The 72,089-nt window shown below is 35.2% G+C and overlaps 2 protein-coding genes and 1 pseudogene across 6 annotated transcripts; 1 reads left to right on the top strand and 2 right to left on the bottom strand.

Moving 5' to 3' along the window:
- The first annotated feature begins 38,611 nt into the window (after positions 1 to 38,611).
- On the top strand, positions 38,612 to 46,842 carry LOC113322305 (cysteine--tRNA ligase, chloroplastic/mitochondrial-like). Of its 4 annotated transcripts, none has more exons than XM_026570370.1 (10): positions 38,612 to 38,709; positions 39,536 to 40,166; positions 40,529 to 40,592; positions 42,179 to 42,340; positions 42,906 to 43,076; positions 43,767 to 44,048; positions 44,184 to 44,309; positions 45,700 to 45,903; positions 45,991 to 46,092; positions 46,399 to 46,842. In XM_026570370.1, the coding sequence occupies exons 2-10, from the start codon at positions 39,760 to 39,762 to the stop codon at positions 46,615 to 46,617; spliced, it is 1,737 nt and encodes a 578-aa protein (XP_026426155.1). In that variant the 5' UTR covers positions 38,612 to 38,709; positions 39,536 to 39,759; the 3' UTR covers positions 46,618 to 46,842. The 4 variants fall into 4 exon arrangements, with proteins under 4 accessions (XP_026426155.1, XP_026426158.1, XP_026426157.1 ...); XM_026570372.1 differs by lacking the exon at positions 38,612 to 38,709 and adding an exon at positions 39,243 to 39,361; XM_026570373.1 differs by lacking the exon at positions 45,700 to 45,903 and having other exon boundaries at positions 45,982 to 46,092.
- Positions 46,843 to 47,301: 459 nt separating this feature from the next.
- Positions 47,302 to 49,530, bottom strand: LOC113320506 (probable adenylate kinase 1, chloroplastic). 2 transcript variants are annotated; one of them, XM_026568415.1, is made up of 4 exons: positions 49,151 to 49,530; positions 48,357 to 48,497; positions 47,919 to 48,264; positions 47,302 to 47,695 (listed from the first exon to the last, which is right to left on the bottom strand). In XM_026568415.1, the coding sequence occupies exons 1-3, from the start codon at positions 49,466 to 49,468 to the stop codon at positions 47,956 to 47,958; spliced, it is 768 nt and encodes a 255-aa protein (XP_026424200.1). In that variant the 5' UTR covers positions 49,469 to 49,530; the 3' UTR covers positions 47,302 to 47,695; positions 47,919 to 47,955. The 2 variants fall into 2 exon arrangements, with proteins under 2 accessions (XP_026424200.1, XP_026424199.1); XM_026568414.1 differs by having other exon boundaries at positions 47,992 to 48,264.
- An 11,776-nt stretch (positions 49,531 to 61,306) lies between these two features.
- Positions 61,307 to 65,027, bottom strand: LOC113320142 (annotated as a pseudogene).
- Positions 65,028 to 72,089: the final 7,062 nt, after the last annotated feature.

The following is a 72,089-nucleotide window of genomic DNA, read 5'->3' as shown; positions in this document are numbered from 1 at the left end:
AAGTGTAGTTGAGCTCAAGAACTCCATGGCGATCATCATACAAGACGAAGAACTATTCAAGGAACTGGTGGAACTTCATCGACTAAAAGGTATGTGGAGATTTGAACTTATCTATCACCCAAAAGTCTATCTACTCTATCTCCTATCTTGAGACAAACTTCGTTTTGCTATATAGACTTTGATTATACACATTTTCTATTTCGAGCCGATTTTATCTCGCCTATCTATTTCTCGAAATATGTGTTGGTAAGCTTTCGCTTTGGCCAAGTTCATCTTTACCTGGTGACAAAAGTCATGTTATGTTTCAACCACTTTGAAAATGGCTTTGACGAAAAATGGTTTGTGAGTAACAACTATATAACGTCCTCTAAGAATGTTTCAATGATTGAAATGAGAGTTTAGATTATATAACCATTGTTGGATATAAGCATTAAGTGGAAACACATATATGTATAAGTCCTTATTCCTTGAACCAAAGTATGCGTACTTTGTTGATCAGGATAACCGGAACAAGAGTTGTGAGCTCATTCCGCGAACCCAGTTCGCGAACTTGTGGAGGTTCTCATCCCGAGAATATCTGGTGGAGTTTATGAACTCCTTCCGGGAACTTAAGTCCGCGAACTTGAGTTGGTTATATCTAAAGACGATTATTTGTAAACATATTTTTATATTAACTAAGGAATGCAAATTGCAAACCGTGGCTATAAAGTTCATGAACCGATTCGAGTGAATCAAATCGTTTTTGCTTCGATTGTGTCTTGTATAGTTATATAAGATTTATACAATTGAAAAACTCTCTAACTAGTTCATTTGAGTCATTTGAACTAGTTATGGTGAAGAAGAATATGGTTGATATGAAAGTGCTCATATGGCTAACCATTTTGTTAACTACTGTTGAACCAACAAATATACATGTTTGGGTACGGTTACACAAACTTAAAATCGTGCATTTCATTTGTGTGTAACAAGCTAGGTTTTCGATCTAATGGTTGAAAGATATTAGCTTGAATCTAATAAGGTTTTCATCTAACGGTGAATATTGAATGCTTTGTTACTAAGCTAACATTGATTGCAAACCCTGATTTGGAAGACTATATAAGGGAGAACTCTAGCAACTGGGAAACCTAATCCCCACACCTCCTGCGTGATACTAGTTGTATTAGCTATATTTGATTCTCCTTTAACCTTAGGTTTCTTCTTGTAAACCAGGTTAACGACTTGAAGACTTCATTGGGATTGTGAAGCCAGACCGATATTACTTTCTTGTAGTTGTGTGATCTGATCCTGCTGATTCTATCGTGTTGAGTACAATCGTAACGATTGGCTTGAGATTAATATCTCCGATAGGCAAGATATAAAAGTAGTCACAAACATCTTCGTCTCATCGTTTGTGATTCCATAATATCTTCCTTCGTCGCGTCGATTAAGATTATTGTGAGGTGATTGATAATTTTAGGTTGTTCTCCGGGAATATAAGTCTGGGTTATCAATTGGTTCCTTTTCACCTTGATTTATCAAAATACGGAACAAAAACTTGTAGGTATTTTTGTGGGAGATAGATTTATCTATTATCGTAGACTTTTCTGTGTGATACATATTTGTTTATTAAAGTCTTCGACTTTGGGTCGTAGCAACTCTTAGTTGTGGGTGAGATCAGCTAAGGGAATCAAGTGTGTAGTATCCTACTGGGATCAGAGATGTAAGGAGCACAGTTGTACCTTGGATAGTGTGAGATTGATTGGGTTTCAACTACAGTCCAGACCGAAGTTAGCTTGTAGTATGCTCGTGTTTGTAGCGGCTTAATACAGTGTGTGTTCAATATGGACTAGGTCCCAGAGTTTTTCTGCATTTGCGGTTTCCTCGTTAACAAAATTCTGATGTATGTGTTATTTCTTTTCAGCATTATATTTTGTTATATAATTGAAATATCACAGGTTGTGCATTTAAATCAATCAATTGGAAATCCGACCTTTGGTCGTTGATTGAAATTGATTGATACTTGAACATTGGTCTTTGGTACCGTTCAGGTGATTTCTCTTGTATTCAATTAGACTCGCAGATTACTATTTGCTTGAGTAAGAATTAAATCGAGAAAGAGAGATATAACTCTTTGATATACTTTATTAAGGTTGAGTCTAGTTGATTCTCTTGAAAGTATATTGGAGTTAGTCCATACAGATTGCTAATCGAAATATTGGGTGTTGTTGTTGTACCTCCGCTTTTTCAGGCTTCAAACAAAAGAGATCTTTTGGGGTTTTCTGTGCTTGAAGGACTTGTATAAGGAGGAGGCCAATAAAGGAAAAGGTAAGGATACAAGAAAACGTAAATTAAATGAAATGGAAGAAGGCGGACCAAGTCGAGATAGTGATGTGAAGGTAAAAGGCCACAAGAACACGGTTGTTCCGTCCCAAGAAGGCTCAACAATAAAACATGGTAGTGGAGTCCAAATAAGACTCGGTAGTACAATTGGTATTAAGAAATTAGCAAGAAATTTAGGTAATGATGTTAAAGGAAAGGCACTTATGGTCGAGTCGTTACAAATCACCCCACAAAGAGTTGCTAGTGGTGAGAAAAGGACGGTTTATATGAAAGTAGGTCCACAGATATCACCCCCTATAGATGAGGAAGTTAATTAAATCCGACCTACGTACATAATATATAAAAATCACATGCACTTTTTACCACATTTTATTCATGAGTACGTTAAGTCCACTGAAGATGTTGAGAGCGACGAAAATTGTGGTTACGATGTGTTCTTAGATCAACTTGAACTTTTTGAGGATGCAAAATACTGGGGTGTAGACCAAATTACTTATATAAGGAAAAAGTGTTTGCTTTAACTACGTTGTTTCCCCGATTTCTATAAGGAAAATTGTGGTTACGATGTCATCATGGGGTTTGTGTTGATGTAAAATTTATTGGCATCCAATTGAAAGAATATTTCCCATTACCTCCATTAAGGATGGAGACAGTGGTAATGGCGAAATACCTAAGGGTTGGTGTAACCGGTTCGAGGAAATGTTTGAATTGTGGAGGGAATTACAATTGTCGAGGGATGCCCCGTGTGAACTAGTTAGGAGTGATGACGAGGATGAATAAATATGGTGAAAGGTGGTGAAAAAACTTTTGTATGCTTCATTGTGAATTAAATTCGTATTTTGAATGACTCGATTGTTTTTTTTTCATTCATTAAACAACATTACAACCATATTACATAAGTAAATCATTAGAACTATCTTCTACTCGTAGGACTATTCAAGAAGTCCTTAAGTATGGTGGAATGAGCTTCATAATTGAAATTTGAACCTTTATATTTTCTCCGCTCCTTTTTAGCTTGATCTACGACTTCAACATCCATTTCACCTCTAAGTCGAAGTTCATTACAAATACGAAGTAATTCCATATATTATTCAACTTGTTTGCGTATGAATCCAAATTGAGCATTCAAATCAACTCCATCACGGTTAATTACTATTACCGGTCTCGTTACAAAAGTTTTCGTAGATCTTTACCCAATAACTAACATTCACCAAACCACCTTGCCTTCGTTTCTCTCTTCTCTTCGGATAACATAATAGACAAGTCTTCATCCAAAGTGGAATTGTGTTTATCCAATTGTAAGCTTTTATGGGAAGAAAATAGATTTAGAAGGTGAGTTTTTTATTTGGGATGAGTGATATATACAGGTACACTCAAAAACAAGATGTATAACGGATATATTATTCAATAACAACCTAAATTAATCTTCTAACGGCTCTTTTTTCAAATAAAAAAACAACAACACATTTTTGGTAATAACCTACGGTTTGGAAAAGTACATCGACCAAACCATAACACAGTATACGGTGGAGAAATTAGATCGTATATAAACCTATGGTCTGGTAAACCGACGGTTTGGATTTCAAACCATAAAAGTACCAGAAACAGTCTCGGGTAAACCTACTTGCCTTCCAAAAAAAATCATATCTTTTGGTTTAGGTATACGGTTCGAAAAACAGACCGTAAGTTTCCCTGAGCTTATGTACGGTTAGTTTTCCCCATCGAAAAAATCTCAGGGAGACTTACGGTTTGTTTTTCATATGGTAGATGAACTTGCATCTCCAAAAAAAATTTAACTTTCAGTTTCCGTATACAGTCCGGAAACCAAACTGTAATCTCCCCCGAGTTTACGTACGGTATGGTTTCCCCATCGTAAGAAATCTCAGGGAAGCTTACAGTTTGGAACTTCAACCGTAGGTATACTAGGCCTGTCAAAAACATTATTTCCTTAGTTTCCATATGCGATTCGGAAATCAAATTGTAAGCTCCACTGGGTTTAGAAAGGTATGGCCCCATCGTAAGGAATCTCAGGGAGGCTTACGGTTTGGAATTTCAACCATAAATACACCATGCCTGTCAAAAAAAAACTTTCTTTGGTTTCAAAAAAATCCAAACCACTCGTTGGATATCATAATCCAACCTAAAACAAATAAGTTCATAATTCAACCTAAAAGAAGAAAAAAAGAAGTTCATAAATTATTCATAAGAATTTTACTGTCAATAACAAAATGATTCATAACCTAGCCACGACTTTTACCACCTCGGCCACCTCGACCACCGCGTCCAGCTTTTGGTTGAGCTTGAGTTTCAACATCCTCTTGAAATTCTTCGTGAGTAGAAGAATAATCACCTTGCAGGCTACCAGACCCAATGGAAGAAGCTTCGCTAGATGAAGACCTGGTCCTCTTTGTACTACTTGGTTCGGCATCGTCACTTGAAGCACTTGAATACTAAAAGAGGGTTGCTTTTTCAGGGTTGGGTATGTGTTTAACTTCTTTTTTTCCGATCAATTTTTTCAATTTTTTTGTTTTGATCAATGGTATGTGTTTAACTTGGATTCTCAGTTTCTCCAGTTATGGAACCATCAAATCTTGGTTAGCATTAATGCAATCGGTAATGTCCTTGACAACGACCTTACATCTAGAGGCCTATTTACATATCAAAAGAATATCACAAACTCGTATATAATTCAAAAACTTGCATTTAAATAAATTCTAAATTTAGTAGTGTAATAACATACCATCATCAAGGCTCGATTCTTCCAATGCTTCACCAACTTCAATAGCTCATTATGTGTTTTTGGACTAACCTCTTTATTTTGATATTGTGCCACTTCCAAATCCATATTAATCACATAAGGATGACCCCACTAAGAAACCAAGGCAAGTAATCGTCATCGGCTTCTCTAGTGATAACAATTGTATTAACTCATCCATTTTAAGTTGATAGTGGCATGGGTGTGGTTTTTCCAATTAACGATCGCTGGTGCTGGGGCGAAATTCAATTTCACTGGATTTGGTGAAGAATCTGAAATGGTGGAGTGTTTTTTGTCTACTTCAAAAGATTCTTCAGTAACTATCTTCTCGACGTAGAACTCTATGAGGATTGTACATCATGAACCTTGTCGAATGATATAATGGTCCATTGTAGTATGACACACTTGAAATGATGCGTTGGTCATCTCCATCATCATTGAGCTTTAGGTATGGGTCAAACACCACCTTGTATACTGTCATAGTGTCCAAATTGAACCTAATCTCAGCAATGAACGGCTCTTTATATTTTGTTGAACTCCAATGTACGGGTATCTCCTTCCAATATGTAAACCATTATGCCATTTTGGATCTTCGCTTGGCCTTAACGTAGGAAAATAGTCATAAACCCATGACTGTACAAAAAGAGAATGATACATACTTGGTTATGCTACAAATGAATATAAAATTATAAATGAAATTTGAAAATCACCAAAAATTACTTGTACAATCAAAACATTTCCTCCAACATGAACGCAATTCCATCTCAAAGTTTTACCAAGATTTTCAAGCAAATAAGAAAGGGTTGGTGGCCCATGAGTAATGCGGTACCTCATTCTTCTCCATATCAAGAGAAAGAGTCTTCAATTATTGGATATAAGAAGCTTTGAACCGGTTACCCGAAGATCGGGGAAATGATGGTTCCAAGCCACACAACAAATAAGCAATATTTGAATGCCTAACACTATCTTCGTCCATCAATCCATCTCGTTCCTTCTTTTTGGATCCTTCAAACATTTCCCTCAAATTCTTCAATTTAATCTTTCTTGCAATGTTGACTGCTACAACTGTTTCATCCCTCTTTCTTACCCTTTTGGATGTAGGTTTGGCTCCAGCGGCAAGTTTAAACTCTTCTTCCGCCATATCCTTTTCCCACCTAAGAAACACTTGAGCCAAGTCACGGATCTTTTCAAAAGGTATTGAGTCGTCAAAATCTTCAGAAACAACTTTACCTTCCACGAGGAGCCCAGTAATTTGATTAACATCGACCCGGGTGATGGTCAGCTCACCGAACGGGAGATGAAAGGTGGTGGTTTCGGCCCAAAACCTTTATCTGAATCCAGAAAAAAATTACAATATCAAAGTCCTTCTAAGCATACTAAATTGCAATCCATACACCCGTAGCTTCTACCAAGGGTTTAACCGCATCACATTCTTCATCCAATGGCCAATAAAGAGTTGTTTGACGCTTCAGTTTAGGAACCGCTTTTGTATGATCCTACACAAAACATAAATTATTAAAGAAAAATTAAATAATGGTAAAAAAGCTGATAAAGACAAATTTAGGGAAAGATGTTTACCTCTAATGCACAAAATCTTGCATCTCATGAAGTTTCATAACCAAATAAGACTTTGCCCCCATTTTTAGGCAAATCCCAAGCACTCTTATCCGCCTTGGGAAGCAATAACACCATAGAGTCTATCATGCTCTTTGCTGAAGCTGGATCTTTATAATTTTTCTTTCCTTTGCCTTTGTTATCATTTGTAGGTATAAGATCACCTTCTTCTTCGATTCCAGGATTGCTTTATTGAGCAATCATAAGTGCACGTTCGGTCACTTGTTATCTTGGTCCACCAATAACGATACCTTTGTTCCTTTGTTAAGCACCCAATGGAATCTTGTTACGAGGCGTTAGACTCCGCTCATAACTTAGTGTTACTGAAAAAGCGGGGGTACAACAACCACACCCAATATTTCGATTAGCAATCTGTATGGACTAACTCCAACATACTTTCAAGAGAATCAACTAGACTCAATCTTAATAAAGTATATCAAAGAGTTATATCTCTCTCTCTCTCGATTCAATTCTTACTCAAGCAAATAGAAACCTGCGAGTCTAATTGAATACAAGAGAAATCACTTGAATGGTACCAAAGACCAATGTTCAAGTATCAATCAATGTAAATCAACAACCAAAGGTCGGATATTCTGATTGATTGAACTAACGCACAACCTGTGATATTTCAATTATATAACAAAATATAATGCGGAAAAGAAATAACACATACATCATAATTTTGTTAACGAGGAAACCGCAAATGCAGAAAAACTCCGGCACCTAGTCCAGATTGAACACACACTGTATTAAGCCGCTACAGACACTAGCCTACTACAAACTAACTTCGGTCTGGACTGTAGTTGAACGCCAATCAATCTCACAATGATCCAAGGTATAGTTTCGCTCCTTACGTCTCTGATCCCAGCAGGATACTACGTACTTGATTCCCTTAGCTAATTTCACCTAAAACTAAGAGTTGCTACGACCCAAAGTCGAAGACATTAATAAACAAATTTGTATTACACAGAAAAGTCTACGATAATAGATAAATCTGTCTCCCACAGAAATACCTACAATTTTTGATCCGTCTTTTGATAAATCAAGGTGAACAGGAACCAATTGATAACTCAGAATTATATTCCCGAAGAACAACCTAGAATTATCAATCACCTCATAATAATCTTAATCGACGCGGCGAAAGAAGATATTGTGGAATAACTAATGATGAGACGAAGATGTTTGTGACTACTTTTATATCTTGCCTATCGGAGATATTAATCTCAAGCCAATCGTTATGATTGTACTCAACACGATAGAATTAGCAAGATCAGATCGCACAACTACAAGAAAGTAGTATCGGTCTGGCTTCACAATCCCAATGAAGTCTTCAAGTCGTTAACCTGGTTTACAAGAAGAAACCTAAGGTTAAAGGAGAATCTACTCTAGCTAATACAACTAGTATCACACATGAGGTGTGGGGATTAGGTTTCCCAGTTGCTAGAGTTCTCCCTTATATAGTCTTTCAAATCAGGCTTTGTAATCAATGTTAGCTTAGTAACGAAGCATTCAATATCCACCGTTAGATGAAAACCTGATTAGATTCAAGCTAATATCTTTCAACCGTTATATCGAAAACTTAGCTTGTTACACACGAATGAAATGCACGATTTTAGGTTTGTGTAGCCGTACCCAAACATGTACATTTGTTGGTTCAACAGTAGTTAACCAAATGGTTAGCCATATGAGCACTTTCATATCAACAATATTCTTCTTCACCATAACTAGTTCAAATGACTCAAATGAACTAGTTAGAGAGTTGTTCAATTGTATAAATCTTATATAACTATACACGACACAATCGAAGAAAAAACGATTTAATTCACTAGAATCGGTTCATGAACTTTATAGCCACGGTTTGCAATTTGCATTCCTTAGTTAATATAAATATAACTTCACAAATAATCGTCTTTAGATATAACCAACTCAAGTTCGCGGACTTAAGTTCCCGGAAGGAATTCACAAACTCCAGCAGATATTCTAAGGTAGAGAACGTCCGCCAGTTCGCAGACTGGGTTCGCTGACTGAGTTCACAGCTCTTGTTCCGGTTTTCCTGATCAACAAAGTATGCATACTTTGGTTCAAGGAATAAAGACTTATACATATATGTGTTTCCACACAATGCTTATATCCAACAATGGTTATATAATCTAAACTCTCATTTCAATCATTGAAACATTCTTATAGAACGTTATATAGTTGTTATTCACAAACCATTTTTCGTCAAAGCCATTTTCAAAGTGATTGAAATATAACATGACTTTCGTCACTAGGTAAAGATGAACTTGGCCAAAGCGAAAGCTTACCAACACATATTTTGAGATAGATAAGCGAGATAAACTCGGCTCAAAATAGCAAATGTGTATAATCAAAGTCTATATAGCAAAACGACTTTTGTCTCAAGATAGGAGATAGACTAGATAGACTTTTGAGTGATAGATAAGTTCAAGTCTCCACATACATTTTAGTCGATGAAGTTCCACCAGTTCCTTGAGTAGTTCTTCGTCTTGTATGATGATCACCATGGAGTTCTTGAGCTCAACTACACTTTCTATCCTAGTCCGTGACTTAGCTATAGTAGACTAGAAATGAAGACTTATAGTTTTGATCGCTAACATTTACAAACATGCTTGAGATAGCAACGCATGCGAGTTCGACCGTGCAATGCTCTAACAATCTCCCCCTTTGTCAATTTTAGTGACAAAACTATCAATACATATGGAATACAAAAATAAATAAATAAATTTTTGTATCTCCTATTCCACATGCCTAATCTTCAACATTATTCGAAATCTTCGTCACTTCCAAGTACTCCAATGATCCCAAAGGTTGTAAGTTCAGCATCATCGTTGTTGAAAATCCGTAGCTATAAAAATGAGAAAACAAGTATTCTCAATCATTGTTATACAGTGTCATAGTATCATTATACAACGTCAAAGTTCAATTGTATTACAACTTCAACAACAATACTATGGTGATATGTATCACCCCCCCTAGTCAATACACCATCTCACATGGAAACCACTCCCCCTTACATAATGATCCTAAAACCATATGTATTTGTAGTGTGAACTACATATTAATTCTCCCCCTTTTTGTCAATAAAATTGGCAAAGGTACGAAAACGGGATCCTAATGAAATGTCCAAAAGAGACATTTCATGAACAAAAGAAAGCACATATCAACTTGTTTAGATGCAATTATAAAGCCGAAGCTAAATGCTTTCATCAAGGAGTTTATAAAGATACAAGATAACTCCTATAATACTCCACAGCCGCACTCCCCACAAAGATTTGGAAATTAAGCACAAGTTCAATTAAGAACTCCCCTCCATAATATGTCATTCCCTAAAGAACAACAAGAGCGACCTTAATTTCAAAAGAAAAGAAGGATTTCTTTGGACATAACAAATCACATACGAATATGAATTTGAATCCAAAAGTACTCAATTAGATTAATCATAAGAGAACTCATAATTAATCTAATCGGAAATATGCAACCAACTTAACCACAAAAAGTGATGAATTTAATTGATCATGCTCAACATAAGAGAACTTACGGAGCCTCACAGTATATACATAAAATTATGGATCAGGGAAGATCAATACTGCGGAATATACAAGGATTCATTCTATTTTCCATCACTATTCGCACAATGACACACAATAGACATAATCCTTGTCAACAAAAGATTTTAACATATCTTCCATCAATAAATGACATAATAGGCTTAACTTTTGTATTTGTCAAAAGTTCACCCATTCTTTTATCAATACATGCATATCGACATATGAAAGACTTAACTTTTGACAAGGTATGGGACAATCATAGTTCACGGACGCAAACACACATATCCCATAATAAATTGCAATATATAAAACCATAAAGATTAATACTGCAAAAATTATCTTCCAAACAATTTTAGAATTTAAACAAATAAACCTAAAATCATGAAGATGAAAACGTTGGACATAGCTATGTGTAATCACAATAATGGCTATTCCAAACTCTAGTTATTCTTCTAAACAAAACAAGAAAATGGAATATTTACTAGGCAATAAGACCTTTGAAGAATTCTTTATCTTCCCCGAACTCCTTGTCGTCAACAGACATTGGTACATAAGGTTCATTAAGATAGGAGTTGATATCAATAAACCTTCTTGACTGATGTCGAACCAGGGCTTTCTTAATCTCATGAGTCTTATACACAAAAGCCTTTATTTGTTGAATCTCCTTTTGCATCTCCTTCGACACTTCAAGAACATCAGAAAATTTCTGAGAATTTGAAGGAACAGCTCTAGGATTCCTCACATTCCTTCTTTTTCTTTTCAATGTCAGAGCTAATGGAGATTTCTCTTTTTCCTTCATGATTGATGGCTTGACAATCAAATTAACATCTTTTCCATCAGAAGGTATGATGCTTGGAGTATCCATAAACGTATGGGTTTGTGAGAGGAAATCACAATTTAAACTCAACAAGTAGTCTTGAGATAAAAAGAGGTTCCAGGGAAGTAAAAAAAGAATGTGGGGTTACGCAACCTTTTAACAGGTTCGTGCACGCACAACTCTGAACCTTAGAGAGAGTAAAATTGTCCAGAATAACCCTCCTTTATTAATAGATAAAAAACTAAGAAAAGAAGAAAAACAAACTTTTCTTAAAGCCTGAGAGGTACACAATCTTGTCTCTTTTGATCAGGCACATGATACAAGATTCACCAATCAACATAATCAAGTTGTGTTGCGGTGAACAACAATTTGTCCACCATTTTCCTCTTTAGAAGAACCAATATACCTCTGTCTATCAAAACGATTTGACCATACTTTCTTCTCTAATGGTCTTGTTTTATCCTTGGAAACTAACTTCTTAGATGAAGATGAAATCCTACATACCTCAGCGGTTTTCTGAGCAAGTTTAAGCTTATTTTCTAATTGATTTGCTCTTCGTTGAAGTTTGTTGACATGCCTCAATTGGTGTTTGTACTTGTAACACTTTGATAGTTCATGACCCTTTAGATAACAGTACGAGCACGTCAATCTTGGATGTAAATCAGGCGTCTGAGATGTGCAAGCTGCTAGACACACAATGGAACCTGAAACATCACACACAGAGTTTCCAAGAAAGGGTCAATTTTTTCTTCCAGATTGGTTGAGTTTTCTTATGAAAGAATATCAAGATTGATGTATGTATTTCTACAATTATCAAAATCAATATTTTCACCAAGAAGTGCAACGCTTGATTTCTCGTCTTCATTAGAATCATAGCTGTCAGACATTTCATCAAGAGTTGCAGCAAGACCTTTGTTCCCAGTGTATTTCTTTCGATTTGGAAACTCGTTTGCAAAATGACCAAAACCTTTACACTTAAAGCATTGAGGCATATCCTCGTCATCAGTTTCATCTGTGTCCCTGTTTTTAGGAGGAATACGATTATGAGGTTTAACTGATGACTTAGGTTTGTCTCTTGAAAACCGTTTACTTCTCTTCAATAGAAGATCTCTAAACTGTCTTGTGATCATAGAGACTGATTTTTCAAGATCTTCATCTGATGAATCAGTCTCAGAAAGATTATCCTCAGAGACATAAACACTTTTACTTTTGTCAAGTAATTTAGTGTTCTTTTGTGCTTTGAAAGCAACATCCTTTCCGACTTTGGATGTGTGCTCATGATCAAAGATCTTTAGCTTTACAACCAACGTGTTTCTGGAAAGATCATCAAGGTTATTACCTTGAATGATGGCATGCTTCTTAGAATCGTATCTAGATGGCAGCGATCTGAGAATTTTCATTACAATGTCCTTTTCAGGAATAGTCTTACCCAATGCAAAAGATGCATTAAAAATTTCAGACACTTTGTGATTAAACTCATCAAATGAATTTTCATCTGCCATATGAAGGCCATCCCAATCGGAATTAAGGTTTTGAATCCTGGCTTCATTTTCACTGGTATTACCTTCGAATACGGTGTCTAAGATATCCCAACCATCTTTAGACCTAGTGCACGTAGTCACATGGTGCTGAAGATCTAGGGTAATGGCATCTATGATGGCATTCAAACCGTCAGAGTTTTGCTTTGCATCAAGTATCTCGGCAGGACCGTATTCACCAATGTCCTTAGGAACGTTTACATTTCCTACCGGCACAACGGGAGCATCATATCTATTAACTACGTATACCCATGATTGAAAATCACGTGCTTGAAGAAAAGCTCGCATAACAATTTTCCACCGTAAGTAATTAGAGCCATCGAAGACTGGTGGTACGTTAATAGAGATAACATCTCTGTCCATAAAGTCAGATCGCTACAAACACAGACTTGTAAGGTCTTTAACGTATTTTCCTGCTCTGATACCAATTGAAAAGTCGCGGGGTATAACAACCACACCCAATATTTCGATTAGCAATCTGTATGGACTAACTCCAATATACTTTCAAGAGAATCAACTAGACTCAATCTTAATAAAGTATATCAAAGAGTTATATCTCTCTTTATCGATTCAATTCTTACTCAAGCAAATAGAAATCTGCGAGTCTAATTGAATACAAGAGAAATCACTTGAATGGTACCAAAGACCAATGTTCAAGTATCAATCAATGTAAATCAACAACCAAAGGTCGGATATTATAATTGATTGAACTAACGCACAACCTGTGATATTTTAATTATATAACAAAATATAATGCGGAAAAGAAATAACACAGACACCAAAATTTTGTTAACGAGTAAACCGCAAATGCAGAAAAACTCCGGCACTTAGTCCAGATTGAACACACACTGTATTAAGCCGCTACAGACACTAGCCTACTACAAACTAACTTCGGTCTGAACTGTAGTTGAACCCAAATCAATCTCGCACAGATCCAAGGCACAGTTGCGCTCCTTACGTCTCTGATCCCAGAAGGATACTACGTACTTGATTCCCTTAGCTGATCTCACCCACAACTAAGAGTTGCTACAACCCAAAGTCGAAGACTTTAATAAACAAATTTTTATCACATAGAAAAGTCTATGTTAATAAATCTGTCTCCCACAGAAATACCTACAAGTTTTGTTCCGTCTTTTGATAAATCAAGGTGAACATGAACCAATTGATAACCCAGACTTATATTCCCGAAAAACAACCTAGAATTATCAATCACCTCACAATAATCTTAATCGACGCAGCGAAAGAAGATATTGTGGAATTGTACCCAACATGATAGAATCAGCAAGATCAGATCACACAACTACAAGAAAGTAGTATCGGTCTGGATTCACAATCCTAATGAAGTCTTCAAGTCGTTAACCTGGTTTACAAGAAGAAAATTAAGGTTAAAGGAGAATCGACTCTAGCTAATACAACTAGTATCACGCAGGAGGTGTGGGGATTAGGTTTCCCAGTTGCTAGAGTTATCCCTTATATAATCTTTCAAATCAGGGTTTGCAATCAACGTTAGCTTAGTATCAAAGGATTCAATATTCACCATTAGATGAAAACATGATTAGATTCAAGCTAATATTTTTCAATCTTTAGATCGAAAACCTAGCTTGTTACACATAAATGAAATGCACGATTTTAGGTTTGTGTAACCGTACCCAAACATGTACATTTCTTGGTTCAACAATAGTTAACCAAATGGTTAGCCATATGAGCACTTTCATATCAACCATATTCTTCTTCACCATAACTAGTTCAAATGACTCAAATGAACTAGTTAGAGAGTTTTTAAATTGTACAAATCTTATATAACTATACAAGACACAATCGAAGCAAAAACGATTTGATTCACTCGAATCGATTCATGAACTTTATAGCCACGGTTTGCAATTTGCATTCCTTAGTTAATATAAATATAACTTCACAAATAATCGTCTTTAGATATAACCAACTCAAGTTCGCGGACTTAAGTTCCCGAAAGGAATTCACAAACTCCAGCAGATATTGTCGGGATGAGAACGTCCGCCAGTTCGCGGACTGAGTTCACAGCTCTTGTTCCGGTTTTCCTGATCAACAAAGTATGCATACTTTGGTTCAAGGAATAAGGACTTATATATGTGTTGCCACACAATGCTTATATCCAACAATGGTTATATAATCTAAACTCTCATTTCAATCATTGAAACATTCTTAGAGGACGTTATATTGTTGTTATTCAAAAACCATTTTTCGTCAAAGCCATTTTCAAAGTGATTGAAACATAACATGACTTTCGTCACTAGGTAAAGATATACTTGGCCAAAGCGAAAGCTTACCAACGCATATTTCGAGAAATAGATAAGCGAGATAAACTTGACTCGAAATAGCAAATGTGTATAATTAAAGTCTATATAGCAAAACGACTTTTGTCTCAAGATAGGAGATAGAGTAGATAGACTTTTGAGTGATAGATAAGTTCAAGTCTCCACATACCTTTTAGTCGATGAAGTTCCACCATTTCCTTGAGTAGTTCTTTGTCTTATATGATGATCGCCATGGAGTTCTTGAGCTCAACTACACTTTCTATCCTAGTACGAGAATTAGTTATAGTAGACGAGAAATCAAGACTTATAGTTTTGATCACTAACATTGTCAAACATGCTTGAGATAGCAACCATGCAAGTTCGACCGAGCAATGCTCTAACAGTTACTTCTTGCATACTATTCTTTTTTTCCTTATCCTTATCCTTTGCTTGTCGATTCCTAAAAATGTCAACAACTGTATTTATTATATACAATGAAGTAAACAAATATGAAAAAATCCTACATACGGTTTGGAAACCCAACAGTAATAAAAAAACCCAGATAAACATACAGTTTGAAAATAAAGCATACAGTTGGGAATTGGTAACAAACTACGGTTTGAAAACCAAATCGTAAGAAATCTCAGTTCAACTTACAGTTTGGAAATATCATTCTAAGGTAGGGGAAAAAACATAAAATTAAATTAAGGATTCACATGCGGTTTGAAAACTAAACCGTATAAAAATTCAGTTCAACTTACGGTTTAGAGTAGAACTCTACGGTTGGGAATCTAGGTTTTAAATTTTTTGCTTAAGGATAAACCTACGGTTTGAAAACCAAACTGTATGCAGAAGCAGTTAACTCTACGGTTTGCAAGTATGCATTTTTCAAACGGTATATAGTGTCTACAGTTTGGAAATTAAGAACTCCAAACAGTAGACAGTTCTGAAACTATTTTTTCAAAAACCTAAATCGATCAAATCTACTTATTCATGTAACAAAAACCAATGAAAGAAGATGGGTTTTTTTATTCTTACCATATTGAAGTCATTGTGGGTGGATTAAGTGGTGTTTGAACTCTTTGATTGTTCAATTATTCATCTTCATCTGATTTCTCATTTGGTGTTGCATGTAATTGATTAACTAGTTTTGGCTTCTTGTTCTCTTAGGATCGTTTGTCCTTCACATAATTTATAGAGGTTTTAATTGACGATGATTAATTTTGAGAATCGGCGATTAATCGAAGAAAATATCGAAAAAAGGCGATGGGGAGGAGAGGAAGGAAAAAGAAGAACAAATTTTCTTCTCTAATGAATTAGGTTTAGGTAATATTTAATGGGGTAAGGGTATTTTGGTATTTCTCTTATGGAATTAGGCCCCTCCTTATCTTCATTTAGGATATTTGAATCCATGGGAGCCTTCAAAACTATTTCCTTGGAGCCCCTATAATAGATTTCTTTCTTTTTTTATGTTTGTCGGAGAATAATATCACACACCCACATTTGCTAATGCATGCATCGTCTGCAATGTCTTTGGGTGCTTATCAGATAAACTTTTGGGAGACCTAGCATAATGAACCGACCGATACTAACTGATTAATGAACCATCTGAAGCTGACTGATATGTTGGTTGTAAGGGGGGTAAAAAGATTGGCAATGTAATGAGCTTCATTGTATAGTACAGCGGTAATACCTACACCTTTTGCATGTTTATTTATCCAACTTTCATTTTCAAAAATGGGATTTTAAACATGTAAATCAATGAATAAATGTTAATAATAGAACAAGTTGATGGAGATTTACCTTTTTTTGGTTGGGTTGGAGATCGTTGGAGAAGAAGATCAAAAAAAAAATTGCTCAGGTTTTTATGTTTTTGCTTTTTTGCTGAAAATAGTAATTGATTAGTATTTATGTGTGTTAATAGAAGGATTATTTTTAGGGCTAGATTGGTCTTTTTATCAGATTTGACATTTGATAGTCATTTGTAAAAGTTGGGAGAGGAATTTGATAGGCCCCAAATAAATGCCCTAGGCCCCAAACTAGGAAGGTTAATAAGGTCTGAGAAAAAAACTCTCTGTAGTTTAAATAAAGTGAATCTTATTCCTCAATCAACTATGATGATCAAGATAAGATTTAAAACTAAAATCCTATCAACCCTTAACCCTATAGGCACCCCCCCCCCCCCCCCAAACTCATCTCCTTCAAAAAAACAAAAAAAGAACAGAAACCTCTCTCTCTCAACTCTCCCTTCCTACTCCTAACGAATACAATTGAAGAAAAAAATATCTTCACCAATTCATCGTTGTAATCGTCGATTCGAAAACTTCAATCGACGATTAACTTATGGAAAAATTAAAAAAATTGTCATTCAACCTTGATTTCCTCATTTGTTTATCAAGTTTAGTTTCCAAAACTATAAGTCTTGATTTCTAGTCTACTTATAGCTAAGTCTCGGATTAGGATAGAAACTGTAGTTGAGAATTACACTTCACGTCGTTCATCGATTGAAGACGAAAAACTACTAAGGGGAGCTTGTGGAACTTCATAAACAAAAGGTATGTGGAGACTTGAACTCATTTATCACTCAAAATTCTATCTACTCTATCTCCTATTTGATACAAAAGTTGTATATCTATATAGACTTCAATTATGCACATTTGATATTTTGAGCTGAGTTTAACTCGCTTACATATTTCTCGAAATATAGGTTAGTAAGCTTTCGCTTTAACCAAGTTCATCTTATGTGCTTGACGAAAGTCAAAAGATGATCATGTGAAATTTTCCTTGTAACATCTTACATGATTTGTGTGAGAGAGTCATTTGATGTAGACTCGGAATGTTTCGTATTGATCATTCGATCACTTGAAAATTGCTTTGAAGCTAATAGTTTGTGTGAGACAGCTATTGTCACCTTCCAAGAATATTTCAATGGTTGAAATGAGAGTTTAGAACAATTGGATATAATCATAGTATGCGTACTTGTATATATGTAATCCAAGTCCGGGAACCATGGTATGCATACCCGTATCCATACTGGTTGGTTTAGTGAAAATCCGGGAACCTTGTACACATACCGGTACGCGTACTGGAATGAGGTTCAGGTCCGGGAATTTTTGCTGAGTTTGGTGGTATGCGTACTCGTTCGCTTACTAGAGAACCCAAACTTAGTCTGGCCACTAAGATATGCGTACCCGTTTGCATACCTGAGTGGATAATGTTCTAAAATCGATTTGTTCATGAACTAATACATTTATATAATAAGGAATGCAATCTTTTGCAAACCGTGGCTATAATGTTCATGACTTGATTCGAGTGAATCAAAATCGATTTTGCTTCAATTGTGTCTTGTATACTTCTATGAGAATATAAACAATTGAACAACTCTAGAACTAGTTTCGTTTGAGTCATTTGAACTAGTTATGGTTAAGATGAATAAGGTTGATATGAAAGTGTTCATGTGGCTAACTTCTGTTAACTATTGTTGAGCCAACAAAGGTGTACACGTTTAGGTAAGGTTACCCATATCTAAATGAAGTCACTTTTCATTTTTGTGTAACAAGCTAAATTCGATCTAACGGTTGAAAGATATTATCTTGAGTCTAATCAGGTTTTCATTTAACGATGAATATTGAATGCTTGGTTACCAAGGTAACATTGATTGCAAATCCTGATTTGAAGACTATATAAAGAAGAACTCTAGCAACTGGGAAACCTAATCCCCACACCTCCTGTGTGATACTAGTTGTGACTAGAGTCGATTCTCCTTCAACCTTAGGTTTTCCCAAAACCCTGTAGGTTAACGACTTGAAGACTTCATTAGGATTGTAAAGCCAGACCCAACTATTTTCTTTGTAGTTGCGTGTTCTGATCTTGCTGTTTTCTATCATTATTGAGTACTATCTTCTCTAAGATTTGCTCGAGATTCAATCTCCAATAGGTAAGATAAAAAGTAGTCACAAACATCTTCGTCTCATCGTTTGTGATTCCACAATATCTTGTTTCGCTACCATACGGTTAAGATTATTGTGAGGTGATTGATATTTCTATGTTGTTCTTCGGGAATATAATTCCGGTATATCAATTGGTTCCTTTTCACCTTGATTTATCAAAAGAAGGAAGAAAACTCGTAGGTTTATCTGTGGGAGACAGATTTATCTATTCAAAAGACTTTTCCGCGTGGACATACTCATGACGTGATGGGTCTCTTGTGCAGTTCTTGTCCTAATTCACTGTTTCTCTCAATGAAATTTTATTTATTGGTCTACCTCGTTATCTTTGTTTGATTGACTCTTCTTCTACCCCCAATCCCTTACGGGTCACCGGCAACAAGTTAGAAACCAATATTATCTTACTGCACAATTCATTTTTTTGTATTTTTCACTGATGTGCTTGGAAATCTTCAAGTATCCAAATTGTTCCTCAAACGCTCATGTGGGATTTGGGATGAATGAAAGTTACTTCCAGAATGGATCGATATCTTCAAGAGGAATGACCTTTTTGTACCCACTAAACTTATGTTTACACGATAGGCCGATCCACGTCTCGTTGTAAAATTACATTTCATAACTTTTCCCTCGGACGCTTTGGCTCTAAATTTTTTAAGTTCAACCATCATATAGTTTATTTCCCACCATGATACTTGGTGTATTATCACCCGTAGTAGATCTTTGTCTTCTACATATGTCATCCGGTCTTTACTTTTCTCCATCTGAGGCACTATATTGGTTAAATCATTCTCGGCGTGCTCATCGATAGCTTCCTATTCTGTAACTACCCCACCCTTATTCTCTTCCAGGATAGCTTTCAACCGTCCGTGAGACTGCTCTGCAATGCTTGTAGGCTCATTTTTGAAGTGCTTGTATCTATTGTTCCATGCATAGACAAACTTATCCATATAAGGATTCAACCATGAATTTTGGAAATAGTCGACCACCTTCTTATGACCCGTGCTCCAATCATCAATAAACTTCTGCAAGTTAGCATAGTACTTTACCTCGATATTAAAATGAATCAAATGGTCCCATTCTTTGAAAAACTCCTTCAATGGACCCCATCCTTATTGTATATATATCATTTGCTTTCCTTTTCTCTTCTGCTCGTTCTTCTTTGGAAAGTTTACTTAAACGCTCGTCTTCCTCCTTCGAACGTTGATTACCCTTTTTAGGCTTGATATTTTGGATTTGATTCTTGCAATTTGGAAAAAGATTGGTTTGGATGTGCCACGTACGAAAAAAATGTTGAGCAAGTGGAAAAACATGACCAACAACACTCATCAATGAAAAATCCCTATCGGTAATTATAACCTGTGGTGTTTCTTCACCACGGTAAATCAACCTCACTTGTTCCAACGCCCAAACACAGTCTTTTATTTCCTTTTTTATCCATAAAGCACCATGCCACGGTGAATGATTGTTTATCCGAAGTATGACTAACTACGTTCAATATCGGCATGTTATACTTGTTGGTCTTATAAGTGCAATATATGTACAAAACATGGTAAAAACACTGAGCCAAATCCGCCATCCTAGGATGTGCAGGAAAAATATGAATCACTTTCTCGCCGGACCCACCCTTGTTTGCATCGCGTAGTTCTGTTTTTCTGCTAACCATTCCGATTATTGCGTAATTAACCTACCATCCCATTTGTCTCTCTTGATCGTTGCTTTGGCAGCGTAGATTGTGAAAATAATAGACAAGTTATTCTTATCTTTCGCATTATTGCACTTAGGATCTTAAGGGGCTTACATCCCTTCATCTTCCATATCGTATTAGTTTGATGTGGTTTCAACTAGGCATAGGTAAGGTGTCCAAGAACATTTAGGGGTGGAGGATGGTTGTGACGACCATCCAGAATACTATCCAATCTCTATAAATCAGTTTCATTATTCCTTTTGAAAACCATCCTGAACGGGAAATCACATTTCTTCGATGCGGTTTTGTAGACCCTCGTCATCTTCTTCTCATACTTGTAATTATTTCCTTTGTGACTTTCACCCTTGCTCCGCCCTCTTTCGCATATCAGATCAAACATCTTAGAATTGACATGGGGGTTTTGAACCACCACACACATCTTCTCTTTTTCCTTGGAGATAGTCCATTCCTTGACCTCATCCTTACTTTTCCATGTCTACATTGAGCAAATTACACTTTCATGAGAACACTAATCAACATTTTGAAAAACATATATACCACCACCTACAAAAAAATAAAAATAATCGAATGTTTGATTACATGGACACACATTTCTAACAGTGTCGGTCATTTTATAATACGTCCAAATGAGGACCCTATTGGAGGTTCAAATTTGGACTTCTCGGGTTTAGTTATAGTTATCACTGTAGGTTTGAGAATATTGACGACTCTAATAACATGAAAAGTTAACTTGTTTTTTTTTTCAATTTCAAGAGTCGTCATTAGTCATTTTAGCAGAACGACGACCCTTTTTATCCAAGTGACGACCCTCTCTATACACACAAACGACTCTAGAAGTTTTTATTGGAAATTTTAAAATTCACCAGTATGTTTGACTGACCCAACAGTTTTTTTCTTAAAAAAAACTAGTTGTTGGGTCTTTTTAACCTATAAAAGGAGACATCCCTTTCTAACTCATTCACCCATCACTTTCAATCTTCCTAACTCATTTACCCATCACTTTCAAACACCAAAAATGGCTACTCCTCCATTCAATAACTAAGAAGATGTTGCCATTTTGAGAGCATGGATTAGGGTCATGAAGCACGACTATGAAAGAGAGCACTATGTCACTATTAACCCCGACCAAACCGGAGATCCGCACCTTAACATGGATCAAACATCCAATGATTGGTAAAACCGCGTATTTACGATTTTTAAAGCATTAAACGGAAATCGTTATAAAAGGATGCTCCGAGACATTAGAGAAAGATACAATTATTTATTCAAAGAATGCAAAGCGTAGAAAGACGAATTGAAAGCTCCGTACAACGTTCTTCCAAACGAAGGTCAAATGGATAAAGTAAGTTTGTCAATCAGTAGGTCGTTCATCAAAGATTGTTTTTATGGTTATTGTTATTAAACAATGTTAACTTATAAATAATTTGCTTTTCCATTAAGCTTTGGGTCTCCACCAATACGAATTTAAGTATGGCGAAACATTTTGGCACGAGGACTGCTGTCGTCTCTTGGAAGAAAGTACCTGGCCATTCAACGCATATGCTAAGGTGTTAAAGCAAGATGTAGTGAACTATGTCATTTATTTTTCTTCTATTTTATTTCATAGTAGATGTATGTTTTTTTTTTCGATTCAATAAAATGAGTTCGCAAATTCATATCGCAAACATTCCTAATAAAGGTCGTCAGGGTTAATAGATATATGATATGACGACTCTCATGTTTATTTGCAATGACCGGTGTGAGTCGTCACTTTTTAAGAATAACAACTTACCGACTCCAACTGTTACTTCACACAGAGCCTTTTTTGTTACCAGAGTCGTCATCGTATAAATATGTAAAGATGACGACTTCTTATCAACAAAAGGATCGACATTGTAATAGTATGGACGTTAGAGACTCTTTAAGTATTTATTGCAAAATTTGAATTCAACCAATGTGGTTGAGTTGACCAACAAAAAAAATTCAAAAACATAGTCGTTGGGTCATTAATCTCTATAAATAAAGACCCTTATCTTATCTATTCTACACCCAAATCATAACTTTCATATTCATTCTCAGATAATTGCGCCATTATGAGAGCTTGGGTAACAGTTAGACAACACTTAGAAGATCTAGGCAAACACATCGATCAAACATTCGATGCTTGGTGGAACCTTGTATTCATAGTTTTTGTGGCGTTAGAAGACAATTGTAACTCAAGGACTTTGAAAATTGTCAAGAAAAAGTTCGAGGAGATATTTGAAGAATGCGATTTTTTCAAATGTGAAATGAAAGCCCGTAAGGAAGCCAATCCCAATGCTATGGGTCCTATAAGAGTAAGTTTTTAAACAAATAGACATTCGTAATGCAAAAATTTGAATAATATTAACTAACTTGTTAAATAATTATTGTTGTCAGTGGCGATGTCTCATTCGACATGCGAGATCAAGCGCCGAAAAAGGTTTGAACATGACGATTGCTATCATATCTTGGAAGATAGTAAAACCTATGATTACAACATAAGATTAAGTGTTTAAGTGCAATGTTATTATCTATTGTATATCGTTTCTTTCAATGTAACCCTATGCAAGATGTGCGCCTTTGAAAATTCAATGAAATGAGTTCACAAATTAAGATTCAACGAAATAAGTTAACAAATCCAAGAGCAAACATTTTCAACAAAAGTCGCTATGGTAGAAAGATATCGGCCATAACGACTCTCATGTATATTTGTAATGGTCGGTTTGGGTCGTCATTGTTTGGGAATAAGCTATTAACGACTCCAACTGTTATTTTCCGACATAGTCTTTGCTACTAGAGTCGTTTTGGTATAAACATATAAAGATGACAAATTTCCATCTAGAAAAGGGTCGTCATTGTTGTAGTATATACTCTAAAGACCCCATAAGTATTTATTCCAAAATTTGAATCCTTCCAATGTGGTTGAGTCTATTAATGTCAATTTTTTTAAAAACCCACATGTTTGGTCTTTAAAATCTATAAATACATGCCCTTCTCTCATATCTTCCTCACCAAACCATAATTATCAATTATATCATTCATTCTCGTCAATTTCTAATCCAAAAAAGGAAGAGAAAACACCATGGATACTCCCTACACTTACGAAGAAAATTGCATCATTGTGACAGCTTGGGTAATAGTTAGACAACACTTCGAAGATCTAGGCAAACACATCGGATTCATCAAATGCTTGGTGGAACCGTGTATTCGTATTTTTTGTGGCGTTAGACGGAAATTGTAACTCAAGGACTTTGAAACTCCTTAAGGAACGGAATATTCGAAGAATGCGAAGCTTTCAAAAAAGAATTGAAATCTGTGGAGGAAGCCGAACCCAATATGTTGGTTGCTATAAGATTAAGTATTTAAACACATACACATTCGTAATCCCAAGTTTTGAATGATCCAAACTGACTAACTTATATTTATTTTGTGTTTCCAGTGGGATGGCTTATGCCAGATAAGAGACTATCCATGGGAAACAATTTTGAGCTCGGGAATTGTTACCGTATCTTAGAAAACACTACATATGATTACAACCTTTATGGTTAAGTGTTTAAATGCACCGTTATTATCTATTGTGTTTCATTTCCTTCAATGTAACGCTATGAAAGATGTATGCCTTTTACGATTCAATAAAATGAGTTTATGAAATCAAAAATTGTTATCCAAAGAAAAAGTTGTTAGGTATATAAATATGGATGATGACGACTTTATAAAAAAAATTCAATTGTAGGTTAAAGTCGTCATTGTATATGAATTCCCTCATGACAACTTTGAGAGTTATATTTACAGAGAGTTTCTGGTTTCAGAGTCTTCTAGGTATGAACAAACAATGCTAACGCCTCTTTATGACCCAAACTTGTTAGAGTCGTCATTGTGCACCATATTACCAAGACGATTTTTCATAACCTGGATAAATTGCAGGTTTAAGTCGTTATTTTTGGTGTCAATACAATGACGACTTTGCAAAGTCGTTGGGGTGTACGCCCCTCGACATTGACGACTCTTTCTCTGAGTTGTGACATATTGTCTATGGTTCGACCACGTAGAGCACCATCTAGAAAATTTGAAGAGTATAAGAAGTTTACTTGATTGTTTTGAGCTTCATGTTCTTCATTTTGAGGATTCGTTTCTTCATTTTGAGCAATTGGATCTTCATCAGCATCCTCATTTTGAGCTTCCTATATTAACATCTCTTCATCATATATCTAATCCATAAGAGAATTTAAAATAATCTTACCATCAACACAATCATCTTTGTTGTTTGAACATTCACCAATATCATTTCCTCACTAGAATCACTCATTTCTACAAAACCCTAGGTTTTCCTCTAAAGCCTCCTTTTCTTCTTCTAAACTCAAAAAAAAACACATTTTTTTTTCTTTCTGAATTTTAATCTAACACAATCTAGTCACACTAATTAACTTAACTTAATTATTATTAACACTAATCACACAGGGGCGGTTTAGCCACTACATAAAATATCTGGATAAGGGGTTCTTGAAATTAGGTTTGGACGACCCTTTTTGCCCTGTAACTAAGGGGCCCATTGGTTTTTTTTGCCTTAAATGAGGTTAGTTTAGGGGGGTCAATTGGGCCAGGCCGGGAAGCTTGGCCCGTTTCCCAATCCAGGCCAGACATGCCTCGTATTTTACCATCCAGAATGCCCGCCAGGCCAGGCAGGCCAGGTAAAAATTCTTTTTTTGAGGCCCAAAGCTTGCCCAAAGTCCATTTTATAATTGTTCCAAGCTGAGCAGGGCAAACAGGCTATGGGTTTTTTGTACTTTTAAAGTTCTGGAATAAAAATTTAGTTCATATTTAGAATTTGGAGGTTGAATGGACTAACCTTTGAGACAATCTTATGTAACTATTCTTCTAAATGTAGAACACAAATGAAAATAAGAATTTTAATCCAAAATATAACATGAACACATAACACATAACAATTTACATTAACGTAAAACCAAAACTCTTACAAAAAAATCAGCGAGTATCGGGTCGGGTTGTTCGGGCAGGTACCAGTCCAGGCTATTAAATTTTGGGTAAACTCCGAGCCCGCCCATTTAAGTTAATCAGGCTAGGTCGGGCGGCCCATGACGGGCTGTAATAGGCTTTGAGCTCCTACGGGTACCGGCCGTCTAGGACGGGTACATGCTGAGTATTTTCGGGTATTATTTACAGCTCTAGGTTAGAGCTTCTCCAATGGGTTGTGTGTGAAGTAAAAAGTATTTATCTACGTAGGATACACTACCATTTTCCCAAAAAAGAATCTCCAACACTAAACTCTTTGAATAACTTCTAGATGATATGGCATACTTTTAGGTAGACATCCTCTTTGTCAACCTCTTATTTCAGAGGTTCACCAAGAGAATTTGTTTCCATCCTAGTCAGCTATTTAGAATTAAAAATTAATTTAATATATTACAGTTGATTTTTAATTAAAAATAAAAAGTAGAATAATAATTTTTTCCTTTCTCCCTCATTTTGAAGACAGAAGGAAATTTTCTTCCCTTCATTTTTTAATCCATGGTCATCATCTACATACCGGTGGAGATCATTCGTACTACTAGTAAAAACAGTCTTAGAATCGATTAGCAAGGTACATATCAACGACAAAACACACCCTTTTACTGTTATGACTTCGGTGCTAGTCTATCACCATCTATAATCTAGAATTATATCAGATTCATTCAATGTACCCCATCAATAGTCCATGATCAATGACTATCAGATAAACCATTTTTCTTAATGAATCCCATGTTTTTGTAAACAAAATGATTTGTAAATCAGATTGAATAATGAATCTGGTGTAGATTCTAGTGTTCCAACATTGGACAATTGTGTACCCTAAAAACGCATTCGGTATTGTGCAGACTGTTTTCTTCTCTTCCAATGATGTTAAAAGAAAGTGTTACCATTAGAGCATCTCCAACGGAAGGTGCAAAAAATCCTACGTGGATTTATTATTTAGTCCATTTATTTATGGGGTTTATCCAGAGAGTAAATTTAGGACCTTACTCCTAAGAAACTATCTCCAACAGTTAGAAATTTTTATTCCTTAGAATTAATTATTAAAAGAGAAAACATAACGTGGAGGTGCATCCGAAGGTGTAGTTAACACTTTCTTTAAGACCTTTTTATTTAGTATGGCACCCCTCCTGATTTATAGGACCTACTGTTGGTGACGGTTTTAGTTAAAATGGGGGTCTAAAATCCTACATGTCATATAAAAATAAAATTATAACCCTCTACTGGATATGCTCTTACTGTTGGCGGTAGAGAAGAATTATCTGAGATATCAATTCAGTTCCTTGTATATCAAATAAAATTTTCTGTTAAATTAGAAAATAAGCGACAACTAGGCAACAATATATATAAAAGAAGATGTTTTAGTATAAAAGATAGAGAAAAATAAAGAGGTGGAGAAGGATAAGGATTATCTATTGATCAGTATTTTCTTGGTTACATGGACATAATACATATGTATACATAGAAAGGGGAAAACCAAAAGACACCAAATCTGGACCGCACACCCATGGGCATGGGCTCTTTAACACTCCCCCTTGTGCGGTTCAATAACAAAAATTAATTCAGAGTGCTTCACATATAGTCCTTCAAATGTTGTTCTCGTTGATGACTTGTGCTGAAGTCCATTGCCTCATTAAAACTTTGACAAGGAAAAAACCCAGTGGTATAAAACCTTGGTAAAACTATTCACATGCAGTACTTCACATGTTGTCTCGTACTTTACATGTAGTTCATCACATGAAATACAATCTTCAAAGATCGGCAATTCTAAGTTAATAGACTCGTTAAAACTTCGTCAGGAAAACCCAGAGGGACAAAAACATGAACTAAATAAAAGAGTACAATATGAAACAAACTTAGAACATATTTGGACTCAGATATGTTGCCTCATTAAAACCTTGACATGGAAAACCCAGTGGGAAAAGACCTTGACGAGGGAAAAGAGTACAACGTGATAGATACAAGTAAAGGTGATCTGTTGCAGTTGATCACTTTGCTTCGTTGAAGTTGATTAGCTGCTTCACAACTCCTAAGGAAGAAAATCCTTGTAGGAAAGACAATAGTCTTAGCTGGGAAATTACATTCCCGGTGTTTGTTGTTGTTTCATTAAAAACCTTGACGAGTAACAAAATCCTGTGGGATAAAAGTAACCTCGGTGAAGGAAAATAGGTCAACACACCATTAAATGCTCCCCCTGATGTCAGACATTTTTCATTAGTCTAATGCATTCAAAAGGAGTTTATCACACTGTACCTTGGTCACTTGAAAGCTTATAAGACCATGTTGTTGATTCTGGAAGTTACGTTGCTTAACATACTATCGCGTTTCATTTCTTTGATTTGGATATTTTCAGTAATATCAACGCGATCTTTATGCCTTCAACTTTCAACATACTTGATGTGTTAGTGTTGTCTCGCTAAAAACCTTGACGAGTAACAAAACCCTTTGGGAAAAACTATTCTCGATCGAAGGGAAAAAGAGTACAACACATCTTCAATTTCGAAGTAAAATATGCGACATCATATCCTTGGATCCTCCCCCCTGATGTCGGCGTCTCCCCCTGATTACTTTCAAATTTGTTCCAGACAGTTCCTTTAGTCATGTATTTTTCGAAACTGAATATTTGTAATGACTTAGAAAATAATCTACCATATCTCCCTCTGATTACTTTAGTCGGAGAAGAGATTATTGTTCCTTCATAATCAACAACTTTTGGATTGCACTTTTATTAGCATTCCTTTTAATGTCTTTGTAGGGATAAAACAAACTCATGTCAATGGTTACTTTTAAGTATATGATTACTTGCATTATACCACTCCAATGACGTTGCGTTGGCGCTGAGCTATATTTAGATAACAAGTTCTCTGAGGATGTAAAATTTAATCGAGTACATTATTATACTAAGTACAACAATGCGTCTATTGTACTTAGATATGATAATTTCATCTCCCAACACATCTTCGTCATATCCTTTTGGATGAAATGGTTACTTACTTACATTTGAACCTCGATTAATCATGGGAGTGCTATCAGGATGCATGTCTTTGTTAAATTGCCTGACAACTTTAGACACACGCAAAGTGGTGGAATAATATACCACAAGCTCAGTATTCGATCGATATTTCCCTAGATTTTTCATCTCAAATTCGGATTTTAAATAGATTTTAAGGTCTCTTATTACATCAAGAGTACACATCATGTCTGTACCATCAACATAAATAGATACAATTCCAAATCAGGAACTTTCTTATGAATACGTAAGGAAAAACAACTTACTTGTTTATCCTCTCCAAATCAAATAGCCACTTAGACGGGTATACCACATCCGCCTGATTGTTTGAATCTATAGGTGAGCGTTCTATCTAACTGTAAACGCACTCTATAGTTTAGAGTCATTTGATTTGGGAAACAAAAGTCTATCAAGTACTTTTGTAAATATCTTTTATCTCTTGATTATTTTAGAGATACGTAACAACCACATACATATGCTGCATTTCAAGTCCTTTTGAAATTACCAAGCTAACTAAGTAGCGGAACTCTATAAAGTTCATTACAAGAGAACAATTCCAGGGCTTTGTGAGAAACCTCGCGCCACAAGGCGAGTCTTTGTACTTCAAGACTACTTTCTTCCCATTATTCTTTACGAAAAATTAATTATGTATGTCCAATAGGCTTTACACTTGGTTGGTTAGCACTACCACACCAAATACCTGTATATTTGCCAAAGAACTAAGTTTTACCTGGATTGTGTAGGCCAAATATGCTATTTATTTGAAATTAATCAAAATAAAGAATGGTTCGATCTCATTATGCTCTAATTCTGGAGCAACTATTTATGGATTATATCATCAATGTGCACGCATGATCCTTCCATTGACTCATGTGCATTCTCATAATCTGTCAGGATTTCATTGTTCTCTAGAATCATTTAAAACTTCGGAGTGTCCTCCATTATTGATTCATGGACATAGTCAGAGACAATCAAATGAGATGATTTCATCAATGATACAAATTAGGTTGTGCCTTACTCATCTACTTCCTTTCTAGGTGAGTATTGATCGAACCTGGTGGTCTCTCCATCTTCCTTTATGGAGCCACGACCTGAACTACACTTCCACCAAGTGTAGTTGCAACACCTTAGTCTATGGTGTACCCCATACTAAGGATTTTTAACCTTGCCAGAATATTTGCATCTGGTATGTGTGATCTTGTCACTTTAGCGACATCAGTGTACATTCTCAAAATTGGTTATTCTTTGTCACTTCACATTTACATTTGTGGAGTACAATAATCAATACGAGACACAGTGGTAACACACCACGACAATTCATGTCGTTCCCTTAGAAAATACCTTTTATTATCTACCCATAACGACGGGAAGACTGTCTCATTAAAGTGATAACCTGCAAATCTAGCAGTAAGAGACCTCCTGCCAAAGGTTTTAAAATGCGAATAATTGTTGAGAATAAATATCCAACACAATTACTTAATCATTTTTGAATATCCATCATAGTACGATGTGGAGTCGTAATGGCACATATATCGTGCAACCAAAAATGCGTAAGAACACAAATGTCAGGCTTAAATTCAGTTACCAACTGGTACGCAAAAAAGATTGATTAATATTGGGTTCTAAAAACGAATTAAGTAAGATGCGTGTAATATTGCATATCCCAAAAAGTAATAAAAGATAGGTTGGTACGCATAACCTATTCCACTTAGACACCGTCTGTAACTTTTGATGGTAGCCTCTGCGAGACCATTAGGTATAAGATGTTCTATATTGATCTTATTAAATATGCAATATTCATCAAGTCCTTTTGATGTAAATTCTCTAGCAGTAACAAGGGTGGTGAGCCTTTGCACTTTTCTTTGTGTAATATGTTCTAGGAATTCTACAAAAATTAAACGCATCGTTTGTTATAAACAATAACTGATTCAATGCCTCGAATCATCCACTAGACCCATAAATCACTTGAATGGTCCGCATTCTGCATGGATATATGTTCACTAACAACACTTTATTTCTTTGGAGAATGAGTTATTTAGCATTTGCATCTAAGTAAAACAGGATGGTCTCAATCATGTTTCACTAAAGAGAGACTTTGTAAGATGAGTGACGTGCTTTCTTACACTAAAGCATAATGGGGAGAGGCAGTGAAAATCTAGTAACTTTAGAAATCACTGATTACGATAGATGTCGTAACTTCGAATTCTATTAGTTCATTTTCTTATACACTCAAATGAAGTGATGCTCGTGTTAGTACTTTCAAAACGGAACATCGTGTCACAGCCAATATGCCTTATGGTTATGTCAAAGTCTTTATGAATCAATCCCAATCATTTCATTGTTGGAGTTAATAAGGATTCAGTAATCAAGTTCTAGCGATCTATACAATTCACTAGATTGACACATTATTTTTCTAAGAATATGCTTCCTTCCACATTCATTAGAAATAATTTATAGATGCAATCAAATCCATTCTCACTGTAAGGGAAGACATATGATCTAGTTCAATTAAATAGTCAATTGGCCAGACAAAGTTCTTGTTCCTATTAAAGTTGATGTGAAAATTGGTTCCTACTATGATACACACATTACATTGTATATCAACACCTATGACCAGGTGCATTTCCAACTCTTTCATTAATGATGGGAGATAGAATTACATCTTAGCTTCATCCCATATTCAGCTGATACCGATACTTTGGTGTCATTACTACCGGGAAAAAAATACATTTCCGTCTCATGATATATATGTCCCTTTTCACATGCTTTATACGAGTCATTACGTCTAACCCTTATTACTTCGGGGTTCTTTCCATTTTCAATTTTGCTACATTTAGCTTAATTTAAGAAATTTCTTTATCTCAATAGGCCAAGAGAATCTCACTACACATGTCAACTACTTACTTTAGGTTGAATATATTATTAAAAATAATTAATTCTCTTGTTGTCATACTTCAACATATACCGGTTCGCTAGTATTATGGATGAAGTAGAGAAATGAAAATTTTCTGACTCATATCATCTTTTGTGAGTTCTTCCACAAAAATTGGAATACATGTGATCTTATTTGAACGTATGTTTTGAAACAACTGACATATTAATAGTCGAGCAAGTGGATACATTTCAAGGAACATTCAAATTTTGGGAGAAAAATATCAAGTACACAATAATGGTGTTTAAGTCCTTTTAAACCCCAAATGAATACATTGAAATAGAGTTGGTACAACCAATTGAGCAAAAGACATCATTTAATTATAGCCAATATCATATTCTAGAAAACAAAATAACAATAAAACCAAATTCCTAATGGTCTAGATCAGTAGTCATAATTTAAATTGACCGTCCATGGACTTATCTTAAGAAAGGAAAAAAAAACAGAACCAGACATGTTCTAAAAGATAAATAAATAAGCCCAGCAGGTATTCAATATAAAAATCCACATTACATTAGTGACATACCTCGTATATTGGTTGGTTCCCGGTGTACGGCCTTGGTCGCGCACATCCCAAATAAATGGAAACAGAATAGAACATGTTCGAGTTTGACAGAACCGGTTCGGGTTGAACTGGACCGGATCGGTAGGTCGAATTGGACGGACCAAGTCAGTTGTACATGACCGACTTTGGTTGGACCGGACCGGGTTGGCTGGACCGGAATGTGATAGGACAGGAGCCGGATCGGAACGGGATACAAGTTTGAACAAGGTGGGAACAGTTCAAAATCGGACATCTGGGTCGGAAAAGTTCAAAATCAGACAGATAATTCGGAACTGTTCAAATTCGGATAGATGCTTCGGGACTGTTCAAATTCGGATAGATGCTTCAGAACTGTTCAAATTCGGACAGATGCTTCAGAACTGCTCAAATTCGAACATATGTTTCAGAACTGTTCAAAAACGGATAGCTGAGATCTGAACGGGATTTCTTTTTGCCGTTCCATCTTTCACCATTAACGCGTCCAGAGATTTCCTATCACCAATCGGTAAAGAAAAAAAAATCAGCGGATTTCCTTTACAAACCAAATCCTCCATTAAACTTGAGAAAAAAAAAATCAATATCAGTCAACCTAGTACAAATCCTCTCCTCCATTAATATGAATATCAATCAAATCAGATTTCTCCTCCATTACATTAAATTAAATCAGATTTCTCCTCCACTAAATTAAATTAAATCAAATCAAATTCAAAACTGCCGAAATCAAAAGAAAAGGAACAGAAATACTTAGCTTAAAGATTGATTCCACAATTTCCTCGATTTAAATCCAAACCCAACTTTTGATTCAAACAACTTGTGTTTATCATCCATTTAGAAAAAAAAAATTAAAAAAAAAAACAATCGCTCTGCGGTATAGCATCGGGCATGATAACGTGTTTTAGTATAAAAGATAGAGAAAAAGAAAGAGGTGGAGAAGGAGAAGGATTCTCTATTGATCAGTATCCTCTTGGTTACATGGACATAATACATCTATATTATAAGGTACAATGGTGTTTTCTCCAATGGACGGTCATCTACAGTTTGGACATATAAAGGACGGACCAGATTGAGGCACATATTTAAGTTATTCAATTACATTTCTGACATATAAAGAACGGTCCAGATTGAGCTACATATTTAATATTTTTAATCAACATTTTAGGCATATTTAATGTGCATTTATTTCGGAGTTATTCCTCCCATTTAATGTCAAACGCTACTTTTATTAAAAATTAAATGCTCATAAACTTAATCCCTTTTATAATCAAATTCCTTCCCCAGGGTTCATCATTTGCACAACTCTATTTTCAAGGAATGATTCACTTTTGTTTTGGTTGATTGAGATAATTGTTGTTAGTTTTTCTCTTTAATTTTTTGTTTAACATCCATGGATTTATGGTGCCTCATGCCTAATTTTTGTCTCATTTATGCAGTTTAATCAAATTCCTTTCCCAAAGTTTATCGTTTGCACAACTCTATTCTCAAGGTATGATTCACTTTTGTTTTGGTTGATTGAGATAATTGTTGTTAGTTTTTCTCTTTGATTTTTTGTTTAACATCCATGGATTCATGGTGCCTCATGCCTAATTTTTATCTCATTAATGCAGTTTAATTTTGTTTTTTCATTTGTAGTCAAACGATACTGATCAGATATATGATTGCTATTCATTTTTATTCTTATGTTAGGTCTTTTTTTAATACCATACGATACCATTTAATTTATATTTTCTTACACAATATTTTTTATTTTTCTCTGGAAGGGGAATTGTCCCATAAGACTTTAACTTCTTCAAGCAAAAATTATAAGATTTACATGTAGTGAAAATAAATGACGAAGAAAATGATGGTTCCATTGTTATGCCCTTAATTTGGGCCGGAAAATGGCATTTCTTAATTGTATTGTTATTGTCGTTAGAGAGTTCATAATCTAATCGGATTATGGTCGTGTACATGTTGGGGTCAAATAGATTGAAGTTTCTTGATTATATTTGTTATTCTTCTAATTCTTTGTATCATATAAACCTTGAAATTATATCTCTTCACACTTATAACATTTTGATGGTTTACAAAGTGAGTATTTGTTTATCTTAGATTCTTTATGCACGACAGATTTTTAATGTGCATTTATTTGGGAGTTATTCCTCCCATTTAATGTCAAACGTTACTTTTATTCAAAATAAAACATCCATTAACTTAATCCCTTTTATAATCAATTTTTCCCCAAGGTTCATCACTTGCACAACTTTATTCCCAATGTATGATTTCACTTTTGTTTTGGTTATTGAGATAATTGTTGTTAGCTTTTCTCTTTAATTTTTTTTAATATCCATGGATTCATGGTGCCTTATGCCTAACTTTTGTCTCATTATGCAGTTTAATTTCTCTTTTATATTTTTCGTTTATTTTTTATTTTTTGTGTCGATTTTGTTTTTTCATTTGCAGTCAAATGATACTGATCAGATATATGACTTCTAGGTATTCATTTTTATGCCTTTGTTAGGTTTATTTTTAATACCATACCGTACCTTTTAATTTATGATTCACTTTTGTTTTGGTTGATTGAGATAATTGTTGTTAGTTTTTCTCTTTGATTTTTTGTTTAACATCCATGGATTCATGGTGCCTCGTGCCTAATTTTTATCTCATTAATGCAGTTTAATTTTGTTTTTTCATTTGTAGTCAAACGATACTGATCAAATATATGATTGTTATTCACTTTTATTCTTATGTTAGGTCTTTTTTAATACCATACCATAAGATACCATTTAATTTCTATTTTCTTTCACAATATTTTTTATTTTTCTCTGGAAAGAGAATTGTCCCATAAGACTTTAACTTCTTCAAGCAAAAATTATAAGATTTACATGTAGTGAAAATAAATGACGAAGAAAATGATGGTTCCATTGTTATGCCCTTAATTTGGGACGGTAAATGACATTTCTTAATTGTATTGTTATTGTCGCTAGAGAGTTCATACTCTAATCGGATTATGGTCGTGTACATGTTGGGGTCAAATAGATTGAAGTTTCTTGATTATATTTGTTATTCTTCTAATTCTTTGTATCATATAAACCTTGAAATTATATCTCTTCGCACTTATAACCTTTTGATGGTTTACAAAGTGAGTATTTGTTTATCTTAGATTCTTTATGCACAACAGATTTTTAATGTGCATTTATTTGGGAGTTATTCCTCCCATTTAATGTCAAACGTTACTTTTATTCAAAATAAAACACCCATTAACTTAATCCTTTTATAATCAATTTTTTTTCCCCGAGGTTCATCACTTGCACAACTTTATTCCCAATGTATGATTTCACTTTTGTTTTGGTTGATTGAAATAATTGTTGTTAGCTTTTCTCTTTAATTTTTTTAATATCCATGGATTCATGGTGCCTTACGCCTAATTTTTTTCTCATTATGCAGTTTAATTTCTCTTTTATATTTTTCGTTTATTTTTTATTTTTTATGTCGATTTTTTTTTTCATTTGCAGTCAAATGATACTGATCAGATATATGATTGCTAGGTATTCATTTTTATGCTTTTGTTAGGTTTATTTTTAATACCATACCGTACCTTTTAATTTATATTTTCTTACACAATATTTTTTATTTTTCTCTGGACATGGAATTGTCCAATAAGACTTTGACTTCTTCAACCAAAATTTATAGGATTTACATGGAGTGAAAATAAATGACGAAGAAAATGACGATCCAATTGATAATGCCCTTAATTTGGGTCGGTGAATGGCATTTCTTAACTATATTGTTATTGTCGTTGGAGAGCTCATACTTTTAATCGGATTGGAGTGTGTAAATGTTGGTGTCAAATAGATTGAAGTTTCTTGATTATATTTGTTATTCCCTTAATTCTTTGTATCATATAAACCTTGAAATTATATCTCTTCACACTTATAACCTTTTGATGTTTTACAAAGTGAGTATTTATTTATCTTAGATTCTTCATGCACAATAGATTTTAATGTGCATTTATTTGGGAGTTATTCCTCCCATGTAATGTCAAACATTACTTTTATTTAAAATAAAACGCCCATTAACTTAATCCCTTTTGTAATCAATTTTTTTTCCAAGGTTCATCATTTGCACAACTTTATTCCCCAGGTATGATTCACTTTTGTTTTGGTTGATTGAGATAACTGTTGTTAGTTTTTCTCTTTATTTTTTTTAAGATACATGAAATCATGGTGCCATACGCCTAATTTTTGTCTCATTTATGCAGTTTAACTTCTCTTTTATTTTTTTCGTTAATTTTTTTATCTCGATTTTGTTTTTTCATTTGCAGTCAAATGATACTGATCCGATGTATGATTGCTAGGTATTCATTTTTATTCTTTTGTTAGGTTTATTTTTATTACCATACCATACCTTTAATTTATATTTTCTTACACAATATTTTTTATTTTTCTCTGAACAAGGAATTGTCCAATAAGACTTTGACTTCTTCAACCAAAAGTTATAGGATTTACATGGAGTAAAAATAAATGACGAAGAAAATGTTGATTCCATTGATTATGCCCTTAATTTGGGTCGGTAAATGGCATTTCTTAACTGTATTGTTATTGTCGTTGGAGAGTTCATACTCTTAATCGGATTAGAGTCGTGTACATGTTGGTATCAAATAGATTGAAATTCAAGTTTTTGATGCTTAAGTTGTATTATGAGTCAACGATTGTTGTTCTTATGATACAAAATTTTTGTATTTTCTCATGGATTTCACTTTTGATGTACTTGAATCTGATGTATGCAAATCTATTATATTAATGAAAATTAAGAGGGTTACCACTTTCTTCCTTCAAAAAAAAAAGATTGAAGTTTCTTGATTATATTTGTTATTCTTATAATTCTTTGTATCATATAAACCTTGAAATTACATCTCTTCGTACTTATAACCTTTTTATGATTTACAAATTGAGTATTTGTTTATCCTAGATTCTTCATGCATAGTCAAATAATGATTATATGCAGTTGACACCAAAAATGGTTATTATTTTAGAAGATCATATTACATTATTTATACATAGTTAACCATCTTGCTAAGCCTGAAATTTAGGTCTCTTATGTACTCTTAGGTCAAGGTGTACTATCAGTTCCATTTGCAAGTTTTCATACCATTGGTATTTAGACAGGGTCTCTTATTTACTTTTAGGTCTCAAATGCATATGCCGACAAATAACAACTCTCATATACACGTATCATTTATTGATTTATATATTAGAGGGCTAAATTTCTTTTGTTTGGATATGGAATTTTATTTAATGCGAGTATTTTACTATTTAATAAGACTACAAGATTGTATTATTAATTTACAAGGAAAAGCATAGTTGGCATATGTTGTATGCAACTTCATCAGGTGCATCGTTTTTCACCGCTACGAAATATTCAAGGACGCTTCGTACTACTAATATCCAAGGGAATTTTGTAGGATTCAATGTTTTTCATTTTTATCTTATTTTCTATTATGTAAGCTGGGCGTTTTTCATATGTTAGTTTAAACCATAAATGTATAGTCATCATTCTTTAATAAGAGGCTAACGTCTCTCAAACCTAGAAAGTTGTAGGGGATGATGAATGTTAATTGCCACATTTATGCAAATGACATGTTTGATGGGCATCAAATGACTGGTCGTCAATTATATTAACCCAAAAGATTAACCATTTTTCTTACCATGTGAATATTACTAATGTATAACCATGCCAATTATACATTGAAAATAGTCAGCGGTTCTAAAAATTAATGTAGATATAAAAGTTTTCATGGATATGAAAGAAGGGTTCGCAGCTCAGATTTAACTTTTTGAATCTAGAAAAAAATTACACTTGACTGAACTGCATTTGTAATTTAGAATGTAATCGACAATTTAATTTTATCAAACTATGAATTTCTACGAGTTCCTGCTTGGGACTTTAGGTTTTCAATTTTGTTGATATTATTTGCAACAATTGTGAATGGATGGTTATCTCAATTATCATAAATGAATCTGTGAGGAGTTCCAATGTACACACTTACATGGATATCTTAATCACCGGAAAAAAAAATACTCCCTGATGTATAAATATCAGTGTTATTCATATATGGACATCCTAATCACCATATAACAAGAAACCGATCCCGCAGATGTTAATAATATCGATCAAAGCTTTGAGCTCAGTTTAAGAAAGATTACCACTTCCTCAAATTTCCCACGCTCATTTCATGGTAGTCTCGCAGGAAAAAATAAAATAATCAACACCAGAACAACTCATAGCCCCGTGTCGTTACGACGCGAATTATATCCTAGTATGTATATATAAAAAGAGGAAAACCAAAAAACACCAAATCTGGACCGCACACCCATGAACATGACCCTTTAAAGAAGATACTTTTTTTCTCCTTACAATTAGGAAAATTGGTTAACAAAATAAGATAGAGATGTCTTCCAAGAGAGTTAGGTTCGTGGAGTACAAACAATTTCTCGAGATCAGGAATCCAATGTCAGCCTGCCATGTCATTAGTGTTTCCACGTCACCATCTAATTTTCCCTACTCTGACCAAAACCGGCTCCTTTTTTTTGATTTTCTTTTTTCTTTTTCTTTTTTCCTTGCTATCCTTTCATCTCTTTCCAAGTTATCCTCTCTCACTACTCTCTATTTCGTCTAACAGGTAACAACGATTCTACACGAGCTTATTTGATTTAGTTTATCATGTTTTATTTGATTTACATCTGTGTTTTTATTTGATTTACATCTGTGACTCCATCGATTTTTGTTTTCCTTGAACTGTTATATAAATATCTTCAAGTGGCACAAAGGGTGTTTGAAATATTGCCAGAACCCCGTACATTATTACGAAATACATAATGCTCGATGCATACCTAGGATGATACATGAGTGATACATAAGAACAGCTTCTTAGCAAATATAAATAAATATAGGTTATTTCTGTAATTAATGATTTAAGATTCCCTTAAACCATTTCGGCATTTTCTTATTGTAGATATGACAATAGTAGTACAGTGTAGCTCAACAATGTCTATCTTCAAACAAATTAAAGAAATATGTAAATAGATTCATGGCTGAACCTCTGTGTATGGATTGGCTTTCAGTTTAGAGCTGGGGTCTACTACCTCATTCCTCATACATTGAAATGGTTTTGTTTGTTTATGTATTTCTTCTGAGACTAAAGCACACAATAGCTGTAAGAATCATGGACTCTGTATTTTACTATATCAAGGTGGGTTTGTTCATTCATGCGCGATAACATAAGCTTATTATAAAGTCAACTCATACTTGGTGGTTTTATAAATTTTTCAAAGGTAATCAGCTCCACATGCCTGCGGCGGTACGCCAACTTCCTTCAATGTTTGCCTTTTCAGATTAAGATCAGCATCCCATTTTTTATTACTGTTCTGTACTAATTTCCCCTTTTTTTCTTCTTTGGTATAGGTTTAGGTTCGTCAGTGAATAATGAATTCATTTATTGGTTGCAGGTCACATATAGCAGAATGGAACTAACTCTACGATCTGCGGGTTAAAAGCAACGGCAACAAGCTCCACTCCATGAGAGACAAGTAGCACTGTACCCACGATTTAGGGCTTAGACTCCACTACAAGGAGAAGAAGAAAGAAAGTTTATTAAATACATGTGCATCACGTGTTCCATACCTATAGTGCTGAAGAAAGACCGGACAAGAAAATAAAGGGGTATTGAAAAATGGCAGTACTACTTAAGTGTTACAGACCTGTGCTTTCTTTAAATTCAAATCCAGTTTTTGGTTCAAAAAAAAGAATTGCACTTCAGAACTACCTTTGTAGATATACCAGTGAAAGATCTTTCAGCGAGAAACTTTTATTCAGAAAGAAGAACAGTAGTTTCATCTTCCACCAGTGTATCAGTTCTTTCTCTCCCCCTAATCAAGCCTCTATTAGTAGCAACAACAGTCCGAAACAAGATGTCTCCAAGTCAGACCTCTGGATATACAACACCATGACTAGACAGAAGGAGCTCTTTAAACCCAAGGTTCCTGGTCAAGTCGGGATGTACGTTTGTGGTGTCACTTCTTACGATCTCAGTCACATTGGTCATGCTCGTGTCTATGTCTCTTTTGATGTGCTTTTCAGGTCAGTGTTCCCTTTGAATCCTGTGAAACAATTTTCTCCCCTTTGATTCCAAGTTTAGTCTTGGGAGCTTGGCAGTTATTAGTCTATTAGATCTTTTCTGAGACTTTTTCACTATTGTTACTATTTATTTACTTTGCCTCTGTTTGACTAGTTTTACTATAAAGGACATATTTCCTTCTCGGCTTTAATAGATTCAAAACATGAATACTCTCTTTGCGAGCTTCTGTAGATTTCCTTGATATGCAGTTGGTTGTTTGATGCTAGTTCTGCGGCTAACAATTTCTTATGGAGAAGATCTATTCTCACAGGATTATAGAACTAATTGGGTTTTGTTTTTGTTACTTTGTTTGGGAACTAGGCAGATATCTAAGATACTTAGAGTATGAAGTCTGTTATGTACGCAACTTCACGGACGTAGATGACAAGGTGAGCCATCAGTCCTATGCTTCTTTTCATTTAATGGGTAGTATTATGTTTTTTAAAGTTCATACTATTATACTTTTGATGACATAATGGTTTTGATTCTTAAAAGATTGAACCAAACTTTGTGACGGAAATCTCTTATGTGCACACAAAGTTGTTCTCTGATTCTAGTCTGTTATGGATATCATAAGTTCACCATCACGTACTCAACCCAGTTTTGCTGTTAAAAATACAACGCATGGCTCAAAGCTAGGAAAATAAGAATAACAAAGTACAGATAACAATTTTAAATAGCTATTTCTGTAGCAACTTTAGTGAGCAATGAAAACTAAAGCTACAAGGAAAGATCTGAGTATTGTTGCCACTGAGCCAATGGTGGGGAGTGGAGTCTTCTTCCCGCCCCTTAAACGAAGAAAAAGGGTATGATTGTTAGCCAGAATTGGACTTCCCGTGTTGTTACCTTAATGTGAATTCTCTAAAATTGTGTAACATCATAGGATATGTGAAAGAGGCCGCACGAAAGATTATGCGGCCTTTTCAGTACCATATTCATGCATACCTGCTGGTACAGGATCTAACAACCTATCATGCTTTGAGGGTAGGTACACGGTACACCAATACAAGTCCTACCAGTAGGGATGACTACATGCAGTTCCCTCTATTACCTTCTGAGTCAGAAACGTAACTTTGCTATACCAGAACAGAAGTATGGCATCTCCAAGATGTTTTCTGGTACATCGTAATCAGTTACACTAAAATGACTCCATTCCAAGACATCATTTCCCCATCTGTCTCTGTTCTGGACAATGACATACACAACCCCAAGGTGTCAATGTGGAAGATGCTAGATGCTTTGGTTGGAAGAGATGCAGCATTACGGGCCATTCGTGAAATAAGAAGCCTCTGTATCTTAATGCATGTATTTGATTTATTCAGAGCTATTAGAGGGGGGTCTACTTTTTGGGGAATATGAGTCGAAGCAAGAATATTTCTAGTGGAGCATTTTCACAATCCCTGGAGAGATAGTTCACTAATAGACCAAGGGATAAGTATTTCGACTCATTCACATACGGATCATGAGTGTTTGGAATCCATATTATGCAAGGAGACATTGCTTTTGCTATTTCGAATTAAAGGGTGATATCAAATCGGTCTTTTTTCGGCGTCATATACATAGTTAGTGCATTCGGATGTGGCTTTCAAAGTGTTGTATTGTCCCATTCTGGGGCTTCCACTATTCCGACAGAGCATTGCTGATAACTCCCTGGATGCATGCGTCTCATGTCAATATAGGGTCTCCATACCAATATTTGCACCAAGTTTGTATTTTGATGGTCAGGCGTATGCAGCGGTGCAGTAACCGAGTGTTGTCATACATAGCGCATCTTTCATTTGATACATGATTGCATTCTAATTACAAAGCATGCAGATTCAATATTAAGCGTCACAAACTGACAGCTATCTACGAATTCAATATTCCTCTTCACATTTAAATGACTCTACTGTTGTTTTGCTGTAGTACATGTATACTGTCTGCTTCCGTACATATGTATGGCAGAATCTGATTTCTAAAATTCATGATTCTGCAGATAATTGCTAGAGCAAATGAATTGGGAGAAGATCCGTTGAGATTAAGCAGACGTTACTGTGATGAATTTCATTATGATATGGAGTATCTTCACTGTCTACCTCCTACCATGGAACCGTATGTCTCGGATCACATGGTCCAAATCATTGATATGATTAAGAAGGTATGTTATTTATCTCTCATTTATTTTACAGAGTCATCTATGACCTCTGTGCATTGGATTACGCTGTGCCAGTCAGGGTTTTATTTTTTACATGATTACGTACTTGCAGTTATTTGTCTGCCATGCTGTACTTAAGTAAGGCAGGTGCTGGAGCAAATTTCGACCAGCTCTGTCTAGGAATTAGAGGATTAGAGTCTGCCTCCAAATCTTTTGTCAAGTTGTCACAACCACAAGGTTGATCAGGTTTCAGCATTTGTTGAAATTAGCTCAAAAGTAAGAACCAATTGTTGAGAACTGTTTCTGTAGCCCATATAAAGTCTACTCATCCATTCTGAACATTCCATAAGGTGAACAATTGACTATAATTACCCGTAGAAGTTAGTATTACTGACTTTGGACTCTGTTTAATTCAAATTGCTTTACCCTCCATGTTCATTAATCTTTGTGCTGGCTTGTTCATCCTATTGCAATGATACCATTAATCTCCATGTTCATAATGATGATAGTGTCGAGAGAAGGAAAGGCAGATATGACTTTGACTTGGATTCAATTTGTTTTTCAACAGATTCTTGATAATGGTTGTGCCTATAGAGTTGATGGGGACGTATACTTTTCTGTAGAGCAATTCCCAAACTATGGACAACTATCGGGGAGGAAACTAGAGGATAATAGAGCAGGTGAACGAGTTGCTGTTGACTCAAGAAAGAAAAATCCTGCGGACTTTGCTTTGTGGAAAGTGAGTATATGGAACAGTAATTAGGTGTTCAACCTAAAAATTAACTCTAGTTTAATCTTGCCTATTTATTTATCTTCTCAATTTTGTTATCAATTATATAGTAAACCGCCTTTTAGAATTAGATACTTGATATTTAAGTTATCTAGGAAGCAAATCCAAGATTGTCAAAGAGATCTATGATTACTTGCGGCTAGGAGTTCTTTACTAAGAATAGTACCTCATCTTGCTTCCTGCTTCAGTTGGAAGAAGAGTAATGGTCACATGTATTGGTCACATCAGTCGTTGGAAGCACTAGCTCATTCAGTTGACATGAATAGTTACCGTTTAACTTCAGCAAGAAGTTAATGCTGTTATTAGCTATGTAACATGAACGTAAACACTAAATTTATTTCAGAATACGGAAGTAATTCCAAGAGGATCTGAAACATTTATGATTTCCTGTGGCCTAAGAGTTCCATATGGGCAATGCACCTTATATTATTTACTGCTGCAGTTGGACAATAGAGTAACAATCATCGGTTCTGCAACTTGACCTGTTTAAATGAATTGCTTCTGTTTAGCTTCAGTGTAAAGAAGTTTTTACTATTTCCTCCTCAACGAAGGAATTTCTGTACTTGTGAAGTTCTTAGAAGTGGATGTTCTTATCTATACAGAACATACTTAATAAGATCCTCCATCTATTATTTGTAGTCTGCGAAAGAAGGTGAGCCGTTTTGGGAGAGTCCATGGGGCCCTGGAAGACCAGGATGGCATATCGAGTGCAGTGCGATGAGTGCTGCATATTTGGGCCATACTTTTGATATTCATGGTGGAGGGATGGACCTTGTATTCCCCCACCACGAAAATGAAATTGCTCAGAGTTGTGCTGCCTGTGACAAGAGCAATATAAGTTACTGGATGCACAATGGTTTTGTTACTGTTGATTCTGAGAAAATGTCCAAGTCACTGGGGAATTTCTTCACAATTCGGGAGGTAATTTGGAACTTCAACCATTTATTTCCTGTACTTCGATTGAATTTGGGTCTCAGGATGTGAGTGGTTTAGTTTTCATCTAACCGAGCTTTAGATGGCAATTAATGGACTTTTTGACTTAACGATCTTGGTTAGGTAATAGATCTCTACCATCCACTTGCTTTGAGGATTTTCTTGATGGGGACACATTACCGATCTCCAATTAATTACTCGGAAATGCTTCTTGAAAGTGCCTCCGACCGAGCTTTCTACATATACCAGGTAACTCCATGACCATTAGTCTCTCAAACATGGACACCTTAGTATAAAAAGTTAAAAACTGATCATGGGATTTACTATCTTAAGCAGATGTGTTATTTGACTTATTTCTTTAAGATAATCCACTTGTTCTTTTTACGATTGAAGCATTATGAAGGGGTGGTTATGTAGAAGTAGAAACTACTTCTATCCTAACAAGAAAAAGAATCTAAATTCAAAGAACAAAATACTAAGAGCTGTCACGATTTTCAAAGTGATGTGTGTGGACTCAGTGTAAAGTGCATTTTACATCACATAATCTTTGTCATTGATCTGGTCCACATCTTAGAAGATTCGGTATAATGGTTTTATGTAATAAACTCGCAAATTACAAAGAACTTGTCAGAATTTTGTACCATTAATGTTGCAAATATTCATGGTGTATCCAGTAAGAACCAATAAGGTCCTAATCCTGATGGTTTAGATTCTTGGATATTGTTATGTTTTTTTAGTTGATCCAAAAGGGAGAATTTTATCCAAGAATATGTGTTATTAGTACATAAGAGTGTTCCACCGTAACTTTGTTTAAGATAAACTTTGAGGAATTGAGACCAAGTTTTAGATAACAAAAATTTCCCAGCATGTTTTGTCAACATGTAAGCTGGTTTATTGCATTCCCTATTCGTATGCCTACACTTCCAATTGCTAAAGCTTTTCAGATGATGTTTAATGTTCATTGGGTATTATTCAGTACATATGATATGAACCCAGCAAGAAACGTACGATCAGACCGGGTACTTCATATAATTTAAAGGTTTTGTTTTTCTTATTCCATATGATTTCTACAAAATTAGGCTCGTTAATCATCTGGAAAAGCGTTGTTCGAGTATGATTATTATAAGGACTTTGCTGATTTAACATGTTAACTGAAACTAAACTAAGCATTTTGTTAGAGTTTAATTCTTGTAAGTCATGCGTGTTTAATTCTCTTTGAAATTTTTTCTTTTTGTTTTGAATGCCATGTCACGGCAGTCCTGTGGTTGTGCTGTCTTAGGCTTTCTAGCTATTTTACCTCGTTTTTTCCAAGAAAATTCATATATTTTCAATTATAGGCTACCCTTGAACAGTGTCAGGTTAGTAGATGCTCATGCAGTGATGCATTTTGTGGAGTTTTAGTAAAACACAGCAAGAACATTAAGGTTAATGTAAAATAAGAGTGGGTTTGGGGTTACTTAAAAGATCAAAAGTGTGAAGGATGTTTTTTTGTACCTGATCCGATAAGTTGTATTATATTTTTTTAACCTACTGATAAAAATGATAAGCATGCTTCCCAAGAGCTCTCTTTCAATCTGAAGTTTTTGTGATGCACTTGGTATGTTACCTATAATTATTCATGATATCTGGACGGTAACAGACACTGCACGACTCTGAAGCACTCATGAAGCAACAGCCTATAACAAGCCTGACAAACCCCATTCCAGATGATACTGCAAGTTGCATTGACAAATTCCGTAACGATTTCAAGAATTCTATGTCCGATGATCTCCACACTCCTGTTGTCTTGGCTGCCCTCTACGATCCACTGAAATACATGAATGATCTCCTGCATACTCGCAAAGTATGTATTTGGTGATCTATTTTTGATTGAATCTCAGATTTATTTATTTTTTATCTATCCACTCTTCTAACTGTCTAGTTTTTCAAGGGAAAGAAGCGGCAAAAACGGATTGAATCACTCTCAGCTTTAGAAAAGGAAATCAGGAGTGTTTTAGCTGTTCTCGGATTGATGCCTGCAAGTTATTCGGAGGTATATTAGGCTGAAATTTTGGTTAAAACTTAATTTAGATGTTAATATTTAATTAGGGGCTTTACAGCCTCGTTATTCAATTTGGCAATCAAACTCTGCGAAACCAGAATCTATTTTAATAAATCAGTTATCAGTTCCAGTACTCAAATGTATGGATTCAAGTCAGAGATAATCAGTTCTCGGGTATTCAACAAAATCCTAATGTGTAACAATATTTGTGTAGGAATTTCCTATGTTATCGAAACACGGCCCTAATTAAGAAAGTGTTCATTCTTTCTTACTAGAGTTGCTTTTTAATCTTTGCAGGTTTTGCAGCAGTTGAGAGAAAAAGCACTAAAGAGAGCAGCATTGACAGAAGATGATGTTCAGCAAAAAATCAATGCAAGAAATTCAGCAAGGGAAAATAAAGAATATGAGAATTCGGATGCTATAAGAAAAGAATTAGCTGCTTTGGGAATTGCACTCATGGATAGCCCTGATGGAACTGTTTGGAGACCAACCGTGCCCCTCGCACTGCAAGAATAACAGTGTCTCTACCTGTACTGCATGTATCACATTTTTGTTTCGGAATGACCACTTTAGGGAGCTTTAAGATGTTGGATGAGTAATACTGTCGAGGTTATTTATTTGGTATAATGCAAAGTCCAAGGAGTATAAGTTTAGTGCTCCTAAACAAGCTGTAATTTCAGAAATGTAAAGATATCTTTTGACTCGGAAATTTAATACCAAAAACATTCTGGAACGCATTTACGACAGTTGAATTGAGGGAGGATGATAGATAAAAAGGAAGAACAGAAAGAATCATTCTGGAACGCATTTACGACAGTGGAATTGAGGGAGGATGATAGATAAAAAGGAAGAACAGAAAGAATCTTTTTGGGAATGACTTTTTGATCCATATCTAGCTTATACTTGTATCATACAAAATGAGGCTAAGGGTAACAAAATTGTCAAAGCACTTATGGAGAAGATGGGGCTGGTAAAGAATCATCATTCAAGGTACAAAAAACAAAAATGGTGCATCCCCCGTTACACTTGAAATTACAAACAGAAATTCTAAACGAACTGAGTTTTTAAACTAAGCCAAAACCGCTTAGACTCAGAATGGGTCCCATATAACAGGGCCCTGCAAATCCACCGGGGTGGGGCCCTCTTATTGTGTCTAGATGGTTTTGCCGTTGTTTAAAACAACGGTTTGTTAAGAACGACTGAATTAAAAACTCACCCCTTACTATTCTACAAGAGAAACCTTGAGTAGCCAAAAAAAGCCTACCCAGGCTTCACAGCTGATGTCTGATGCCTCAACAATATTTTCCAAGAGTTCAGTGTTTTTATTGTAGAACAAAAAACAATATAATTGATGTTTTTCTTTATCAATAATTATTGCATATGTAAATTTTGACACATGCTAAAAATGACAAACTCTTCCCAAAATCTACTGAATTACATCAATTCAATAAATTTATGCAGCTACAGACTGCTTCTCCTCTTGGTCAAGATTCAGTGCATGCAGAAGCTTTGGTCATGATTCTGGGATTCCTCCGGGTAGATCAAACTCCATTAACATCCCTCTGCTACGGTAGAAACCTTCCACAGGCTGACTCTGCAGGACCATAGACGATCATTGTTTAGGTCATATCTTGTTAACAATTATATCCAGATGAAAACCCCAAGTAAGTATCAATGGTAAAATAATGGATGAGGACGCAACTAGAAATAAATCTCACGAGTAATAGTTATCAACAACCATTTTAAAAATCAAGAGTACTCTAGATTAGAATCACAAAACAATTTAAAAAAAAAAAAAAATCCAGGAAATCTTGTACCTTGCCACCACAATCAATTACCACAAACAACGATGATTTACTGAAGATTTGTGACATGGTGTGATGAACATACCAGTTCATTGTATATTCGAAGCCGCTGTTTTACAACTTCTTCAGTATCATCAGCTCGTGTAATGAGCTTGGATTCACAACCAGCTGGGGGAGGAAGTGGAGCCATGTATATTCCAGGGTTCCCATTCTCAGCCTTGACGTTAATATTCGCAATATTAAAGTTTTTAGCACACTGGTTGCAGATCCTTCTTCCCAAGCATTTCTCAACTAATATATCTTCTCGAAGCTTTAGGTTAACCACCAAATCAATGTCGGTAACTCCCTCCAATATTTCCTAATAAGAAAGAATCCGTATTAGGATAGGAGGTAACAATCAGCAGATTACAACTCCATTTTGGGATGCCCCGACTCTAGAAAGGTTCTTACAGCTTGTCTGATGGTTCGTGGAAAACCATCAAGGATGAATCCTGATTCGCCCTTGGCCTCTTGAGCTTCAAGCCTCTTTGACAATAAGCTTATGATAATCTCATCTGACACCAATTTCCCCTGATTCACAATCACGGCAAGCTACAAAGGAAAACAATATATCAGCATAACAAATAAAGATGACACCGAATTCTTTAACATACTACTTTCATTTTTTGGAAACTACACAGTGCCTAGTATAAAAGTTACAAAAAATAATTATTGAGGAGGATTTAATGAGAAAGAACTCTCTAAGGATTTCACAAGTAACAAGTGACCACGCCAATATTTATGCATACAATGCAACCGCAATCCCCTTCATCTTAGCACTTATGCAACAATTATATCTACTTGTCAAACCCTAGGCTAGGGCCATCCAAATCTCAAACAATAAACTTGTCATAAATCCATCTAACAGTTTTTAACAATTAATTCGTAAGTAGCTAGAAAGTGTAATTCTTTTTCCATCCTCCATAAGATTGGTTGATGCATGTTCAAGTACAAGGAGGAAGATAAAGTGGGTTTGCGTTTGTACGTACTTGAAAAACACTTTTGTATTAGTTGTAAATTGAAAAAGTGTTATGTTCCTCATGAAGTTCTCTTAAACAAAATTGAAGATTTATATTGAAAAAATGACAAGCTTCATAAGCGTTAGCAGAAGATAAAAAATCTCTATTCTGTTTCCAAATGAGAAATTGGTGTCATAAATTTATCTATTAAGTTGTATTTGTTCATACATAGATCTTACCTGGTACCTTTTGAGAAAGAGGGCCTTTGGAAGAAAGTTCATCACGAACAAGATCACCAGTAGCTATATGAGGAACACCAAGCAAATTAGAGAGACGACTTGCATAGGTGCCTTTACCAACACCTGGACAACCTAAGAATACCCATTGAACATCTCTTTCACTTGGATCTTTACGAGGGATTTTATTATTGCCAATACTACCACCAAATGAGAATTTACGCTCACTTTCTGCAGCTGGTGAGGAATAACTTCTACAAGCCGTAGATGTAAATGGTGATGATGATAATAATCCCCTGGTTCTCAATAGACGGTTTAAGGCCGCCATGGGAAAGAGATCGAAGAAAAAGTTGCAGAGATGGTTAGGTTTTTGAGAGAGAAGGAATTAAGGAATTCTTGTTTCTTTTAATTAATAGAAAAGAAGATTCGGATCTTGGGGGAGTGAGATAAGGGTAGTTTCGTCAATTTACGGATAGTTTCTTTAAGCAATTCGACCATCGCATGGATTCTTTAAGCAAATTAACCCTTATATAGTTTAGTATTGATAATCTAGTTTAATGTTAATGATTAAATTTCCAATTAACTCTAAATCAAAATAAAATCAGATTTTAGAGTTTAAAAAACCTGGCGTTTTTAGGGGCCACTCAAAAAGATTTAAGGGCCAACAATAAAACAAAAAAGGTCACCCAAAGGGAAAATGTAGCCAGCCCTTATCTCGCGTAATTCGTAATGGCGAAATTACCCTTATATATTCGGAGGATATGATAACATTGTCACCCTCCGAATGCAATCGGAGGCCAAAATATTTGCCAGACGTCCGATTATACGAGGTGCAGTATTTCTTGGTTCGTGTTTTGGATTCAGCGTTAATCGGGAGTTAAATATATTACAAAACCTACCGATTATAAGTTGCCGCAAATTCAAAATTTGAAAGCTACCATAATCGGTAGATATGCTAAATCCAATACCTACCGATTATTGGTTTCTCCACATTCAACTTTCGTCAAATTAGCCGTTGGAGTTTTTGGGGAAAACAAAAAGAGCCGTTGGACCCTAAACCTATATAAAGAAACTCATATCTATCACCCCAATTGCACCAAACTCTTTCCTCTCTTCAGTTTTAATTTTCATAACAAAAAACATGGATATTGCTTTTGCCGAAGAAGAAGATTGTGCTATTTATAGAGCGTGGGTTGTGGTAACTACCCATGATCGTGTTCACAAGCTCCACAAATCGGAATCCGAAGAGCAGATATGGAACCGTATCTTAATGGTATTTGAGGCCTTAGATGGTAATCGAATTCGAAGATCATCCAATGACATTAAGATGAGAAAGAATGCGCTAGATAAGGAGATTGACAAACTTGAAGATGAGGAACGGTTTGTTAGGAACGCTTTTCCTTGGTGGACGTATGAAAAACGAGTAAGTATCTCTGTAACTCCAATTCACATTAACAAAAGTTAGTACTAACTTGTTACTCATTCGTAATTTCAGAGAAATCTTGCGGATCGCCGGTATGTGGACCTCTACGGGAAACGATTTGAACATGAAGGATGCTACAAAATCAAGAGGGACAATTTCTATGGTCACTGGAAGTTATGATCTGTTTTAATACTTTTATGGTCAATTAGGAGTATGGATTTAGGTGCTTTTGACGAAATTGTAAGGTTAAGGCCGTTTGAACTTTATGTAATGGATGTAATCGGAGTATTATTAATATAAAAACTAGCCGATTATACGAAATCGGTAGATTATTTTGTTAAACAACCTACCGATTGTAATATTCGGTTATTTTATGAGTCAACTTTCTTTCCGATTATGGTGTTGTTTGGTTCCAGGAAACAGTTTTTTTTGAACTTGTAATATTCGGAGGATAATGTTTTTGTAAAGTTCCGAATGTACGATGGCCCAAAAATCAGAATTTGGAAAAACTTATACTTTTCAAATTTTGTCTTTGAAATAATCGGACGTTAAATTAGTTACCAAAACTTCCGAATATGGGATGTCTAACCTTCAATATGGGCCCTTGGAACCACCTGGAGCCATGGCGTGGTTTGTTTTGAACTTGTGATATTCGGAGGATAGGTTTTTTATAAAGTTCCGAATGTACGATGGCCCAAAAATCAGAATTTGGAAAAACTTATACTTTTCAAATTTTGTCTTTGAAATAATCGGACGTTAAATTAGTTACCAAAACTTCCGAATATGGGATGTCTAACCTTCAATATTGGCCCTTGGAACCACCTGGAGCCATGGCGTGGTTTGTTTTGAACTTGTGATATTCGGAGGATAGGTTTTTTATAAAGTTCCGAATGTACGATGGCCCAAAAATCAGAATTTGGAAAAACTTATACTTTTCAAATTTTGTCTTTGAAATAATCGGAAGTTAAATTAGTTACCAAAACTTCCGAATTGGGATGTCTAACCTTCAATATGGGCCCTTGGAACCACCTGGAGCCATGGCGTGGTTTGTTTTGAACTTGTGATATTCGGAGGATAGGTTTTTTATAAAGTTCCGAATGTACGATGGCCCAAAAATCAGAATTTGGAAAAACTTATACTTTTCAAATTTTGTCTTTGAAATAATCGGACGTTAAATTAGTTACCAAAACTTCCGAATATGGGATGTCTAACCTTCAATATTGGCCCTTGGAACCACCTGGAGCCATGGCGTGGTTTGTTTTGAACTTGTGATATTCGGAGGATAGGTTTTTTATAAAGTTCCGAATGTACGATGGCCCAAAAATCAGAATTTGGAAAAACTTATACTTTTCAAATTTTGTCTTTGAAATAATCGGAAGTTAAATTAGTTACCAAAACTTCCGAATATACCACACAAATCATTGTCATTTGAACTTGTCTAACTTAGTTACCCAAACAAATTTCCGAATGTACAACAAAAATCATTGTCATTTATCTGCTCTTCTTTACTTTACGACCGTGACTACCTCCCAGTCCTGCACGACCACGGGTTTGAGCACCTTCAGTTTGAGCACCTTCAGTTGAGCAGCTTCAGTTGGAGCAGCTTCAGCGCTCGATGAAGCTCGAGTTCTTTTACCCGTCTTTGATACTGCCACCTTGGGCTGATGCCTCTTCGTGACTTTCTCCCCAAACTGGGCAGCATAATCTTCGTTATCCATATTATCAACTAGATCTCTAGCCTCTTTGATCTTCTCAGCTGGCATGGGATCTCCGCTCTTCAAGCATGCAGTTAACATTTTGGAAACACGCTTGAACCTATTCACCTGTTTTTTATACGTAATGACATAACATCAAACGGTAATTACCTAAGATTTATAGGAATAATATAAAATGAACAAAAATATAAGAACACGCACCAGTCTATCATAACCAGCTGGTTTGTCTTTGATGATACAATTATAACTTGAACCCGCCGCAGTAGTGTTGGATTTGATTTCACGGATAACCAAAGGATGTGATACCTTGTTATACCAACTCATATAGTCTGGAGAATTTTCATCACCTCGGATGGTTCGTCTACCAGTGTCGATAATGAAGTCATTCCTCTTATCCCAGTTATCAAGAACAGTAGGTGGGCCTGTGTGAACAATCGTGAGATTGTCACCACTAGAAGAACACAACTCCAACTCCAATTTGTAGTAATCCCCCATTTTCTCCAGAGGTTGATGTTGTATATACCCGTGTTGTCGCATCACCCTAGAGGGGTTATACATCACATATCCTGTGGGGTGCCAAAATGGTCCAAAATAAAGGGACAAGTCCGACCGAACATTTATATGCCCACTGACTCGATCTTCCTTGTATGGATCAAAGCATACGTCTGAGGCCTTCAATTGGTCCAAAATCTCCCTCATGTGAATCAACTGCTGCTCCTTTGTCCTAGAACGGTTGTCTTCAAATATATACTTTGTTCCTCTAGGAGTACCTTTGCACCACCCCGGGTTCTCTCCGGCCAACTTCAGGATAGGGAAGTGGTCATAGATTCATGCCTATATACATAAGAAACCAAGTTTTAGTAAATAGATTGTGTATATTCGGTAGTAATTTCCAAACATAATTTCCGATTATATATAATCGGAAACAAAACTGAGTAGCTATCCACCGAATACACAACATTCGAAAATATATATGGATCATTTCCTACCGAATATGCGTCATTTGGAGTTCAGTAACCTATAGCTTTTCTGGCCTGTATATTCGGTTCTAATATCAAAAGAATATTTCCGATTGTATATAATCGGGAAAACAATTAAGTACCTAGCCACCGAATAACCAACATTCGGAAAATAAGATGGATCAATTCCTACCGAATATGCGTCATTTGGAGTTCAGTAACCTATAGCTTTTCTGGCCTGTATATTCGGTTCTAATATCAAAAGAATATTTCCGATTGTATATAATTGGAAAACAAAGTAAGTACTTAACCACCGAATAACCAACATTCGGGAAAAAAGATGGATAATTTCCTACCGAATATGCGTCGTTTGGAGTTATGGATATGCATCATATGTATTGTCTACTGAATAACTATAGAGTGAGTTATAGAGTTAAAGAAAAAACCTGCAATAGAGCCACATTCCCGGCAACTTGGCAGGTTCCTAGCCTCGAAGCCTTTCTCAACTCTTCCATCAAGAATGCTAGGCATGTCGTGCCCCAAGAATAGTCACCGACTTCATGGAGAGGATCCAAAAGTTGTATAAGGTTAGCGTCGATCCGGTTGCCAGAAGTATTGGGGAATATGACACATCCCAATACACAAAGTAGATATGCGGTGGCAGCGTGGTTCACTTGCTCATCAGTTAACGTTCCATTCTTTTCCTTCTCCAAGGTGCCTCGAAACATAGTCATCAAAGCTGTAATGTTGATCTGTCTTGTTCTGTAACTTGCATGCCTCCTAAACTCTGATGTTGTTGTCTCTTCATCCCAACCTAAGCACTTGTTAGTTAGAGAATAAAGTTGTGACCAACTTAACTGCTTTGTGTAGTTAAACTTCACAGCTGTGCCTTGGTCGGGAAGGTTAAGAATCTGCACAACATCATCCGGGGTGATTGTCATCTCCCCAAACGGCATATGGAAAGTATCGGTCTCAGGATACATTCTCTCCACGAACGCCGATATGGACACACGATCATGTTCCAGCAATGAATTCTCGACGGCATTAGCTAACCCCGAGTTGGCAACAATTGTCTTGAACCTTTCACATTCACCGGATAAAGGCCACGCAAGCATTTTTGTTGGTGCAGCGGTAGGTTTGAGTAGACGGACCGCATCTTGATGATCCTATTAATACAAGTATTACGATATAACACATAGACAATACATTAATAAAAAATAGTAATTTTATTACCTCCGTTTCATATATTTCTCTGGCCCATGAGTCTTTGTATCCAAATAGCAATTTTCCTCCATCCGCTGGTAGTCCAAGGAATGTGCCTGCTGGAATACCCTTCTTCTTCAAGTGCTGAGGGACAAGATGTGATGCTTTCTTAGCAATATCCTTCCTTACAACATCTTTTCCTTTTTTGGCTTTTTGGGTACCACTTGGTTGTCCTTCTTCTTCTACTCTTGCCACTGGATCAACTGGTTCAACACTTGGTCCTGCACTTTGTTGAGCGGCTTGTTCAACACTTGGTCGCACCCCTTGTTCACTGCCTTGTTGTTCAACAGTTGGTTGCACTCCTTGTTGACTGCTTTGTTCTTCTTCGCTTTGTTGAGCACCTGGATTATCTTTGGCACTCTTTTCCCTCCTAGCACTAGCTGTCACTTTCTTCCTCCCTTCTCGACTTTGTCTAAACAACAAAGAAATGAACAATATTTACAAACTATACAATCGGAAGACAAAGTATGGAAATATAACCCGAATGTACACATTCGGACGTAAGAAGACACATATTGTTCCCGAATACAAAACAATCGGAAGCTAACTAAACATATTTGCAACCGAATATACATCAATTGGAGTTCAGAAGCTGTAAATTTTTCATCCTACACAATCGGAAGAAAAAGTGCACCTCTATAACCCGAATGTACAAATTCGGAAGTAAGAAGACACATATTTTTTTCGAATGAAAAACAATCGGAATATAACTAAACACGTTTACAACCGAATATTCATCAACTGGAGTTCAGAAACTCTAAAATTTTATCCTACACAATCGGAGGTATAAAACATTATATTGTCTTCCGAATAAATACTGGCCCCAAAATGGGATTTTTCCTATATCATAAATTTTGAGATTTTTTCAATATATACATTCGGTAGTGAGTGTTCTTCCGAATACTTTGTGTCTACTTAAATATATTCGGTAGCCAAAAAATTCATTAAACTACCGATTATTAGCAGTTTGTATCCAGGAAGATATGGCCACCAATATTCGGCAGATAATCATCAAATCTTTCTCCCGAATATTGTCGATGTTCTTGAAAAATGAAGAACACGACTACATTCGGAAGTAAATGAGCATGCATATCGTCCGAATCTGGATAAATAACCGAAAACCCTAGAAATTTTTTTTCTCGATTCGACGAATTAAAGCGAAATAAACCCCAAAAATGATAGATTCTTACCTAATTGGGGCCATTTGAAGTTGACGAAGTGTTTGAGTCTCGGAATCGCCACCACCGACTACATTGCCGGGTACTTGTTCTTCGCGTTCTTCGCGTTCTTCTTCATTTGCAGCAAGAATTTCTTTATTTCTTGCTAAAATTCCAATGTTTGGATCGATACCCCGAGCAACATTTTTGGTTCTAGGTCTGTGGGTTTCATTTCTCTTATCCATTGTTTTATAATCGAATCGACGATGTTTTGATTTTACGATTCGCGGCGATGTTTCGGTTGAACGAGGAAAATTTTTTTTCTTCCACAATCGGAAGATAATATGAAACTAGAAGAAGAAGAGTTGAAATGAGTAGAATTGTTTTTGATTTGGTTTTTATACAGTTTTACCAGAAGGGCATTTATGTAACTTCAATATCATATAGGGTACCCCTTAACTAGAGTCTTTGGCTGGGTATAAATTGATGGCCCCTAAATCCTTTGGGATGGCCCCTAAAAACGCCAGGTTAAAAAAAGATCCATTTTTTTACATTTTCAGTGTTAATTACGGTTAACCAACCGTAAATCTTAGTTACGGTTCGTAAAAGATGAACTACCAATCGTAATTGGTTAAATTTGAAGAAAACCAATCATAAAATCAGTTACGGTTGGTAACTAAATGCTCGATACGAACCATAACTCAGTTACGGTTGGTAACCAAATGCTCGATACCAACCGTAAATGAGTTACGACCGGTAACCAAATGCTCGATAGCAACCTTAACTGAGTTACGGTTGGTAAACTAAAATGGTTACCAACCGTAACTGAATAAAATTTTCAGATACAAGAACATACGGTTGGTAGTTGATCTATTACCAACTGTAACAACATCAAAATCTCCAGTTACGGTTCGTAATAGAGTTAAAATCAACCGTAACTCATATAAATCCAGAAACTTCAATTTCAATTTTCATCTAAAACCCTAATTTTTGGTAGAAATTAAACTTAAATCGAACAAGATAAACTAAACCCTAATTGGGTTTTTCAAAACATACTTCATATAAGCCATTATACTACACTTGATTAATTTTCGAATCGTCGGTTAATCGAAGACGATGAAGTTTTGAGTTTTAATGGAGGTTATGGTTGATGGGAGGAGGAGAAGAGAAGAAGAAAGAAAACAAATTTTCAATTTAGGATAAAAAATAGGGAGGGTAACCTAGTCAATTTACATCCCCTTTAGAACATCCCCTAACCAACTAAAGAGACATTACTATCACACTGCCGCCCCTCTAATAAAACATGCCGCCCCTATAATAAGCTTGTTCTTTTATGTTATTTTTTTTTCTTTTGAAAAAAGAGGAGTTCCTCAGTAGATTGATAAGTATTGCTCTGTGTTTCCAGTGTTGGAATTCCGAGCATTCATTACATCTTCATTCATCCGTTGAATGTCTAAGTAAATTACCTTAGGTTGTTATCCAACCAGTTGTATTTAATTTCATACTTCTTATAAAACAAAGAAAGTTTTAATTCCCAAAAAACAGCATTTGGCATAACCAAGGTAAAGTCCCGTGCTAGGAAGTTTATATCAAATTCCTTTTTGTTGCAAATATCTTCACTGATCAGGTAGCGTTGTCTTCGAGCTTCAGCATATATTCCCACCAGTAGCACCAGAGTTGGTTCTAAATCGTTTCTGAATGAGATTATGTGTCCACTCCAACATGTTGCCCATTGGAAAGCAGCTTCTTCCCCAGCTTTTTCAAGATCTTCTATTTTTGTGCTGACAATAAAGAAGCCTCTAGCTTCTCTGACATTTCCTATATGATCAATCAAAGTTAGACAAATTCCTTCTCTCATAGAGGTATCTGCCATAGTCATTGCAATATAAAATTTTTAGTGTCAAATTTCTTCCTATTTCAACTCCAGGGTATTTAGTAATTCTAAGAATCGCATCATTTTTAGAATTATAGTAGAGATCTTCCATTATATTATGACCTGTGTTATTCACTGTGTTATAGCTATTTATGAAAGTAATGATACTATTAGCAGTGACAACACTATTTTGATACTTCTTTTTAAAAACCACATCACACCTAACTTTCCAGATTGTCCAGATTATTATGCTACATAGAACATGCCACTCTATATCATAATCCTCTCTGTTTGGATTGTTGAAACAGTCTGTTAACCATTCATGAAAAGTTGTCATATCATTTCGAACAAATTCCATAGTAAAATTGAAATGCATCCATACTTGGGTTGCAAAATTACATTGAAGGAATAAATGATCTAGAGTTTCCTGACTTTCATTGTAAAGTTTGCATTTAGTATCAATATCAGGTAAAATAGCAGCTACTCTCATACTATTGGGGAGAATGGAGTGGGCTACTTTCCAAGTGAAATTTTTTACTGCCGGTGTTGTCTGCATTTTCCATATCCTACTCCATTTCTCTTCCACATTGTTATCAGAGTTTATATGATTGTACAAAGATTTTACAGTGAACATACCTTTTTTGTTTAGATTCTATCTCGGTGTGTCTGTTTTTTCTTCTCTTGGTATAATAATTTCCTTTATTTTTTCTACTGTTTGATTGTCAAAGCAACTAGCTAGTTTATCATGGTCCCATGCCTTTTGATGTGTTGTAAGGTCACCGACTTTTCTAAATCCCTCAATGGGTCGAGTGTTCTTACTCAGTGGTATTTTTGTCCCTGGTACCCATACATCATCCCAAATGTCGATATTTCTACCATTTCCTACTTCTTAGAAGCAGCATTTTTTGATTTGGTTAATCCCTGACAACATTCCCTTCCAAATCCAACTATCACTCGTTTTTGGTTTACTATTTATATGAAGTAGGTCACTGTTTGGGTAGTATTTAGCTTTTAAGATAGTAGCACGTAGAAAGTCAGGGTTTTGATTGAGATTCCATACCATCCTAGCTATCATGGCAATATTAAATTTCGTTAATTCTTTATTCCCAAACCTCCCTCTTCCATACTTTTACAGATGGAGTTCCAGTTTTTTAAACAGACCCCTTTTTTGCCATTTTTCATTCAGACCCTTCTCAGTTTTTCCCCACCAATAGTTTCTCTGAAGTCTTGTTATCTGATTACAAATTTTTACTGGTATTTTAAAACAATTCACTTGATACACGTAAACTGACGAAGTAACATTTTTTATCATCACAGTTTTTCCTGCATTGTTTAGGTTAATACCATTCCACCCATATATTCTAGTTCTCAGATTTTCATATAAAGGTTCAAAACATGAAACTTTAGATCTATTAGTAAATAGCGGAGAGCCAAGATATTTGTCAGTTAATGGAATTGCATTAACCCCCAGAATTTCTTTAACTCTTCTTCGAATGCTCGTCTCAGTTTTTTTACTAAAGAAAACTCCCGATTTGCATAGATTAATTAGTTGGCCTGAGGCCATACTGAAATTTTTAAAGAGCTCTACCAGATTATGACAAGCTGTTTCACTAACCTTACAGAAAACCATGCAGTCGTCTGCGAACAGAAAATGACTCAAAGAAGGTGCCTGATGAACAAGTTTTATTCCTTTTATCTTTCTAGTATTCTCAACATTCTGTATAGATCGAGAAAGAGCTTTTATACAAAAAAGGAACAGGTATGGGGAGATTGGATCTCCATGGCGTAACCCCCTCGAGGGTTTAAAGAAATCAGTAGGGGAACCATTTAGGAGAACAAATAGAGTGGTAGTAGAAACACATTGGTGGACTAAGTTACACCATTTGTTGTTAAACCCCATTTTGGACGTGACTTGATTTAGAAAATTCCATTCGACTCTATCGAATGCTTTGGACATGTCTATTTTCAATCCCATAAAGCCTTTATTAGATTTGGAGTTTTTCATCTTGTGGATCATTTCATGAGCAAGAGTTATGTTCTCAGCTATCTGCCTTCCTGGTATGAAGGCAGATTGGAACATCGATATAACTTTACCTAATAGTCATTTCATTCGACCTGCCATAAGTTTTGAAATCACTTTATAGCAGGTGTTAACAAGGGCAATAGGTCTGAATTCTACAGGAGTTGTAGGATTCAAAGATTTCGGAATTAAGGAAATGAAAGAGGCATTCATTTCTTTAGAAATGTACCCAGTTTCAAACAAAGTTTGTACCATTTTTATTAAGTCATTACCGATGATGTCCCAATTCTGTTGAAAGAAATTGGGAGGGAAACCATCAGGCCCCGGGATTTTATCAGGTTCCATGGAAAAAAAACGTCTTTTTTATTTCATTTTCAAGAGGCGTAGAACACAACATTCATTATCCTCTTGAGTAACCTTGGTGGGGATAAGGTTTATCAAGTTCTGGTCAATATTAAGGTTAACATTAGTAGAAATTTTCAGAAAGTGTTGGGTTATACACTCAGATATCTCTTTTTTAGCATTAAGCCAAACATTGTCTTCATTTCTTATCATATCTATTTTATTTCTTCTAAACCGTTGTTTAGCTTTTGTGTGAAAGTATCTCGTGTTTTTATCACCTAAAGCTAGGTTTTGATCCCTGCTTTTATCTTTCCAAAATTTTTCTTTGATAGCATACCACTTAGCAAGTTCAGTTCTAAGTTTGGTTAGCTCAAGAGTCTTATTCGGGTAGTTATCTTTCATGTTGATTTGTTCTAACTTTTTCTTTATGTTTTGTAAGTTACTATTTATATTCCCAAAGCTTTTTCTGTTCCAAAGTCTAAGAATTTGTTTAACATTTCCCAGTTTTTTGTTCACCTTATGAGCTGGTGAACCTTTAACATTCGAGTTCTAACTCTCCTGAATTAGGGCTTTACAGTCAGCATGTTTTATCCATTCTCCAAAGTATTTGAATGGAGTAGGCCCATCATCCCAATGATTATGCATATTAAGTTTGATAGGGACATGGTCAGAGGCTAGAGGTCCTAGGTGTGTTATGCTAGAGTTTGGGTATTTTCTGTTCCATTTACCGTTCACTAAGGCTCTATCTAGTCTTTGTTCTATGTTCTCATCATCTTGTCTATGGTTATTCCAGGTATAGGTGTATCCTGTGAATCCTAGGTCCATAAGATTGCATTTGTTTATAAAATTATTAAAGCTTTTTGCCTCAGTTTTCTTAAAGGCAAATCTACTTTTCTTTTCCTCCCCATGGAGGACAACATTTAGGTCGCCAATAACAATTCACGGTTTGTCTATAGTTTCCCCCATTTGTTTTATAATGTTCCAAGATTTAAGTTTCAGTTTTCTATAGGGACTACCATAAAAGCAGGTGAGAACCCAGCTGCTGTTATCTATAGGGTCAGATATTGTAGCATTAATATGATTAAAGGCATGGTCTTCTATTATGATGTTAACATTGTTTTTCCAAATGAGGCATAAGCCCCCAGCAGATCCCCTAGGGGGAACTATGAAGTAGTTGTGAACATTTAGCATTTTTGATATTTTTTTCATCTCAGTAGTTTGCTACTTAGTTTCCGAAAGAAAAAGAATATCAGGATTTTTTTATTTAAGATGTCAAGTAGGTTGTTTCCAGTTTCTAGTTTCCCTAGGCCTTGGCAATTCCATGCTATCATATTTATAAACTCCCAAAAGTAGGAGATTGCAAGATATCTAAATTCAACTAGCACAATATATTTATAAGTTCCACATTGCAATCTTAACAATACTGCTAGTTTTCTATCATGATAGTAAACAAGGATAAGACAGTACTTGAGATGTTCCACATTATTGCATTCAACATTTAGAACACAAGAGTCAAAGACTGTGTGAAGGTAGACAGTATATTTATTGGGTTTACTGACAGCATTTCTAGATTTACTAGACAACAGTATGGGGTTCAGGTTTACCTCTTTGTATCTTGACAAGCCTTTCAAAGTATGTAAATGAAACAAGTCACCAGCATGGTTAGATTCTGAATCTATCTTCTCAACCCTTGATAGATGTACCTTAGTTTTGGTCAGCTGACTGGTTTGTGCAGTTCCTTGAATCCCTGGTTTTCTCATCAATTTTCTTTTTTCCCAGTTACAGCAGCTTGTACCTTGGGTCAGTCGATAGTGCATTAGTCTTGAGAGAGATTTTAATTGTCCTTTGCAGAATTTAAAGAACTTCATAATTCAGCTAAGAGATATAAGGAGTATGAACAAAATAAAACTTTCAATGGATAATAGCTAATGAATCAACAGAGCAACTGGGAACGATCAACAGAGCAACTGGGAACGATTCAAATTAAAAAAATCAGAGACGAACAAAATTTCAGTAATAAAAGATTAATGAAATTAGAAATAGAAATTTCAGTAATAAAATTAGAAATTAAAATTCAGTTAGAAGTAAACAAGGGATTAAAGAATAATGATTGAATCTGAAGCAAGATTAGAGAAATGAAAAACAAAAGAGAGGAAGGTATAGAAGAAGATAAGAGAAGAAAGCTTCTGATTCTTCGATTCAGTAGGTAGCAGGTCCCAAAACTTCTTTGGATCCCAGAACTAAAGAAGGGGACTTTTGATTATGATTCTTACTTGGGTCTTTTGAATTTTTTGATTTGTGTCTTCTGAATCTAGTGTCTTCTGTAAATTGAATCTTTGGTGTCAATTGTAACTTAGGGTTTGGTGTCTTTTGTAACTTTAGGTCTTAGAAATTGGTGTCTTTTGTAATTTTAGGTCTTAGAAATTGGATTGAATCATCAGGAAAGGAACTGAAATTCCGATGATTTTAGTCACTAGGGTTAATAGTTCTGAGATGGGTTTTGGATAAAGAGATAAAATAAAGTATTAATGGTGGTTTTCGGTGATTTCCACCGTCGACGACGGTGGATACTGGCTAGATTTGGGTGTTTGCAGGCTAAGCAGTGGTGGTTACTGGTAACATAACGGTGTTTTTTAGTGGGTCTTGATTAATGTCTGAAAACGACACACAAAAACACAGCCATCGTAAGAATAGCCGAGTAAAGGAGGCTTTATGTGTTATACTTTATACTATAACACTAAATGAGGCTTTTATGTTATGTTAGTTTCAACTTAAATTACTCTAAAAATTCAAAAAATGAAAAACTCGAGCTGCAATTTTAAGCTGCAAATCCGAAGAGGAGCAAGTCCAGAGCAAAAGCAAAGTCACACAAATGGATTGGAGACACTGAAAGAAAATCTAAATAAACAAGTTTTTAGTTACAGAATTCAAGATTACAGTACAAGCTGGGACCCAAAGTTTAAACTAGATGCGGTCAGACTTGCTATCATCCTCTGACGTCTCATCCCCTCCATGCCTGAAACAAAAGACACCAATGCAATATTCTTAGAGAGAAATGGAGATGATAAATGTTTTCTAGTATAGCTTTTTAACAAAAAGGATCATTACAAAACATTAGCTGAACACGCGTACCGCCAAGATGTCGAAAGATTTTGTGCTTTTCTATCCAACTGGATGTTTTCCAAGGCGTGTGATGCTCGAATTACATCCTCCGACATTTCGTCGCTGTCGTATCTCCAATTATACTCATCTTTCCTATTACCAGGCATAGAAGAACCTCCTCTCCTATCTGAAACACGGAAAATCCAAAGAAAAATAAATTTCCAGTAACCAGCTATGACCGTAAGAACAAAAATTAGATAAGAAATTTCATCTTACCCGGCATATGGGAAGCAGGAAACATCTTGCGTATCCACAAAATGAGATGCATCCAACGGAAGTGGCAAACAAAGACACATTAGTCAATAATAGAACTCGAGAAAGAGAACTTAATCATTTCATTATTTACAATACATTCCTAAGAGATGATGAATTTATTCATAATATATTAGGAGTGGCAATCAAGGTACCTTTCTAATGAAGGTAAGCCTCCAGAAACAGATGATGAAGATGATGAGGTTCGACGGACATTCCTTGGATCCAAATTGGATAAGGACTCAGAGTCAGGAGTCATTGATCTTCTTCCAGAACCCCTTGCTTGAGAATATTCCTGTGAAAGCATAAAATCAGAAGCAATTAGTCATCCCTAAACAATTCTTCTATCAAGTAGAGTTACCACATTATTAAACACCATATTCATCATCCTAATCAAACATCAGGTACGAATATACTGTAATCTTGTTAGACTTGCAAAGAATTGAAACCAAACCTCAAACTTCAGAAACCCTCCAAGTACATCCAAAAGCAAAGGGTTTCTCGATTCCTGTTAAGATCATACCCATACTTACTACAAAAATCCCTCAACTCAGCTTTCCAGAAATCCTTTTCCTGAACACAAAACCCATTAACAAAAAAGAAACTTAAGCAAATATTCCAACCAATGGATTTACAGAAATCAACCAACATTTACATTATTTTAAATTACATCATTACATGATTACCAAATTGCACTCAGGCAGATAAACTTTAAGGCTGTGGTTCAATTGTGCCCAATCCAAGTAATCAGCTATTAGTGCGGTAAGTAGCCTCCCTGCGCGCATTGTGCTAAAGCAATGAAATACTTACGTACAAGAGAAGTTGTGTATTTGAATGCATGCCGAATTCTTATCACCATTCAAGAAAAGTTTGCCACCGATTCAGGATATAAGTGGCAAAAAGATATTTTCAGAAAAACAACTAATCAGAGGCGTTACCTGAAGGAGAAGCATGAAGTTGCTTTGCACGTTCATTACAGCTACCAAGTAATGCAGGAGGTACACCATCATCATTTTCAGTTACCTTATCTTCTTCCTCGATGGCCTCAAATACGCTAGCCCTTAGCTCGGCCTAACATAAAGTTCGAACAATGTAGAGGAATATACATAAAACAAGAAAATACTTGAAGCAAAACATATATCTGTCAACCAACGAATCACGGATTGGTGTTTAGCTATAAACGTCATATGTGGACGTAAGCTAACAACAAGCCAAGTTTGCATAACAACACATCATATTATGTTGCTGATTGTACTAAACTACAATACCTAATTTACACTCCCCCAACTATATTTAAATTACTTTCACTAAACATCGGAAGCCCACGTTTTTTCACTCTTTTTACTCGGTGAAAATTCTCCCAGAGTACATTTTAAACCTAAGAATTTCAGCACCTAGCCATCAAGATCAGATTTTCTTTCTTGAATTATAACAAACCCTAGCTCAAAAGTACAGAAATCCCACTTAATAAAGGTAAAAACAACGTACATTTCCTGAACAAACATTGAGAACTACACAATTAGAAAAATGGAATTGAAAATGTAAAGAATGAAGGTGATTCTTACCCTGATCTTGGCTAAGACACCTTTCTTTTCTAAAGTTCGAGTGACAAGGGTCTTGAGATCCATCATTTCCCTCGTATAATCATCCATTTTTAGTTATCTTCCGGGCTCAAATTTCCTAACCCAAAACCCTAATTTTGAGTTTTTGTGTGCTGTAAAGAGAGGACAGGGAAAGTAAGAGGAAGAAAAGAAATGACTTTTTCTTTTTCTTGTAGTCACCCCTGATTTCCACCCAAAATCTACTCCCTCCGTTCTTTTTTAATAGGCTGATTTTTTAAAATAAATGTTTCAAAAAAATAGTCCGGTTTCCTAATTGGAGAAGTTAAATGTTACTTTAGTTTTGTGGGACCACTTTTCTAACTTCTTTTGATGACAAGTGTCATGTGGACCATTTCACTATACTTCTTTTGCTGACAAGTGTCATGGGACCATTTCACTTCACTTCTTTTATTGACAAGTGTCATGAGGACCACTTTCAATGATTAGTTCTCTTAATTTCCTTAATTTTCTCTAAAAACAAAACCAGTCTATTAAAAAGGAACTAAGGGAGTAGAAAACTGTTCGAACTTCCGCGTGTTTGGTTGTTAACTAGTAACCCGTGCCACGCACCGGGTATAATGATGGAAACTGACCACCATTGGTGGGGCGGGGCGAAGTCCCACTCCCGTCCCAAAAGGATCCCAATTAACAGCTGCAGTGTTTAATGAAAATATCAATTATTATTGCAGCTGTGACCAAATTCACCGATTACATATTATTTGAGTTGGAGATTAAGAAATTCTCTTCAAAAAAAATAAAGAAGAAATACTTTTCAAAAATTATACCAACTTTTAAAATCAGTATGTAGTTTCTGACATTGTTAACAACAGGATTATTGGTGGTTAAATTAAAAATCACACTCGATGTAGTTGCATCAATATCTGATATTAGAAAAATATAAAATAACACGATATTGATATAAAATAGATTGTTAAATTTAAATAATGCAAAGCATACAAAGTTCTTTCCGTCAAAGAAGACGTAATGCACTGATATCTCTTTCTTCATAAAGCATATATTTGCGTTAAGAGTCGAGCAGCCAATCCAGCTGATCTTCCAGGTTCCAACTTCTTGTAGTTAAATGAAAAATAGCAGTCACCATATTGGTATCAATACCCGATATTGAAGACGCTGAAAAACTCATGATATTAATATAAAATCGATTGTAAACTTTAGATAGTGCAATCCATATGAAGTGCTTCCCGTCGAGGAAGATGTAATCAATAAAACACGCTGATATATCTTTATTCAGAAATCATATACTTGCATTAAGAATCAAATGATCAATTCAACTGCTCTTCTAGGCTCCAACGTCTTGTAGTTAAATATAAAATCACATAGTTTTATTGATATATGACATTGGACATACTTAAAAAAACACGATATTAATATTAGATTGATTGCCAACTATGAATAATACAAAGCATTTGAAGCGCTTCCCGTCAAACAAGATGTAATCAAGGAAATGTACTGATATATCTTTCTTCATATATAATATACTTGCATCAAGAATCAAACAGCCAATTCAACTTCTCTTCTAGGCTCCAACTTATTGTAGTTAAATGTAAATCACACACATTATATAGTTCTATTGATATATGACATTGGAGATATTAAAAAAAGAACACGATATTAATATAAGATAGGTTGTCAACTTTGAATGGTGCTAAGAATTTGAAGCGCTTCCCATGAAAGAAGATGTAATCAAGGAAATACGTGATATATCTTTCTTCAGAAATCACACATTTTCGTTAATAACCAAGAGATTAACTAAACTTCTCTTCCAGGCTCCAACTTCTTGTAGTTAGATGAAAATCACACTCATTATATTGGTATCAATATCTGACATTAGAGACATTAAAAAAAAGTTATTAATATAAAATAAATTGCCAACTCTAAATAGTACAAAATATATGAAGTGCTCCCCCCTCAAGAAAATTCACAGATATATCTTTCTTCTGAAATCATATATTTGTGCTAAGAATCAAATGGAAAATCCAACTGCTATTCTAGGCTCAAACTTCTTGTAGTTAAATATAAAATCACAGACACTATATAGTTGTATTGATATACGACATTAGATATAGTCAAAGAAACACGCTGTTAAAATAAAATAGATTATAACTCTGAATAATAGAAAGCGTATGAAGTGCTTCCCGTCAAAGAAGAAGTAATCAAGGAATGTACCGATATATCATTCTTCTGGAATCATATATTTGCATTCCGAATAAAGAGGCCAACTAAACTGCTCTTCCAGGATCCAACTTCTTGTAATTAAATGAAAATCACACTCATTATATTGGTGGAGATATTTGACATTCGACACTAGAAAAAAATCCATTAATATAAAATGGATTGCCAACTCCAAATAGTGAAAAACAGATGAAGTTCTTCCCGTCAAAGAAGATATAATCAAGGAAATACATTGATATATCCTTCTTCAGAAACTATATATTTGCGTTAAGAATCAAGCGCCCAATTCAAATGCCCTTCCAGGATCTAACTTCTTGTAGTTGAATGAAAACCACACTCATTATATTTGTATCAATATCGGATATTAGAGACACTAAAAAAAAACACGATATTAATATAAAATAGACTGTAAACTCCAAATCGAACAAAGCATATGAAGTGTCTCCCATCAATAAAGATGTAATCAAGGAAATGCATTGATATATCTTCCTTCAGAAATTATATACTTGCGTTAAGAATCAAACGGCCAACTCAACAACTATTTCAAACTCTAACTTCTTGTAGTTAAATTAAAAAATCATACTATATAGTTGTGTTGATATCTGATATTAGAGACACTTAAAAAAAAACACAATATTATTAATATAAGATAGATAGGCAAGTCTAATTAGTGAAATGCATATGAAGTGCTTCCCATCAAAGAAAATGTAATCAAGGAAATGTGAGTTGACCCATTTGGTGAGGCGGCACTTTTCCCCTCACCCGTCCCAGAACGAAACCCAACTAACAACTGCAACGTATGATGGAAACACCAATTATCATTTAGTAGATTGACAATTGGAACCAAATTCATAAATTAGATATTGTTTAAAGTGTTGGAAATTAAGAAATCCTGTTAATGAAACCCTTATATAACAATCTGATTTTCAAGATAAATAATTATCTCTTCCTTTTCTTAACACCAATTAAGGCTTCATCCAACAAAAATCATAGATCCAGCTGGCCATTTTTGTTTGACGGTACTTTGTAGATTCCTTGCTGCTGGATTTTCTACAAAAGGTTAATTCTAACCATGTTCTTTAGTTGTTGTTGTTTTTGGTTCTGATCGGACCATTATTGTTTTAATGAATCACTTAACTAAATTGGGTTAGTATGCGTTTGTATAATCATAAAGGCCTCAAGGGCATGACAACAACAAACAAAAATACACTTACTAATGCAGTTATGTTATGTCATCCAGAACTCTCACAATTACTGTCGGGAAAGACGTACATATCAAAAAAAAAAAAAAAATAGAAGAATAATGCTCAATTCAGTGACTGCAATGATGAATGCCGTCTAGAACATATACATTTCATGGAGATACCACAAATTTCAAAAGAAAAGCAGAAATGTCATTCTGAAAGCTTTTACAATAGCCATTATTATTTGAAGGAATAACAAATTTTGTGAGTGAATGAGGGATAATATTAACCAGAATAACATGAAGATAGATACAAGTTGTTGTCAAGAATTATAAATCCCATTTACCGGTAATTCTGGTGGTCATGGACCAATAGAAAGTGAAACCAAAAATCTAAACTGGGCCATTGAAAAATCAGAAGCCCTCATAGCTTGCCTTCCCTCTTGACCATTAAAGTAGTTCTTCATAAAGTTAATGTCCTCTTAAATGGTGCCTCACATAGACGGGAGAAAAATTCAATAATTTCCACTAGCTAATAAAGGTACCGTCTCCCCCAAGAATGATAATTGCTAATTATGGTAAAAGTAATCTCCAATCTAAATATCATAAAAAAAAATGGTTCAACTAAAGATTTCCAAAAGAAAATTATAATTGTCAATTTTATATATTCTGTTTTTGTATTTCTGGAAAGAAATCATATATAAAAAAGAAAATGCATGATGGTCGATTATCACAAAAGTCATGCCATCTACCCAAACAATGCAGAAACTTAAACAAAAAAATTGGTGTACAAAGTTGTAACTATAAAAGTAAATAAAATGGGAATAGATGCATATGCTAACACATAAACGCTGGTCATTCTTTTCTCGTAAAACCTGATCATAAAAGGACAAAACCAGGGCCAGTTTTACTAGTTTGATGATTTAGACCACTTATGGTCCGAATTAGCGTTTGGTTCCTTCTACAAAGTTGTGGTTATTAATTACATTTATTTAATGGACTATAGAAACAACCCAATTGAATTAGTAATCCTTTTAGATGTTAAAGTAGATATTGAAAGAATTGTAAGAACCATAAATGGGCTTAGAACCATTAGATAGTTAACTTAGCCTATAACTAGAGACTTGTATGAAATTATGCTATGAACCTTGTGTGAGTCTTTTGGCTAAACTCTTAGAGTACTTGTATGATTAACAGTTAGTCTATTTAACAACGATCGATTCAAAAGATGAACCAGTGGATCGTGAATTTTGGGGTAGGCGTGGCTTGTCATCAAAAGAGGTGGGAATTTACATTAACACTTTTGTAACCATTGTTGTTTCTTTTACAAAAGTTTATGTTTAACAAATTCATTCATTGTCTGATTGTGCATTCCATGCATTGTTTAATTTGAATTTCGATAGTTTGTTAGTTATTTTAATCTTTCCATTGCTTGGAAAGGATCTGTCATGTTTTGTTCGTTTTTGTGAATGTTGTGGGAAATAAGAATTTTCATATGTGGTATATAGGATACACTCCTTCATTTATACCTACTTACTTTCAACTTTTATGTTATGGCTAGGGCGAGATACCACAATATTACCTATTAGGTGTGGAACTGGTTGACAACAATATTATAAATTGTTCGAAGAAGGAGTTAGTTCCATATATATGATTGTTTATTTCTGTGAATTGGTTGTCTTTTAATGTTTAGAGAAAACATGTATTGTTTTCCAAAATCATTCCAGTGATTACTTGAAAGTTAAATGTTATTTCTACTAGGCACCCTCTTGGGGATGATGTGCTCACTCATTCTCACTTTCAGTTTCAGAGACAGATTAGAGTTGCGCAGCGGAAGCTTCAAGGAGTTGAGTTCGTTAGTTGGTTAATTTCATCTATGTTTATTATGTTGTATATTCTTTTTTGTAAACCAAATGACTATTGTATATGTAACATTTCAGAGGAGTTTTTGTATATATATATATATATATATATATATATTCAGAAAGATTTCTTAATTGAACGCTTAAGTATATGATTTAGATCCTTAGAGCAACTTTAATGTTGAGGTTCTATATTCCCAGATTGCTATCCGATATATGGCTTTTCATTTGAAAATTTTTTTGTATGACGCAGTGGTGCAGAAAATCCTATCCACCAACGTAGTTTAAATCTGTGTTTAACAATAAGCGTGATGCTATATTTGAGAATTGCCAAAAAGAGTTCTCATATATAGAAACTTCATTTGACAATATAGTATTTTGGCAACAAATATAGATTTTGGCAACCAACAGTGCGCTTTCTTTTGTTGCCAAATATGGCTTTTGAGAACAACGTTGTGGTTGCTCTTAGTGCCTCTTTATTTAGTTAATCTATTGGATTAGTCAGCTGCTAGCTTTGGGGGCCAACGATGCTGGTATCAGAGCTCACCATTGCATCTTACATGGACGACAATAGGAATAGCCAGTTCCAGTTAATGAAATAGATTAGTTTAGAACTGAGTTGGGTTTGTGAGATAAATCGTAATTCATTAAAAATGATCAAGAACTAAAATAATTTTTGAATTGATTGATTGATTTGTTTAACATGTTGATTGCTTGCTTCTTGTTTTGTGTGTATATAAATTATGAAGTAAAAATTACAGGTCGAAGCCAAATATAGTGTCAAAAGACGAGGGTACCCAAATATACCACAATCTTAAACTTTTCCACCTGTAAGTCCTCTTACCGAAAGTGATTATATATGGACTAAGTCGAGACAATACAACGAATCTGTATTCACACTTTGTGTGATCGTCTATGGATACGAGATCGAGACAATACAACAATCAAAGTGTGATTACTTGATAATAGGTTCAGACTTAACCAAACTCTATAGGATCACTATCAAGTATTACGAAGTTAACGTTTGTGTAATTTACTTTAAATTATAATAACAACAATTATAATTGCGGAAAACAAAAGTAAATGACATAACAAGATTTTGTTAACGAGGAAACTGCAAATGCATAAAAACCCCGGGACCTAGTCAAGGATTGAATACTCTCAGAATTAAGCTGCTATACAAAATCAACCTAACTTCGTATAGTTGAGACCAAGCAACTAAACCTATAGTTCACCTAGTTTCTTCAGTATCCCTGGGCTTTCGACATTCAATAAGTGCACGCACTGGAACAATTCCTTTGGTTCGTATTCCAAACAGTAAAGGAACAACAAATTTGTTCGGTAACAACTCTATTCAATCTCATTGATATGAGTTAGACAAAGGCTCTTCTGTTTAATCCAATAAACTCCTTTGTCGGGTTTATATCAATCTACCCAACAACTACCAAAGTAGCAGAGTTTAGATTATGCAATCAATAATAGGATCTTATCAAGATGCTAAATACTGATGCCGATCTACGCAGCTAATCAATCAAATCTATCAAATATAAACCAGTTATAGTTGGATCCCAGCCGATCAAGTTTTGTGCACACCAAAGATTATGAATCAATCTTCTTCGTCTTCAAATCTTCAATAAACACCTGCACACCACAACTTGAATCTCTTGTGATCAATCACGTAAAGGACGGAGTCTGTTAACAATGGATTATCACAAGACGTCTTTAGATCTACAAACAGTTCTAAATATCTCGTCGAAACTTTGATCTAGTTTGAGTGAATCTTATATCAGAAGAGAAGATTCTAAAGAATAAACAAACTAGGTACAATCAAAGTTCAACAACCCTTAGTCAATCAAATCAAATCGAAAACTAAGAATACTGCAATTATCAAGTTTCCCACCAACGGTACTCGTAGAGATTCCTGATCCCACGAAAGTCTTTAAA

The sequence above is a fragment of the Papaver somniferum genome, chromosome 11, assembly GCF_003573695.1.
Source record: "Papaver somniferum cultivar HN1 chromosome 11, ASM357369v1, whole genome shotgun sequence".
Lineage (NCBI taxonomy): Eukaryota > Viridiplantae > Streptophyta > Magnoliopsida > Ranunculales > Papaveraceae > Papaver > Papaver somniferum.
The sequence above is the reverse complement of the archived record's forward strand: the minus strand, read 5'-3'. Positions and strand labels throughout refer to the sequence as shown.

Bases quoted from the DNA above. Each gene is read 5' to 3' on its own strand.
- LOC113322305 (XM_026570370.1), top strand. From the start codon at position 39,760: ATGGCAGTACTACTTAAGTGTTACAGACCTGTGCTTTCTTTAAATTCA. The intron at 40,593-42,178 runs GTGAGCCATCAG...ATGATTCTGCAG, and splicing joins TCACGGACGTAGATGACAAG to ATAATTGCTAGAGCAAATGA. The intron at 44,049-44,183 runs GTAATTTGGAAC...GATCTTGGTTAG, and splicing joins ATTTCTTCACAATTCGGGAG to GTAATAGATCTCTACCATCC.
- LOC113320506 (XM_026568414.1), bottom strand. From the start codon at position 49,468: ATGGCGGCCTTAAACCGTCTATTGAGAACCAGGGGATTATTATCATCA. The intron at 48,498-49,150 runs GTACCAGGTAAG...TTTCCTTTGTAG, and splicing joins AAGGCCCTCTTTCTCAAAAG to CTTGCCGTGATTGTGAATCA. The intron at 48,265-48,356 runs GTAAGAACCTTT...CTTTCTTATTAG, and splicing joins CACGAACCATCAGACAAGCT to GAAATATTGGAGGGAGTTAC.